Raw genomic sequence first — 72,089 nt, 5'->3', positions numbered from 1 at the left:
TAATATGTTAGATATTTTGATGAGCAAGGGGAATTGGGGAAGCCTATTGATGATGATTAGGAGGTGGATGCTACTTTTGTAGATTTTTTTAGACTTTTCTATGAGATCACAACGAAGCTATTTGGTTTTTTGTACCCTACGTCTCCTCATTTCTGTTAGAAATATGTAAGGTAAAAAAAGAATTGGATGACATGTGCGCGAATGACCATATTAGGATGCAAGAGATAACATTGATGATGAGGGTAAAGTATGACAAGTATTGGGGAGATTTCAGTAGGTCTAATATTTTGTTATATGTGGTTATTTTTCTTGACCCCCAATTTAAAATTGATGACATGGTATACGGATTGGGAATTGCGCATGAGAATGCATGGATGGAGCTTATTGCGGCAAGGGTTAAGGAAGCCCTTGTTAAATTGTTTGATGACTTTACCGTCTTCAGGAGTGGTAATATTCTGACATGCACACCAACCCCCCCTCCCCCCAACCTCCTCCAAAAGCTGGGGTTGTGAAAAAGCGTAAGTTGGATTGGGGTGAGAGGTTGGGGTACAATCCCATAGTCCATCATTCTACAGAGGCTCAGTCGAAAGTAAACAGATACTTGGCAGCGGAGTTTCAACCATTTGCACGAGACTTTGATATATTAGCTTGGTGGAAAAGTCATGCCATGAAATATCACGTCCTTGGAGAGATAGCCCGCAGTATTTTGGTCATCCATATTAGCACCGTAGCCTCAGAGTGGGCCTTTAGCACCGAAGGTTGCATATTGGATCCATTCTAGAATTCATTACCTGCTACCACTGTGGAGGCATTGATTTGCGTGCAGAATTGGATCAAGGGGACTCCAATTCATATTTCAGTTGTTCTTGACTTTCAGGAGGCCGACGATGAGGAGAGTCGTGATCAACCTAGACATAGACCATCTCGTAATTGTAAATTTCATTTATTATTTTAATTTATTTATATTCATTTAATCAGTACTAATTTCAAATTTAATTTTTGTAGCGATACATGAGACAGTATCTACGACTAGCTCTGCTGCTATATGACTTTATGTGTTTTGGACCCACCAATGTTATCCGTCATTGGTTTGCACAATGTCCCTTAATTGTTTTTTGTATTTATATTTTATATAATTTTTTGTATCTAATTATGCTGCTTGTATTTGTTTTAGCTTTTATAATCTCAATGTCATATGCCGAATCCTAATCCTAACTTTCCAAGGACCCAATGATTACTATCATCTTGATCATAATCTCATCTTGATTAGTACTTTTAATATTTGTAATTTTTTGCATTTCTAATATATTTTTTTTATTTTTTATTTTTATTTCATGTTTATGAATCTAATTTGTTTTTCTTTTAAATTATTAACATTTCTAGTTTTATGATCTCGATTCTCACAGTCTCACAACAGTCAGCATAACTCACTTATCTACCACCATGGCCACCCCAGATTCCATTAAAGAATGAAATCTTATTCTTTTGTTAATTTAGTTAATTGTAATATTGTTATAATAGTACAATTTGTAATATTTTTAGATGAATTTGTAATTTAATTTTGTAGTACTTTTCTCTTAATTATCATTGTAATATACTAATAGCTTAGTTAAGATTATTAGCTAATAGTTGCAACTTAGTACTATATAATTAATAATTTCTATTATTGTAAATTATATTTTTTTATTTTACTTAAATTTTGGGCCCAAAATGGCCTAAAATCCTTATTGGGCCCATGACCCATTCATGCAGGCGAGGGGGCACACAACTGGGGTGTCTGCCCCCACACCCTTGTACCGAGCGGGGTACTCCACCCCGCACCCATGTTTCCAATCTTTTGTTGGATAACTTACGTTCTACTAATTATGGAATGCTGAAAGTCACAAGGAAAAAGAGCCCTTTACAAATATTAATAGGAATCACAAGGAAATTATTTTTTAAGGATCTTAACCTCCAGCTAAGATTATTATTTTTTATAACTCCTTCAAAAGGATATTAGAGAACATATACAAAATACACTAAGAATTGAAAGGATATAAAGGAAAAAGGTGAAATGAAGGGGAAGTAGCAAATAACATGAAGAAAAAGAAGAACAAAAATAGGTTTAAGGAGACTAAGAAAAGAAAAAACTATAGTCAGTGCTGACACTTGTCTAACAACTCACGAAAGGAAATCACTTAAAGCCCAAAAATAACACAACTCAAATAACACAAAATCCAGCTAGGTTACAAACTCTCATATTAATTTTTCATTTAGCACCAAATTAAAGCTAAAATATAAAAAAAGATAACACCAGGTAGGTTACTAACCTAAAAGGAATGCTAGTGGATGCCAGAATATGCAGAAAACTCCAAGAATTAGCCACTAATGCTTTAGATATAGAGTCAGAGTGTGTGGTGCAACAATATGATAGTTTACAAATTTAATAGGCAACTAGTTGAATGGGTAAGTATGAAAATCAGAGTGATGGTTGACTGCAATGAATTTATATTCAAATTAAGCACTTTTTATGTGTGAATATACGGGCCAAAAAGACAGCAACAAAGGCAATGGACGTCTGCTAATAGATCAAACGCCATGCACACCCATACCCAAATTGGAAAAGTGCGCTATGACTTCAACCATTCATCCGGAGAGCCATAATTCTTTTTACAAAAAGCTTGCAAAACATATCAGTTTCTTATTCGTTTTCCATCGTTAAAACATGCATGTATGTGATTTCAACCATCAAGAATTTCTGGTCAAATTAAACATTTTTTTAACATAAACCAAAAGGCATTTACACAACAAAATTTCTTTTTGGTAGTTAATATTAAAGGCATCCAACATAATAATTTGGGGTTGAACAATCCCATATTAACTAAAATCAAATAAAAACTACTTTCGTGAACTCTCGGATGTATATTACCTAAAACAACATTCACCAAACCTAGCTAAAATCTTGGCCATTGAATAAATCTTGGGCTAAAATTGATGTTCATTTATTAAATCTATTCTAGTGAATTTTTGTGCAACTTGGCTAAACTTTAGCCAAAATTTGATTGAGATGGGTTGAGATGGTTTGGATTCAGAGATGAGTTAAGATGGTTTGTGAATAGTAGAATAAAAGTTGAATTATTTATTATATTTGGTGTGAGAATTTGAAAAAGTTGTTTTGAGATTTGAAAAAATTGAATTAATTATTATATTTTGTGTGAGAATTTAAAAAATTTATAATTATGAGATGAGTTGAGATGGATTTTGAATCCAAACATCTCCCTACTATTACTCGCTATCCATTAAACAAATCCATTATCTGTCCAGATGTAAGGCAAATAGTGAATCTAATTATCCGCCCTCTACAAGATCGACTGGTGTCTAGCTTGGGTATCCTAATTTTCGATGTAGGCCGGGTTTTTTCCGGCAACATGCACAAGCTTTTGTATACATGCCTCTCTGAATACATACATATCTATGTTTTTACCATTGAGCTTTACGATGTGTCTGTTTTGCTTTGCCTAATGGTATTCTTATGACTACAGACTTAAAATTGCGTAATTATCTCCATCGAATGTGAAAAAACGTGTGGCTTTTACCTAAGATATCTCTGATTTTGCAGCCTTTGAGGCCCTTTTTGGTATTTTGCTTGCCTTGTAGTCAAGGACCTCGATGCCTTCTGTCTACCTTCTGGCGCCTTTACACTGCTTTTTATTTTCAACTATGCTACATACAATCGGCCGTGGGAAATCGCCCGATAATCTGCTGATGTGTCTGCTAATACATTAATAAAAAAATTAAAAAAAAAAAACCAGCGAAGATACGAAAAATTAGAGAAAAAACGTTGAGCCTCCAAACTTCAAGAAAGCTCTTTCCTGGATTAAAGAAAATGAAGGCTTTTTCACCGAAATTTTATTTTTTACCAACACTCTATTATGTTTGTGGTCCAGGAAAGCTTTTTCATCAAAATTTTATTTTTTACCAACGGATCCAATTTAGTAGAGTTTTTCATTATCCAGAAAGAAGAAAAAAAAAATAAGAAGAGGAAGATAAAATGCCAACTCCGAAATACTTTTCTTCTAGTTTCTCGACAGTCAAACAAGACATGCAAAAAATAAATATAAAACAAGTAGGAAAAATAAAGAGGTAGATGGCTGGAATAGAATGAGAACAACGTTTTGAAGTTTTTCAATTCATTGTTATCCACATGTACGACCTCCATGAGCTGAGGTAACTTCGTCACTTTCAATCACCGCGCACAAAAAAGAATAGAAAAGACCCACCGAATTAGTGATCCTACATATAGGTACGATGAGTTTTTCTTTTTATCTTTCAAAATGACTTTTCTTTTCTTTTCTTTTTTTTAAATAATTGAAAAGAAATTCACTTTCACAAAGCTCACAAAAAGTTTTCTGTGAAGTAAGAATTCTATCGTTTTCTCAATATTTTTGTGTGGAACTGAAGGAGCAATTGAAAAGACGGAAACTATAATTTAATTTGACCACGTGAGACGCAGTGTCCCAACGATTTCTTGGGCAAGTTGTAAATAGACTTTTTCTTTTATTTTTCCTTTCCAAGTTTGAAACTTGCCCTCTGGAGATAAAAAGACTTTTTCTTTTATTTTTCCTTTCCAAGTTTGAAACTTGCCCTCTGGAGAGAGAAAATCAACCCGAGGCTAGCATAAGTGTATTTTTCGTTATGTTTTTTTAACTAGAGATCAACGGATGTCTTTAATTATTGGGCTGTGCTGCGCATCAGTCAGAAGCCGCAGCACACCCTTCATAATTTTTTTTTTTCACTCCAGCACGTTAGGTGTGCTGGGGCTTCTTTACATAATAAAGTGTGAAGAAGATTTATTCTTAATTATTAATCGGTTTAGATTATTAATTTTGTAGTATTGATTTACCATCAATAAAAAAAAAAAACCAAAACAATGGAAAAAGAAGGTGTCTGACAAAGGAAACGGTGCGTGTCTCGTTAGTGTCGGGGAAACGAGGACGATGGATCATGGGTTGACGAAGACTCGCATCTTTTCGCTCGACCGGCACTGATCCAGAGACGGGTTTCAGCTGTGCTGTCGCTTTTGGGGGATGTCCTGCCTGTTCTGGCCCTACACGTCTTGGTCTCTGGACTCTGGAGTTTGGAGGTTAAACGATGCGACCCTCTTCTTCAAGGGTTGGTTTGTTTTGTTAATGGTTCGGGGAGGAAAAAAAAAAAAAAAATAGAGTTAATTGGTAGGTGCAATCATTCTAATTTGATTTGATGATAAAAAAAAGAGTGGTGAGAGTCCTAACTTTATAAGTACTCTTGCCTACTTGCATTATTGTCGGAATGATTGTGACACTTCATCTCATACTTTATCATCTTACAATATTTAAGTTCTCTCAAAGTACTAAAAATTTATTAATAACTAGTTTATCCCATGCTAAGTCTTTTAAAAAATTTATGACTAATGTTAGAGAAATGTCTTGGATATACAAATTTTGGAAAAGTTTCTCCAAATATTAATTTTTTATAATTTTTCAAAAAAATCTAGGTTGAAAATTTGCATAAATCAAATAAAAAGAATAAAAAAAAAAACTAGATGTCATCAATTATGGAGGAGAGTATAGAACAGTGTCAACAGCAGCCTTTGATGTTCTTTTCATTCAAAAGAATCAAGATCAGTTTTGGAAGGACCACTTTTAAAAGCAAAGACAACTCAACAAATCCCCACGTATTTAAGACCCTATATATGTATGCGTGGGAGCTTCTTTTAGCGCCTATGGGAGGGGCAATTAAGGGCCTTAAATTGGATTGAAATGAAATATATATGTATAATATTTTAATTATAAAAATTTTCATAAAAATAAATTTATAAAATTTATAAATTAACATTACTATAAAATTATTTTTATATAAAAAAAAATTTATAAAATTAAATCTGACTATAATATGAAATAATGTTATTTTGTAGCCAGTTTACTTTTTGTAGAATCTGTTTATGTCTATACTATTTCTTTTATATCTACTTTATTATAATAAGCTACTATCTAATTATGACTAGTAATTTTTGTTATTTTTCTGTTAATTTTTCTTGTTTTTCCATTAAGTTTATTAAGTTCTATTTTATCAAAAAATCTTTAAAACTCTTGATCATTTAACGTGTAACTCTCTTATAGAATTTAATGAAAGATCTTATTTTATCAAAAGGTCTTTAAGATTCTTGACCATTTCAAATGCTCTCTTGTAGAATTTAATGAATGATCATGTTTTATCAAAAGACTCTTAATAGAATCGCAGTTAGATACTCTACAGAAGTTTATATTTTTTTAATTTTTAATTTTTATCTTTTTTAATTTTATATTTTTTTTAGATAAATAAATTATTAATTTTTTTATTTTTTTTAATTTAAATCGTTATATCAAGTATACGTTCCGTGTGTATATATATATATAAATAAAGGCTCCCATTTTTGTTTGTAAAGAAGATAATTAATTCATTGAACTTTTTAGAGTATTTTACTACTAATATTTGATATAGATGATGATGATCAATGGTTGTACTTCTACACTCACGAGTCACGATGGATATATCATCTAATTTATCCTGTCGTCATCAGTCAAGCCCAGGCCAGGCTAGCTATATAGCTATCGATTGAAGGGCCGAAAGCTTTCTGTTAATTATTAATATATATATATATATATATATATATATATATATAATTAATGTATTGTACGATACCCATAATGTAAAAATTATTTTAAGTCCTCCAAACCACAAAGTATTATTATAATTTGATTTATAAAATTTAAAACTTATATTATAAATTAAATTATGTCACGTGTACGTGTCTAATATATATATAGAGATTAGGAATAAGATGATGAAAAGAATATAATATAGTTGAAAAGCCACCTACAAAAACATTGATGTTGGTCGCATTTATTGTTATGTTATTTTTAAGGTCGATCGTGTCTAAATTGGTTCCATGTTGTTTGTCGGTATGGAAGTTGATTCCCAACCAACCAATCTCAATCTGTTCTCTCATGATCATCCACTTAGCTTGCCGTTTATAAAAGCATGCTAATTAATTAGAGGGGTCCCTTTTATTTATTTATTTATTTTCAATAAAGTTATCTAAACTATCAGCTTGACTACTTCTGTTTGTTTGAATTAGATATATATTGTATTATAAAATATATTGTATTTTGGTCATTTATCTATCAATGTAATATGTATTAAAAACACATTGTTTTAGGATTTTATGAAATGCATCGATCATTGGTATAGGTTTGAATAAATGAATTTTGATTTTGGAGAAGGATTTAGATTCGAGCCAAACTCCAGATCTTCCCTTTGATCTCATATAAACTAAATATTAGGTTTGAATTTGGATAAAATCTAAATAGGATTCTAATTACTCAAAATCTTGAGTTTCAAATCATATTTATTGAGAAGGAATTTCATTTCATTCTAGCAAATAGATTACAATAAATTTTAAATTGATTAGTTTCTAAATAATCCATTAAGACAAATAATTTTAAAATTAACATATTTGGAATCAAAATATTCTATTTTCAAGTCGGTGTGTAGAGCAAACCATCTAGATCACTTAAATTGTAAGATTTGATTTGTAAGATTCAAATTTTAAAGTTGAAAAATATTTTAACCACAAAGAGATTACACAAAAGTAATCTCACAAACTGACGGGGTTTAATGTAGTTTGTCAGATTATAAAGTTATTTTTATTTTAAAGTAGATCTAACGGATCAAATAAAGTCATGTCACTTTGTGGAATTATTTTTGTATAATTCTTTTGTGAATGTAGGGCTCCTCTAATAAGTACTTTATTAAATGTATTCTACACACCGATTTGAGAATAGAATTTTTCAAAATCTAAATCCAAATATAAATTTTTTTATTCGCAACTCGTGTATTTATATCAAATGAATATATACTATATGTTTCATCTAAAACGAAGTAGGTTTTTATTGGAATGAATGATTAATTGGTTATCAAAAAAAATAAAAAAAAGAATAAGGTTTTATTTCCACAAAAAAGTTTCAAGACACAATTTGGTAGCACATACATACATACATACATATAAATATATATAAACATACATATAAATGTTTATTTATATGTGTATGCATGCATATATTGTTGTGGTCATGTGATCCGTAGAATAAAACTAAGACGATCATAGCTAGGTCCAAAGTCTAGTGTATTGAATCGTGGCACATGATCAAGATTGAAGACATATTGCATGCAATATTTATTAAGACATCATGACAAATTCATCATGAATTGATTGATGATCCTGTACTACCTTTGAATGGTAATTGATCAATCTTTACTTAGAAACCTCATGAAGATTTAACGTTGAAAAACTCATAACCTAATTAGAGCTAATTATTAAGTATGTCGTGAATATACATCAATAGTTTGACCTTTAGGGTTTGATTTAATTTCAAATATCAAAAACTTGTTCATTAATGTCACTTAATTGAGTGAAGTAATCGATCTTTGTTCGAACAGTACTAACATTAGGGTATCATATTCCATTTAAATTTAATTAAATTGTTATGTATATAAGTCGTTATGTAAAGATAACATAGTTAAGCTGTGAAACCACATAGTCAAAAAACATGTCATGCTATAGGTTTCTACATAGAAACCGTGTTTCGTATATGAGTGGATGAGTTTCTTTGTTTACAAAATCCCGTCTACAAAATAATAATTACGATTTTAATTATCTATTTTAAAATCATATTTGGTATTGACTGTGTTAAAAAAAATATATCAATTATTAATATACATACAGTCAATTTTGTAACGCTTCAATGAAAGACTTAAATCACATAGTTTATATTTCAAAATGACAGATTTATGATATAATTGGAGTTACATTGGAATCTTATAAAGAGCAAGAACTTCTACTTCTCAAATAATGTGGGATTACATACATCATCTACTCTTATCCTTATCATATAGGGGTATCACAAACTTATTATTGAATTCCACATGATTCGTAAAAGATATTAGTTGATTAATTAGCATGAGCGACAACTTTTGGTATTGTTTTTTTGTTTACAAAATTCCGTCTACAAAATAATAATTACGATTTTAATTATCTATTTTAAAATCATATATGGTATTGACTGTGTTCAAAATATATCAATTATTAATTCACACACAATCAATTTTGTAACGCTCAATGGAAGGTCCAAATCACATAGATTATACTCCAAAATGATTAGTTAATAATATAATTAGAGTCACATTAGAATCTTATAAAAAGCAAGAACTTATACTTTCTAAATAATGTGAGATCCTATACATCACCTACCCTTATCTTTATTATATGGTATAACAAACTTATTGAATTCTATATGATTAGTAAAAGATATTAGTTGATTAATTAGCATGAGCGACAAACTTTTGGTATCGTTTCCAACATGAAATTTAGCATGCACAATAATTAAGTATTTGATAAACATGCAATCCAAGGGATGAGATTCGGTGCCAGCTCAGTGGTTGGTAAGAATATGATTGAAAGTTAGGACTCGTTTGGATTCGTAAGTGATCTCAGCTCATCTCAACTCATTTCAGCTCATCTCAGCTCATCTCAACTCATCTCACTACTATTCAGCAACTTTAACTCATAAATCTCACTACTATTCACAACTCATCTCATTACTATTCACAATCCATCTCAATTCATCTCAGCTCATCTCAAATCATCTTCGAATCCAAACGTCTCCTAGTGAGTGGTATAACATTTACACGCTACATGTTCATGTCACAAATTTCACCCCCTAAACTAATTTTGAATCATCATTTACTGTATGATTAATTGTGCAACTTATTATATAGAGTCGAGTTATTCTACCGTTTAAAATAGCCCGTTCGGTTTGACTGTATTTCACTTTTTGAATTTTTATTTTTTTTATTTTTTTAATATATTTAAATATTTTTAAAAAATTTAAAAATAAAATACAGCAATATACTTAAAATCACTTCCTTCATCATTAAATTTTAAAAAAAAAAAAGAATATTAAGCTGTCAAACTGAGCGGTACATTTGGACAGCAGAGTAGGCCGCTTTTTCTATTATATATACCTATGTATATATATATAGGTGATGATGTCATCAGTGTTCTTTGGCAACATATTCAACCATATATATAGTAAATTATCTCTTATTTTTCTCTATCTGTTTTTCTAAAATAATGCTAGATACACGATTATGACGTACAAATTTCGTATAATCTTTTTAAAATAATGTGAAATCTATTGTAAAACAGTTAAATTTTTTTACTCATCTAATTTGTTTTTTCAAAAGAGAAATATTTTAAACATAAATAAATTTTATAAAAATAAATTTACAAACTGACATAATTTGATATAATATATTAAATTATAAAATTATTTTTATTATAAAATAAATATAATATATAGTATAAAACTATATTAATTTATAAATTTATTATTAACTATAGCACTTCTTTTTTTAGGAAACTGAGTGTAAAACATTAGTAGTGATCTAGCTTGCGAAGATTAATGATATATCTGTAACTTTTTTACAACTATTTTATAATTTATTTTTAATTAAAAAATAAAATTATGTTACTTCATTAAAAATAAATTTTAATATTAGAAGATTATCTTTTATTTTATTATAAAAGAGTTATAAAATAATTGAAAGGTTATATTTTTGGCTATGATTGTGGTTGGGTTGAAAGGTGGGTCCTTATAGTTAGCAAAGTCCCTAGGGGTGAAAAATTGTGTGTTTGTAACGTGTTAAGTCATAAACATTCGATTATATAAATTAATCCGAATCCAACCTGCTAAGCTAAATGTGTCAAACTTTCAAATCCTAATTCAATCAATTAAGATAACGGGTCGTGTCGTGTTAGCCATTTTGATTTGTTTAATAATTAATTAGAAATATATTAACACTACACGATTCATTTAAACTCATTTGTTTCATGTAAATAAATTGAACTAAAACGTATAACTCATTTGACCTGATTAACATAATTTCATATAAAAGTTAAAATCTATATTTCCACAATATCTTAAAAAATATATATCAATATTTTTCAAATTTTAACATATAATAAAATCAATATTACAAACCATATGATAACAAATATAAACATATGTTTAAAATTATAATCTCCACAATAAAAATAAAAAAAATATAGGCATACTGAAAAATACTAGTATTACAATTTAATAATAATAAAATTTTAAACGAGATAAAATGAATTGATTTCGTATTAAGTAAATTGATATATTATTAACCCATTTATAAGTCGTGCCTTAGCGGGCCATCCGTTTTGACTCGAACTCTTTAACATCAAATCCGATCCTATTAATTTTGTATCGTATTTGTATTAGATTTATAGATCATGCCACGTATTACTAGTTGCTACCCCTAAAAGTTCCTAGTGTCAAACAGTCAAACAATCGCTTACGAGTTGTCTTTAGCTTTTGGACACTAACAAAAAAGAAAAGAATAATGTTAGTATGTTTTTCTATTTTGTCTTATTATTTTGACTACTCGTATATTTAATTTATTTTTTTAATTATTTTTTATTTATTAATTAAAGAAATGAATATTAATATATTAGTTTTTTTTTTAATTTCTTAAAAAACAAAGGAACCACGTTAATGCTTCCACGACCTCCTCGCCAACCCGACCAAAAGATCGCCGACACCCACTCACGCTCTCACTCGCGTCTAGTCCACGTTCTTATCATCTACCCCCGTTGAAACCAGGGGCTGCCTAATCCGTATGGAGAACCACGGTTAGTTAACCGCGATATTTCATAAAATCGTGATATGATGTCGAGGTTTAAGGTTTCAAAAAACAATTGTTATCTGGTTGATTTTAAGATTTGTTTCTGTTCTGACGATAGTCTTGCTTTTTTGAGATTGGAATCAAACAGTAGATAAGAACAAAAATCTGGGTAAGAGAGAGATTAATGCTGCTGATATATATATATATATTATATATATACATATGCGCTGATCTTTATTGCTCTGAAGCGTGCCGTGCATTGGGGTCTGTCATGCCGTACTGTATACGATCGATGATATTAATGTCTCCCTTCCTGCCCGTGCATGAACGAAGTCACTGCAATCGAATCAAATCATATTCTGCAGATTTCTTCAATTGAAAAATAGCAAACTAAACCTGCAAAGCTGATTCTTTTTCGCTTTTTTTTCGTATTTGCTTGAACTGTTGTTGCTGTAACAGTTGAAGGTTTACCAGACGGGCAGACGTTGTTACCAAAGTTCATCATTCCTCTGGAAGGTCTTCTGAATTTCAAGTATTTTGTAAAACTGTTGTATTGTCATTTATTTTTCTCGGAGCGTCTGAATCCTGAAATTGATCGGAGAAGAAGAAATATCTGTCATCAAGACAAAATGTGCAGTAAAGCTCCATCTGTGAAAACTTCCAAACTTCGATAGAGGCCTTTCGAGGGAGACTGCGCTTACCATCTATTTTTTAGCTAATTTGGAGGTTCAAAAAGTGCAAAAAAGGTCTCTCTTCCAAAGTCTTTGAGTCTCTGTAAAGAGTCTCCGGCCGCTTATCTTTTGATTTTAATGCTCAGAAAAGAAGGTGAAAAAGTGGACTTTTATTTTCATAGAACCATAGCCCTCACCCAACGGTGTGAATTTAATGAAATGGTTCACTTCTTATGCATGCTTAACTTGTTTTTTTGATATTTTTTCGGTTGCTCGCAGCATTTACTGTTATACTGAGTTATAGACTGGAGCTTCTTCAAGAGCTGTGGAGTAGAAGCCTTTATTTCCTTGAAAAAAATTCCAGTATAATAATCATAAAAGAGCCTGTTTTGTTTTATCGCTGATTTTCAACTCTCAAAATTCGCATTCTAAGAATGGAGGCAGAGAAGTGCTTGGATTCTCAGCTATGGCACGCCTGCGCCGGAGGTATGGTCCAGATGCCTCCGGTTAACTCCAAGGTCTTCTACTTCCCTCAAGGCCACGCCGAGCACGCCCAGGCCCACGTCGATTTCACCGCCCTACCCAGAATCCCTGCTTTCATTCCTTGCCGAGTTGTGGCCGTGAAGTTCTTGGCTGACCCTGACACCGATGAGGTTTTCGCCAAGATCAGATTGGTTTCAATGAGAAACTCTGAGCTTGGCTTTGATGACGATCGTGTTCTAGGGTCAGGTGGGTCTGAGAATCCAGAGAAGCCCGCTTCCTTCGCGAAGACATTGACTCAATCAGACGCCAACAACGGTGGCGGTTTCTCGGTTCCGAGGTACTGCGCCGAGACGATCTTTCCGCGACTGGATTACACGGCGGATCCACCGGTTCAGACAGTGATTGCCAAGGATGTTCACGGCGTGGCCTGGAAATTTAGGCATATTTATAGAGGGACGCCGCGCCGGCATCTGTTGACGACTGGGTGGAGCACATTCGTGAACCACAAGAAGCTGGTTGCAGGGGACTCCGTTGTGTTCTTGAGAGCTGAAAATGGTGATCTTTGTATCGGTATTCGGCGAGCCAAGAGGGGGAATGGACTATCTCCAGAGTTCCCATCTGGGTGGAACTCCGGTCCCTGCCATACTGATTCACCATATGGTGGATTTTCAGTGCTTTTGAGGGAGGACAACACAGTAATGCGAAATGGTGGCGGAAATTCAAGTCCCAGTGGCAATTTGAGAAGAAAAGGAAAGGTGAGGCCTGAATCGGTTACTGAAGCAGTCGCTCTTGCTGCTGCAGGGCAGCCATTTGAGGTTACATATTATCCCAGGGCAAGCACGCCGGAATTTTTTGTTAAGGCCTCGGCTGTGAAGGCAGCGATGAGGATGCAATGGTGCTCTGGGATGAGGTTTAAGATGGCATTTGAAACTGAGGATTCTTCCCGGATAAGCTGGTTCATGGGAACCATAGCTTCTGTTCAGGTTTCTGATCCCCTACGTTGGCCTAATTCCCCCTGGAGGCTTCTTCAGGTGTTGTATTCCTCTACTACTCTTATCGCTTTGTTGAAGAATTTGGAATTATGTTGGTTGTTGAATGTGTATCCTCTTAGAAATATGTTAGATTTATTATGTTTCTTTGGCACTCAGCTTTTGATCACGTTTGTTGGTTGGGTTGAATGACATTTATTAACTTGGATATTTTCTGATCGCATTTCTTAGGCTACTTGCCTTTTGTCAGTTCGTGTTACTCTAGAATCTGAGGTCTCCTGAACTTTAATTCAGGTTTGTGGAATGCTTGCTCTAATATTACCGTTGAGCCGAGCAGAGTGCATCTTGGCTTTGTAGGATACTTCTTTGCGACACTATCTATAAATTTTCACGTTTTTCTGTGTCTATCAGAAACCATATACCTAATTTTCTGGCTGCATAGTAAAACCATTTGTGATACTGCAGATCTAGTATATAAATGTTGCCAAGTATGATGTTTATTGTGTAATGGACACATGCAACTGTACAAGTGTAAGACCCAAAATTTTACATAGGGCAGTTGAAGAACCTGCAGACAATTTATGATGCTTTGTTTAAACATTTAAAATTAAGTACACACGTTGCTTTCTCTATTATTACTCTTGAATTGGTAGAAATATTCAGACGTCAAAAATTCCTAGTGGGATAAATGGCAGACTAATTTTTCATGTCAAACTTGTGCTTGTTGTGCACCTAGAGGGATTCAAATAGTGTATCTTTTGATTCCCATCCCTCTGTAGAATATAAAATCAGTGTTCTTAGGATGAACCTTGTTTCCAAACTCTGATTTCAAGAAAGAAAAAACAGAAATTTTGGGGGAAGGGGGTGGGGTAAGTAAAAGAAAGGCCACAGTTTGTAGCTATACATAATGTAATTCTACACAACAGCATTTAATCAGATTTAAGAAAAGTATCTAACATGTTACGCAAAGCCTGACCTCAATCCATCCTGCTGCTAGTATTTTCTGCTTACATATCTACTTGTTAACAACATTTCAGGTGACATGGGATGAGCCAGATTTGCTACATAACGTGAAGTGTGTCAGCCCATGGTTGGTTGAACTGGTATCACACATTCCCACCACCCATCTCTCACCCTTCTTACCACCAAGAAAAAAATTGCACCTCCTGCAACACCCAGACTTTCCCCCCGATGGCCAATTTCCACTGCCATCAATTTCAGGCAACCCCCTTAGGCCCAGCAGCCCCTTGTGTTTTCCATCCGATAACACTCTTGCAGGCATACAGGGAGCCAGGCATGCTCAATTTGGAATATCTTTATCAGATCTCCACTTTAACAACAAACTGCAGTCAGGGCTGTTTCCAGCCAATGTCCAGCGGTTGAAAATACCTTCAAGAACTTGCAATGGCATCTTGGAAGGCGACAAAAACAGCAATGAAAACTTATCTTGCTTGCTGACCATAGGAAATTCTTGTCAGAATTTGGAGAAATCGGATAATGTGAAAAGACACCAGTTTTTACTTTTCGGTCAACCAATACTCACTGAGCAGCAGATCTCTCGGAGTTCTAATGACAAAGTCTCACAAATTCTTTACAGGAAAAATACATCAGATGAGAATCAAGAAGTGAGGTTTCTTTCTGATGGTTCAGGATCCACGCTTGAGCAGCTTTCACCAGAAAAATCATCAAGTGCTGGATCTTCATGGCACCAGGGTTTCCAAGACACTGAACTTGGGCTGGACACCGGTCATTGCAAGGTATTCATGCAGTCGGAGGATGTGGGACGCACACTTGACCTCTCAGTTTTTTATTCTTATGAAGAGCTGTACAGGAGGCTAGCCAACATGTTTGGAATAGAAAGATCAGACATGCTAAGCCCTGTGCTCTACCAAGATGCAACTGGTGCTGTCAAGCAAACTGGAGATGAACCATTCAGGTGATTTTTTTTTTATCTTAATTTTCTTTTGTTTTTCGCTATCATCTTATAGCCCTCAAGATTTGTTAGTTCTTCCTTTGAAAATCTTAGACATCTTAAATATATTTCCCTCACTTTGTTGGTATATAAATAAGTTTTGGTCTTCTCTTATTCCCTCTGTTGGAATTGCAGTGATTTTTTGAAAACTGCAAAAAGACTTACTATTCTGAAAGATTCAGGCAGCAACAATATTCGAAGGTAAACCGGGAAAAAGGATCTTGCAGTTATGATCTCTGGTTCTTTATTTGCAATCTGTCCCTTCTCATTTTAGAAAAAGTCTTTCAGGGCATTTACGATTAACTTCCCGCCCTAGCATAAATAATTAATTGCAAATACTTTTTGGTTCAATAATCATTCATTCTTCAGATTCGTGTTTTGATGTTGTTTTTCAGGACGTGGATTACAGGGATGAGGAATGCTGAAAATGGACTAGATGCATCAAACAAGACAGGTCCCTTGAGCATATTTGCCTAATAGTGTGAAGTTTGATTCTTGTTGAAAAAACTGAATAAACCATGAAGATTGCGTATTTCTTTTACAAAATGTAGTTAGGAGAAACCAGGAATGAAACTCTTCATCTTTTTTTTTTTCTTTTTTTATGGTGATGCCTTGGTTTGTTTTGAATTTTAAATGTCTACACGTTTGCTGAAATTTGGTGATTAACATTATGGTGAACTTCTCATGTCTATGTTTGCCTTGAATCCGTCTCTTCTACTTTCTCTTTCTTTTTGAGACACAATGCATGTGTCCGATTTAAATAGGTCGAAAAGAATTTGTTTCAAGCACATCCCTAGCATTACTATGAGTCCTAGAAACTAAATGCCATTCATTTTATACGTGAAGTTCCCTTTCAAGTTTCTTACCTTGGTTGAAAAGTTGTGTGCTACACCTTTTGTTAGAGTGGCGGGCACTTTGTTAATGTCATGGAAAAAATTTCATAGAGATTCATGAGATGAGGTCCAAATATCAAAATAATTCCTTGGTTCAAATGTTGTTAGTTTTGTGATGGAAAATGCTGACTTGGCACAGGGCAGTTTAGTGATAGCAAATATATACACGCGTCCTATTATCGGTTATATATGACATCTATCCTGTAAGAATAATTCTATTTGAAGGTTTTTACACCACACTCCATCTATGTGACATAATTTGATTTGGAAGATAAGTTTTAAAACTTGAATCTTATAAATCATGCCGTGTGGATGGTGTTTAGTGTAAAAAGATCTTCAAATAGCACTACTGAATGAATGTTTTGCTATATGAACTTAATACCAGGATCTCTATGAAACTTTTTTCAACCCAAGGACTGGTATAGTAGTTAATTAATGAACTACCTCTGAGCATGCTATTAAAGAATCAGCAATGGCAACCTCAGGTGAATATGCTAAACCCAAAGTGTTCATGCAGCTTTGATATTAATAGTCCTGAAATAGGGTGGGTTTGAAGAGTGCTGCCCTGAAGAGATTTTCCAATATTAAAAAAAATATATATATATATATATATATATGTTCATAGCCCTGAAATCTCCCTCTGCTTTTAACTTCACGGGGGAAGCAGTCAAGAGCCTGTGAACTCTCAAGCCACAGTTAATTTGGTACAACACTGCATTTGGGTTCCTGAATGGCACTACTTCCTCTTTGACTTTCTTGAGTTGGCCATTGCTTGCTTGTTGTCTGACATCCTCTTGAAACTGGATGAAAATAAGACTGCCGTGCCAATACTAGAATTCCAGATGCCTCTGGATTTGACCTTTTTCACAAACTGATCCTTGAGGTTGACAAAATCTCACAGAGATCTATGGTTTATTAGTTCAGCAATAGAAAATGTTGATATTGCACGTACTTATCATGTCATAACCATTCGTGCCACGTGTCTTTTTATCATTTGCTATGATGATACCGGCGATTCGCGGTATCATCATTTTTTTTATTATTAAACTAATTGAGTTTGGATGAATAGATCATTTTGGAGCCTAATCTTAGGTTCTTTATAAAAACATTTTCAACCCAAAGACTATTAAAATAATTAATTAATAAACCAAACCACCTTTGAGCATGCTACTAAAGAAGAAACAGAAGAAAAAACAACAAATACAGTCAACTTATATATGTGAAAGCTTTGATATTAGTAGTCCTGAAATCTCCAGGCAGTATGGTTTTTAACTTATTGGGGAAGCAAAAGCTAATTTGGTACAAACTGCTTTGGGGTTCTGAATGGTCACTTGCTCTTTTGACTTTCTTGAGCTGGCCTTTCATTCTTGTCCTAATCTTCTGCCTTGCCCACGGAATTCTTTAAACAAAGGGCACAAGACTTTTGCGTTTTTTCATCTTTACAGTGTAGCAGTTTTAGGAAAAAATTAAGTCTGGTTTGGATTAAAAAACGATTTTATTTCTTTTCATCTCATATAATTATTATAATTTTTTTAAATTTTTAAACAAAATATAATAAATAATTTAATTTTTTCAAATCTAAAAACAATAGCAATATTAAAAAATAATATTCTAATAATATTTTAAATATAATAAATAATTTAATTTTTTCAAATCTAAAAACAATAGCAATATTAAAAAATAATATTCTAATAATATTTTATTAAATTTTTAACTTTTATCTAAAACCATCTCATCTCATCTTGTTATCCAAACGGGACCTTAATGTCTTTATGTGTTTAACCTATACTCTTGTCAAATTATGGCCATTATGCGAACAAAAATGCAAAAATATATTGCATATAGGGCCAAATGCTTAACTCACAAAAATATATATTTTAATATATAATTTTTGAAAATTAAATAATATATGCAATTGAAGTTAAAGTTATAAAATTGAAATATATATATATATATATATAAGAAATGATATTTACAGTCTTAATATGTGTAAGTTTCACGCATTTTCTTTGAAAAAAGTAGATAATATGGAACTCACGTAAAAAAATTATTTTTTAATAATGGATCCTACTTTTTTTCAAATGGAATGTACAAAACTTGCCTATTCTAAAAATGTATATAACATTACTATATATAAATATATCCATATATATAATTGAATTAGTAATTTTCTTTTGAAATTAGGAGTCTTTTAGTTTTCCAAGTAACGCAAAGTTTGTGAGGTTTGTTTCACTTGGATATGCAGTTATTTTAAATAAAGAAATGCTATAAGAAAACCTTATAACACACCTCTGCCCAACTAAACTAATATGTGATTTGTTATTTTTGTCATTCTATTTAAACATATACATATTTAAACATTAAGATAAAATGACAGAAATGACAAATCACATATTGATTAAATAGATGTATGTAGTATAAAACTTCCATGTAGAAATTTTCTTTTAAATAAATCAAAACATATTATTTAATGCTAAAAAAATAATCAGAAACTAGTTATGCCCTAAAATGCATGTTGATTTGAAAAAGCAGTCTTCTGAAAATGACCATCATCGAAGTTCTTCTTGGCAAAAACCACAACCAGTTAATTAAATATTGTACAAAATACTTTCAACCAATGTTTTAAATTTCGTACCGTATCAATCGATATGGTCGGTATTTATCGTACCAAGTAGTGATCGGTATAGGAAAGGTATTTGTTTCGTTTCGGGTCAAATACCAGTCGTACCGGTGCGTTTCGATCAATAACGGCCGATTTTTCGTGTACTGGCCGAAATTATTTTTTTATAATTAATGTAAAAATTCTAACTTTTTCATAAATTTCACTCCAATTCTCACATCTGAATATTATTTTCTTAAGTTTTTTTAATACCCTTTTTTCGAGGACTGAAAATCAAATCCCTACTTCCTTTTTCGTGATGAAGATGAGTAATTATTTTTTTAAATAGTTGGATTGAGAACTTAGAAGTATTATTGAATTTTATAAATATGTGTTTTAACTTTTTAAAATTTGTATTGATGTTATTTTGAACTATAATTTATATATATATAATTAATTTATTATATATAGACTATCTCAAAATGATATCGATATCAAAATATTTTATTTCAATACCTTGACCAAAACAGCCAATAAAACGATATTCAAAACTTTAGTTTGAACCGCCTTTCACTCGATCCCTAGAAAGCATCGGAATTGTAACTCTCTTTTTTTTTTTTTTGGGGTAATTTTGCTAAAACCGAAATTTTTGTATCCTTAAATTACTATCAAATGGCACTCTGTCCAAAATCTTAAGTTTTTGGTGGTGTTAAGAATGACATTTATTTCCCGTACCCAAATATTTGTGTGTATATGAAAAATTTATCTGTAGGGTTTATTTTTTACATACCCAACACAATGCTAATGTGAAAACATTCCACATAAACTATGTTAAGAAATTATTGGTGTTTTGGCTTTTTTAAAGTTGTAATGAGTTTTACTATAAATTGTGTGTCAACACAAAGGCAGCGTGTATCAATATATATATATATATATATATATATATATATATCAGTTCTGCTACAGGTACCCGTATTTCGGGTACCCGTTGGGGAACCACTGAGGTGGCGTTAGCCACGTCAGTTTAGTTTGAATACGAAATATTAAAACAAAAAAAGAAAAAGCAGAAAGAAGTAGACGGAAAGGGGAGAAACGAGCGCGAAAATTGTTTCTGAAAGCCTAAAAGCAAAAAGCATTTTGCGGTGAACCCATTCTGCGCAATAGCCGTTCTTCATCGTGGTCCAATTGAGCTGAAGACAAAAGCACCAGAAAGAAGTTTGCGGTGAAAAGAAAAGCCCCATAAACCATTTCGCACTGAAGAAGAAAAGCAACAGAAATTATTTTGCAGAGAAACCATTTTTGTGGGTTCCGAGTTCTGAAACGATTTTGCTGCGAAAAGAAAAGCGGGTTCTTCGTTTCAAGTGAGTGCCGTCGTACCCATTCCGTATTTGTTTTATTTTTTTTCTATTTTTCTTCATCGTGTTCCATCTTCCATGGCCAGATGAGCATTTATTGATTTTTTATTTTTTTATGTTTTATGCATCTAAGTTTTAGTTGTGGGTATGAGCATTCTTTTGTATATTTTCTATTTTTTTATGTTTTATGCATCGTGTTCCATCTTCCATGGCCAGATGAGCATTCTCTGTTTTAGTATTCTATTTCTATTTTTGTATATTTTTCGCCACTGAGTGTGATAGTATATTCCTCAAGAAACGATACCCTCAGGAATTTATTGAACACAGAACACATGAACACAGAGAGTTTTCATGTTCTATATAAACTCTAGCATGATTCACATGAACACAGAGATTTTTTATTGAACACACGAACACTGAGTTTTCATGTTCTATATAAACTCTAGCATGATTCACATGAACACAGAGAGTTGTCAGTTTGGGATCCACATGTAGACCATATCACATTGCCATAGAAATGGTTTCTCTGCAAAAGGTGATCAATGACACCTTGGAGAAGAGCTGGAATTGGCTCTATCGTGCCTGTAAACATAGAACACAAATAGCAAGCTTTTTTTACAATTTGCAGTGGTGTATGTCATGGTGATTTCATGGATCATAGCATAAGTTGGACGGCAAAAAAAAAAAAAAAAAATCTATTAGATTATAGAAGTCTCACTAGTTTGATTGTTACTTCCAGCTTCCTCTGTTATTTGTCCAAAAATTGGAATTCCAAACTGAATCAGTTCTCTCTTGTTTCCCTTCATCTGTTTATTGAATAGAATAAAGGTCTCACCTGTAGATTACGTAAGATAGTAAGATTTCGTAAACAAAAAATCCCATAAACTACCAGCTGTTTGTAGGACAAGCTTTTCCACACAACCATCATGTTAAAGAAGGCAAGGGAAAAAAAACCAAGAGTAATCTCCGAAAAAATTGCGAAGAAGTAAGAAAGATACTGAATCCAGAAGGTCCCTCAGTCTCAAACAAAATTTTGTTTTAATGAAAAGGCCTCAAACATTAAACACATTAAGATCAGGATTGGCATTAGCATGAATAGTTACACCATAAAAATGATAGATTGTTAAACATGGGTTTATATTCAACTTCAAACTCTTTCTTTGCGTCTGGTCAGGACCCTAATATGGCCTTAGTTCAACTCAATCCAACTCAACTAGGTATCAAATCCAACTTTTCAGGTTGGCTCTTCAAGAGACAATTTTACTAGCTTTATCTTAAAGACAATGTTTCGATCACAAATGAAATTGAAAGTCAATTTCAATTTTTTATTTTTTATTTTTTTTCTTTAATCAGAAGGATAAGGCCTTAACTCACCCGAGAGTTCTCCATGGTGTCCAGCTTCCCGTAGTTCATTAACAAAGTCATTCAACTTAAAGAGCTCTGTATCAGTGAATACGTCTTCATATAACTTCAACCCTTTCACAACATTCACCTGCCAGTTGCAATCATCTGCAATCAGTAATAGCAATCCAGCTGCTATTCCTTTATAGCATAAGTACTACAGGATATCAACTTATTTGTTTTCAGGTTGTTAATGGGAAAGCATTTGATTTAACTGTATCAGTGATTTAAAGCCTTTAAAATTCACAATTTAAATCAAATGCTTGCCATGCCTTCTGGCCAAAGTTGTGAGGATTTAATGCCAGGAGGGACCAGCTTGGTCTGTGACATCATGTTGAAAGAGATCCATGAAATGATGAAATAGTGAATCAACTCTAGAAATTATCCGTCATGCATGATCTATTGTAAATATGCTTTTTTTTTTTTTTAAGGAAACAAGACCAACATAATTCTTGACAAATCCCTATTGATGGTCCCTCCCAGAAAGTCATCTAGTGTTGCTGGCTTTGCTGCCATTATCCAAGTTGTTTAAAAAAGAACACCTAAAGATAGATATAGCACGTGCGTTTTTTTATTTATATATTAAAGCTTTTTAGTTATATACATGTATATATGTTTGTTTTATTTCAATATTTTTCAAGATAGATGACATCTCGTTTTTAATTCCTCATCCTCACGTAGTCCATGCAATTGGTCCCACTAAAAACCAACAACTAGTAAACATTTATTATTCATACCTTTCACTACATTCTAGTTAGTGGTCATTAGAATTCAGCTCTTCATCATTTTGGTTTCTTTCTTTAGTTTATTCATATTTCCAACCACAGCATAGCCTTTTGTGTAAATTATATATATATAAGCCGTTTGGATACATGCATGATAAGAAGTAAAATTGTGCAATGCTTTGTTGGTATGTGCAGTAATTAGCTTGCCATGCCTTCTGGCCAAAGCTGTGAGGATTTAATGCCAGGAGGGACCAGCTTGATCTGTGACATCATGTTGAAAGAGATCCATGAAATGATCAAATAGTGAATCAACTCTAGAAATACTGAAACGTAGTTATCTACTTGACATCATGTTTATTTTCATTCAAATAAACATGAATTTTGAGTTAAATCTAGAATTTTTTATTCCTTCTTTCTATGGCAACAACGGTTCAGGAAATTTCCAAGATGGTGGAGAGTTCAAACTCTAAAATCACATGACTTTTTTTCTTTATTGCTTTATTGATCTTTTTTTTTCTTTTTTATTTTTGAGAAGAAAAAATAATTCGTGGAATTATGCAGTTTATCTCCTCTCGGCATGGAAAAAGGGGAAGAAGACTCATCTTTGCAAACACCATCTCGTTCAAATTCCCCAACCGCGGTATGTTATATTTTATAAAAATTTGCTTTATTTCTGTGTTGAGTTGATATTATTTGCAAAATACATAAATAACTTGTGTAATAACATGTTAGGATATACCATCAAGTACACGGTACTTTGTAGATTACACTAGTGCTGGTTACTACGGACCACTTCCTGGCTGGCCAATGCCTTTTCCGCCATATCCAGATGGCGGCCAATATCCAACAAGCGCCGCTATGAGTGGAGGAGATGATACAGAGGAAGCACCTCTATGTAGAGAAACTGATATTCCATGTACCTCTGGAATAGGTGAAGAAAGCAAAGAAGATAGACCAAATTTACAAGAAACTGAGGAAGGCATTGTTGGGACACCGCAGTTAGAGGATGACGTTGGTGGTGATATGATTGAAGAGCCAAAGTCGGGAATGGAGTTTAATTCTTTTGAAGAATTAATGGATTATTATAAGCAATATGCTAAGAAATCAGGGTTTGGGGTAATGATAAGAAGGACTGATAAAGGGGATGATGGGACTGTCCGATATGCCACCCTTGGTTGTGCCCGTGGTGGGAAGGCCCGGAATAGGACATTGAATGTCGCTAGACCACGTCCAACAGGAAAGACAGAGTGTAAGGCAAAGGTTAATGCCTTAAAAGTTGATGGAAAGTTCCGGTTGACAACAGTGAATAATCTCCATAACCATGGCCTTAGCCCAAATAAATCTCGCTTCTTCCGATGTAATAGAGAAGTGAGTGACTCTGTAAAAAGAGTCCTAGATATAAATGATATGGCTGGGATCCGAATGAATAAGAGTTTCGGATCTCTCGTCGTTGGCGCTGGTGGATTCGAGAACCTTCCATTTTTAGAAAAGGATTGTCGTAATTATATCGACAAGGCAAGACATCTAAGGCTTGGGAAAGGTGGTGCTGAAGCTCTTCGAGAGTATTTTTGTAGGATGCAGTACAAAAATCCTGGTTTCTTTGCACTGATTGATTTGGATGATGACGGGAGGTTAAGGAATGTCTTCTGGGCAGACCCCCGTAGTAGGGCAGCCTACCAATATTTCGGGGATGTGGTGACATTCGACACTACATACCTGACAAATAGGTATGGGATGCCCTTTGCACCATTTGTTGGTGTAAACCACCATGGGCAGTCTATTCTGTTGGGAGCAGGATTGATTTCCAGTGAGGATACAGAGACCTTTGTGTGGTTATTCCAGACGTGGTTGCAGTGTATGGATGGTATCGCTCCGAAAGCTATTATCACCGATCAGGACAGAGCGATGAAAAATGCAATTGCTATTGTCTTTCCTGAAAGCCGACATCGACTTTGTTTGTGGCATATTCTGAAAAAAGTTCCCGAGAAGCTGTCCTCTTATGCTTCCTACAAAAGTGGGATGAAGAATGCATTGATGAAATGTGTGTATGATACACAAACTGTTGATGAGTTTGAGAAATGTTGGGATCATTTTATCACCTCTTACAAGTTGCATGAGAACGCCTGGCTTTCAAGTTTATACACTGAGCGTGAGTATTGGGTGCCAGCATTCTTGAAGGACTGTTTTTGGGCTGGGATGAGTACAACGCAACGCAGCGAGAGCATGAATGCTTTTTTCGATGGCTATGTTCATGCAAAAACAAACTTGAAAGAATTTGTCGATCAGTTTGATAGTGCGTTGAAAAAAAAAGTTGAGAGTGAAAATAACGCGGACTTCCATTCATTTAGCGTTACCATTCCTTGCATATCTAGATCTCCTATCGAGAAGAGATTTCAAGAACTGTACACAAATGCTAAATTTAGGGAAGTTCAGATGCAACTTACTGGCATTATCGATTTGGATCCAGAGTTACTTAAGAGGGATGGTGCAGTAAAGACCTATCTAATAGAGGACGAAGTTCGGGTTGAAGAGTTCAGTAAGTCTGTTACGTTTTCTGTGGACTTTAGTGAGGAAAATGCAGATGCTAAGTGTTCGTGTGGTTTATTCCAGATGAGGGGTATATTGTGCAGGCACATTCTCGCTGTATTTAAATGTAACGGGATAAAATCCCTGCCAGAGAAGTACATTTTAGACCGATGGAGGAAGGATATCAAAAGGAGATACACGTTAATCGATACCAGCTATGACGCAGGGGATCAACGGCCAGATGCTTCCAGATATGCAAGTCTATTAAAAATCTGTTACCAAATGATTACTCATGCAGCGGGTTCAAAAAAACATACTGAGGATGTCACACATAAGTTACACGCAATGATTGAATTATATACTGAGAATCAAGAACCCCCATCGATTTCCCTCACTGGTTCGAATGTTGGTTGTACTCAAAATGACACAGGCACAGTGGGTAGCTCAAAACAAGTACTCAGTCCATTAGTTGTCAGAGGGAAAGGCAGACCCCCATCCCTGAGGAGAGCATCCAGAATGGAAAAAGATATGCGGAGAGTTAAAGGAAAGACAAAGAAAGCAGAATTGAAACGGAAACAGGTACTCATTATTGAAGCTTTAAATATACATGTTTATATCAATAAATTTATTAATGCAAAAACTTACTTATTGCAAATGGTACTTGTTTATTAGAGAGAAGGCGGAGATATACCAGGGCAAGACACGTGCAGAAATTTATTTGGCCCATCAGAGGTAGATATTTCTAATGTTGGATACGTGCATACATATTAGGAATATATATTTGAATTGTTATATATATGTATTGATTTTTTATTTATTTATTGAAGCTTGTCCAAGAGAAATCCGTTAATGTGGTTGGTGGAACCCAGCTCGGAGAAAGGATGATTGGGAGTCAAGAAAGTGTAATATTTCTACACTTTTTAATTGTTAAGAGTAATATTGACAATGCTGAATATTTTTGTACATGAGCAATGTCATAGTGTCGATGCATAAGTCTATTATATACATATATATTATATATGATTTGCACCTCTTATGTTGGTTGTATACATCTGAGTTACAACTAGTGTCGATGCCTTAGTCCAAATAAATTTTTGTGCATGAGCAATGTCATAGTGTTTTTCGGGCTGGGAAGGGGTTGGGTGATCAGTTGGGGTTATATGCATTCTGCAGCTGCCGAAAGTGGGTTATATCACCTCTTACTGTAATACTCAGCAGAGATATATGCATCATGTGGGAGTTTTAATCAGGCAAAGAACTAAGTTTTAATATTGACTCTCTCCTTGTTCTAACAAGTTTGATCTGCTTTGCCATGTAACAGGGGTTGCGCTGACCTCTTGGTTAGCTTGCATTCTGTAGCTGCCGAAAGTAAGCATGAGAACTGTGTATAGGAAGTTCTCATGTTCAGAAAGGGGTGCTGTTGCGAAAGACCTTTCAAGCAACTCGTGAAACTTGTAATGCATTTTTGGAACAATTGTCGTGGTTTTCCAATAGGGGAGAGCTGCAGCTGCTGTTATGATCTTTATTATATATTTTTTTTTCTTCTTCCTTTGGTAGTTGTAGAAACAACTTGTGTGAAGTTCAGGTCTTTTACAGTTATTACTCAAAATTGTGACTTTGTTATTTTGTGATCCCAAAATTGTGACTTTGTTATTTTGTGATCCCAAACTATATAGCTTCTGATATAAACGATATAGCATGCAACGGAGGAATTTTGGCATGATTTATTAGAGGCATCAGAGCCCCAGTAGGGAGGATTGAACCCTCCAGTTTATAGTCCCATGGTCCAATAAATGCTTATCCATGTAACTTATTGGAACACAAAAAGTGTTGGTTTCTTCTTCTCCTTTTTAAAATAAAAAACCAGTTTAAAACACTGCAGCTTTCGGTCGTTAAAACACTGGAGCTTTCGGTCTCCCTGTTGCATTTTCGGTTCTTGAAAGGACTGAGCCAAACAAATTATCACTGGATGGAACTTACAGTTATGCCTCTATGTTCTCATTTATACTTTCTTTTCTGTTTTTTTTAGGTCTGAAATGATAATGTTCATAGGAGATCTAAGCATGCCAAATTTCAAATAAGAAACAATTTCTGGAAGCATCTAGTTACCTGAAACATTGTTTAAGAGATAAGCCACAACATTGTCCCGACCATGTATAACTTAAGACTAAAAAAGTATTATAAAAATAGCGAAATTGCTTACAAAATGATTGTCAAGAAAAAAAAAAAAAAAAAGGCCAACAACATGGTGCAATATTACGCAAACAGGGATCAGATTGTTAATTCAACTTGCTCCAATAATAATGACAAAAACTACACGAATTGCATAAGTCAAAATTAAATTCCCTTCCAAAATGCAAGTACTTCCTGAATGAAATTCCCTTACACAGATACAAGTAGCTACTTCCACAAGTCATTAACATAAAATAGAATTAGACTATTGCATCAGACTAAGTTCTAACATCACCAACCAACATATAAACAAAGAATATATACATAGCAACTAACTTCCATCACTAATCTTAAGTAACTTATTTGCAAGCCAAGTAACATGCTACAACAAATGCGGCAGCCCAATACACCCGAAGTAATTTGCATGAACGTCTTATTTTAGCTTCGCGAACAACAAGTGCCAACTCTTTGTTCACAACCTCATCATTTCTATTCGATAGCACCATCTCTCTCATCTCAATCTCATCCGCTCTCTTACGGAGGTCAAGCTTGCTCTTTTCGATCTCATCGAGTATCTTCTCCAGCTCTTTCTTGGTTCTTAACAGTTGATAATGAGTTTCTCCAAGATCGTAGTTTCTTACTTCATCCGCCTCTACCCATTTGAAATACTTACAATATGGTAATCCCTAATCATTTTAAACATCTTTTCAAAACTTCTTAGATGCACATAATATTAACAAATTTTATTGAACATGAATGTAGTTACCTTCGTGTTGTACTTAGGACACCCTAAGAAGGGTCGTCCTGGATTTTTTGCAGTAGATGAGTATCTCAATTGGGCTTCAACTTCACAGAAGCATAATGGTCGACACAGAGTTTGTTCACCAAAATATGAAGAAGAGTCCGTGGTGAATGATGAGATATTCTTAAATTTAATCTAATTGAGACAAACATGATAGTTAAATTGAAATGGTGTAAAATATACGTATGTTTATACCTACTGCATTATAGTTAAATTCAAGGCCAAGCATTATTAATATGATAGTACTCAATTAGGTTAGTATTAATGTTATTAATCTACGTCTGTTTTACCTACTGCATTATACTAGTTTCACTTGACAAAAGGGCAAACACAGACAAAAAAGTTCAAGTCATTAATAAAAGGAGTCCCTCTTTTATACAGAGACAACTTGAAGATACTGGTTTCACTTGAAGAATGAACAGCCCTCGAGTCAGGGACATCAGCAGCATATGCCATAATCATTTTCTTGGATTTTTTCTTTTATTTGAACGCACACTGTCCTATTTCCATGCTTCTAAGACATAGCTATGAACCTTCTTCTAGTAAAGCAATTTGAGCAGTTGGTATCAGTTGAACACTCAAATGCATAACAATTATCGGGATTCTCGCATTAAATTAGCATAATCATATCTCCAATTTTACTAATGGCTTCAAAACCAGGGAAGGAAATAGAAATTATAGTCATAGCAATGTTAATATCATTCTTCAAATTATAATACCAAAAAAAACCAATTCTTTTTTATGACAATGATGAAATTATCAACATGAAACAGAGCTATATTTGTACGTGCATATATGCAAATTTCTCTTTAAGACTATATTAATGCCGGAAATTGGAGCAATATTAATGCCTACAGATGGTGCAATATTAATGACTATATTAAAACAGAGAGAGATGTTATGGGCTGAAGAAACACTACCAAATCAAATAAACCGGGTGCAATTTCCTTATAAATGTATTTGATATTGTCTAAATCAAATAAATTAGTTGCAATTTTGAATCTAAAACAAATGTTATTTCGAATAAGTGAGAGTTTCCAAATATATAATTTACGGTTAGGGTTAGGGTTAGGGTTTCCAGATTCTCAAAATAGAAATAATCATGTGCACATTCAATATTTCTAGAAAAATGAAATGCTATTTCAAATAAATGAGACTAATCGAAATCTCCCAATTACGGTTAGGGTTTCCACAAATTCAAAACTAAACCCATACCGATTGGGTGATTTTGAGAACACCCATGAGATCGAGGATTCAAGAGAATGAGAACACCCATCTAGTTCAAGAGAAACTCGATACCTGTGACTCCCTTCGTGTTTCGTCTGGCAGCACATTGGTGGGCAAAATTGTTTGAGGAGAAGTTTATGCCCACCCATCGTAACTTTGTAGGGAAATGGAGCACGCCGCAAGCTTGGAGCTGTTTATAGTGCGAGCTGAAGATTGGGGTTCTTCGTGCGATTTCATGGGTGTAGTGCGAGCTGAAGACCGTATTTCTTCGTGCGATTCCATGGGTGTTTTAGGGTTCGTCTTCAGACCTAAGGTGCTAGTTGCGGGTTGTATACTCGATTTAGAAAGCATTAAGCCTGAAACAGACATAAGGTGCAAACGCACCGTTTGACTTAAGGTGCAAACGCACCGTTTCAATAATGCTGAGTTGGACCCGGGTACGCGGCGTGTCCCCCGTCCCGGGTGCAACCAGCATTTTTGTTACTCTTTTTCCTTCCGTCCATGTGTGCGGCGCTCCAAGACTTCTTTTTTTTTTTTTTTTTTTTTTTCTAATTTATTATGCATTAGTTATTATTTATTTTTATAATCTATACTTATAAATTTTTTATAAAATATGATGATATTTTTTTATAGAATATAAAGATATTTTTCATAGAATGTAAGTATGAAATGATGAATAGTAACCGATAAAAAAGAAAAAAAAAAAATCTTTTTCACATCTTGTTCCGTGTATGTACGCAGCTGCCTCTGTTTTTCTCACATTGCTTTTTTTGCTAGTAGGAACCAAAGAGGTCAATTCCTTTGAAGAGTAGATATCTTGTGGTTTTTGTACGGTTTCTCGGTTTCTTCCTTCCAATTGTTATTTGACTCTTCAAACCATGATGGCCCACACTTGTAAAATTTACTTGTTTTTTGACCGGATTGTGTTTGGATGTTAAACTAAATTGAGATGATAAAATATTATTAAAATATTATTTTTTATTATATTATTATTTTAGAATTTGAAAAAATTAAATTATTTATTATATTTTATGTTAAAGTTTAAAAAAATTATAATAATAAATTGAGATGAGTTAAATTTTCAAACGAAGTAAACTGTACGTGTATTACTCAACAAATAGGATCATGCTACGATATGATGGAATAGATCCATCACTGTATTTATAATATTTTTTTTCTTTTAATTAATTTTTAAATATTTTTTAAAAAATATAAAATTTATTAATAATTACTTCTTTAATCATTAATTTTTTTTTTTAAAAAAAAAAGCATCGATCAGTTTAATCAGTAGGATGTATCGGTTTGCTAAAAGCATTTTCAAAAAAAAAAAAAAAGGTTGAGAGCCTACTTTTGAAAAGAAATTCAAAATTGAAACTTTTGCCAAAAGGCACGTTCAGAGAGTACTGATTCTGCTGAAAACCACATCAACAACTTTAAGGAAAGATTTGGATAATAAGATGAGATAATTTTAAATAAAAATTAAATAAAATATTATTAAAAAATTATATTTTAATATTATTATTATTTTAAAATTTAAAAAAATTGAATTGTTTATTATATTTTATGTAAAAATTTAAAAAAGTTATAATAATGAGATGAGATAAATTTAAGTGATTGTTGAATACAAACAGGCTAAAAATGCTTTATGGGTGTTTACCAAACAGTAAATAGTTCTTCAATAATAAAACTTTTTAAGAAAGCATACAATTGAAAGCTTTAATACTTCATCACATTTTCAACATAGTTCCTTCAACACAAATACATACTCCAACATGGTAATGAAAAGCACATTCCTAACACCATCATTTTGCTTAAGCATAAATCAATTGCTGCTACCTAAGTAACACAAGTGGTCAATTAAAAACTTGGAATCATCACACAATGTAAAATGATGAAACAAACATCATTCTTTAAAATTACTCGAACATTAGAAAACATTGTTTAGCAGAAAAATGGTTGCTCAAGTGTTTTTGTGAATGCTAGCACAATACCTTAAACATACCTCTTTAAGGTTTTGTTGATGTGATTCTGAGTTCTTGGATGTAGTAAATTATTGAAAGATTTCCTGCTTATTTAGTGTAGAATAATGTTGTGATGGAATGTGACTCACATCTTGAAATATTTTGTGAAAAACAAATTATCATTAATCACATAAACAATTACAATAGAAACTGGGAGGTTAAATCATGTAGTTACATAAACTAAACTTTGAAAAGCTCAGACAAATCTCAATATGCAATAACTTAAAGCTTCATTATAAGAAGAAATATCTGTACAGTATTCCTCCCCCCTGCCAAAAAAAAAACAGGAAATGCTGTAGATAAAGGGAAAAAAAATTAAAACCTGGTGTAAATCTTATTCAGAATTTCAGTCCTGTAAAGAAAAAAAAATCATAAACAAGAAGCAAATATTTCCTGTACTTCTCATTTTCTCCAAACAGTGGTCAAATGGAGACCCAAAAGAAATTGGATGTCTGCAGCTTAAACAATCGACGGAATTTGAATGCTCCATCGGAGATTTTTTTCATCAGTAAATAAGAATTTTATCAAAATAGGTGAAGCCAACTCCATCAGAGATTGGGAACAGCAATGTAGTAGTTCTCAACAAGAAACTTGGAATTTGCACAAACCGCATGAAATTTGCAATTAAGCATTCAGGAGGCAAGGTTACTGATGCTGAAGTAGACAGTTTTCTGTTGAAATCCATTGATTGCATAGTCAACCTGAAAGTGACCAAACTGAGATTTAAACCGAAGACCATATCCCAGCCCAATACCGGATCCTGGTTTGCCATGCCGCAGAGCTGGATTTCCTGGAACCCCAATAAAAATATGCATCAGTAAGATATAACAATTTAATAATACAACACAAAAGTAGTTACAAAAGTATCTTGATTTGTGTTCACATAATTCTTGTAATGGGTCTTTCAAAAGTAGTATGCATGTTTCACCAAGTGGTTGCATTTGCTGCTCTGAAGGCCCTGATGGGGGGGAAACCAACAATTTCATTGAGGAAATTGGCAAAACCCATCAGAAATTCTTGATGCTTTTTGGAGTACAAAACCTGCCGAACTCTAGAATCTTTCTGAGGATTTGAATCCCCTAGAGTTTTTGACCGAATTCTAGGATCTAAACTGGAAGAGAGATAAACACATTAAGTGGGTCCCATAGCATTTATCGAGCATTTAACGCTGCTCAATAAATTCACTCAGGCAGCTATAAATGTTGTGTAGTCCACTTTCAGCCCTAGAGTCCGTGCTAGGGATCTCAATTCTCTGGGGATTGAACAATTTGGGGGACTGCTGTATTCTCTTGCATCTTTGAAAGCTTGCAACTAATTTGAGTTCTTGACCCAGAAAAATAAAATATAAAATCTAATTCCTTCAGGATGTGCCGAAAAATATGCAAAAAGTGGTACTATCTATATAGAGAAATTATTTGTAAAAGCTCCAAATAGACAAGCCCCATGCAAGCCCTTGTAAAAAAGTGGACCTCACCTTAAAAAAGTGTAAAAAAAAAAACTATTCTTTATTAGTGAGACCCATTTTTTTACAAAGGGCTTGTATGAGGCTTGTCTATTTGGAGATTGTACCTAGCCATTACCCATCTATATAAGTTGATGATCGTGGGTCTAGTGGTAACCAAGGTTTAGAAGATTGTTTGACAATTTATTTATTTTTTATTTATTGGCATGAGTGTTTGGAAACAGCGTCCTGACTAATCTCCGGGGTGCACAGGTCCTCAGTAAGAAGTTTCCCGCTTGTTTACCTCGGGTAATTCAAGGGAAAAATCCTTCAGTCCGATGACCCCTAGAGATTGTTTGCACCTAAGGGGATTTGAACCTTAGACCTGGGGGGAGATACCCCCCCCAAGGCCTTTACCACTTGAGCCAACCCCAAGCCCAATGTTTGACAAGTTTATGTCTGGCCATAATAACCTTTCTTTTCTTAGTAACAAGACATAATAAGGTTGTGCTCACACCAGATAACTGGTCTTGTAAACCCGACTTTTATTTCGAGCTGTCTTTGAGCAACTGGGGCTTCCTTCTGTGTATGGTCTCTTATGCCAACCACCTAGCTGTATATGTTTATCTATTAGATCCATACATGGGTATTGGTCAATGCCAAACAACAATCTAGGCACAATACTCCTAGAATCACATTCTATAAAAATTTATATATTACCAAAAGAAATTGTTCTTCAAGAGAGAACAACAATTAAAAGAACAATTTATATGCAAATTAGATAAAAGCAAATCAAGTAACTGATATGTTCTTCACAATGAACCATGTTACTCTTCCTGATCATTGTGAAAACATTCTTTACTCACTTGTATTATATACTCATTTTTAATTGGTATACATTTCAAGGGAGATTAGATGATATCGCAAGATTGATTTAGGAGCTTTAAAATATCTTATATCTCACTCGTAAACCTGCTCTTTGAAACATCCCAATTTGCTTGTAGCTCCACAATAAACCAATCACAAGTGGCAGTTATGATCTCATAATTGGCAAAATCTCCTTTCTGGAGAGAATGCATGAGTCACAACTGCTGTATCATGAAATTCGTACAAACGGGATTGACATGAGTTTTGCCTTTAACATATAAGAAATAGATTTATCCCTTCAGAAGAGATAGTAAACAATTTTCTACTATGTTTACAAAGTTTACCAAAGTCGCAGAGAAATAAGATCCTCTAAGGTTCAACATGGAAAAGTAGTTATTGAGAATACTTTCTCAAACGTCCAGAGACTGACTCAGAAGCAGGATCTGATGTCAATATGCTTCTTCCTTTGGTGCCCAAGGCTCCAGGATAACTATAATGAATGGAACAGATGCATACCATTATCCATAAATAGTAAGGGTGCAAATCGGTTGGTCTGGTCCGGTGATTGACCGAGCATTTTCGGTCCATCATTTTCCTGGACCAGACAGGTAGCTATCGGTCCGTTCGGTCTGGCTTAATTATTTTTTTATTTTTTTTATTTTTTAAATCAATTAATAAAAAAATTTATTTAAAATACTAAATTAAAATTAAGTGACTTATTGATGTGGATTATGTAACTAACTCAATAAAAAATTATTTTATATGGTCAGTGATAATAAATCAGAAGAAAATTACATTATTAATTTATATAATTACTATATAATTAGCTAATTGATATTATATATTAGTTAATTGATAGAATATTAACAAGTGTTAATAAAAAATTTAAAATTTTATATTGTTAATGGTGATAGGTTAGATAAAAATTACATAATAAATTGTACAATTATTATATAAATAATATATATAAAATTTATTTTTTATTTTTATTTTTCATTCGGTCCGGTCCGGGGTGGAAAAACCCTGGACTGGGACTGGACCAAAACTTTTCGGTCCTCTAAAACATGGACCGAGACAGACCTGTCTCAGTATTGGTCCGGTCCGGTCCAGCCTGAAACGATCGGTCCGGACCGACCGTTTATCACCCCTAATAAATAGCAAGACGTTACTCTACCCTCCCATGTATAGAAATGTTAAGTACATCAGTGTATATGGGACTGAATTATAGTAATAATTACTAGGTCAACTACATTGATTATAGCTGCCTTATATACCAGAATGTTCAAAAGGTGTCATCTTTTCCTCTCCTTTCTGAGTAAATTGAATCCTTAACATGGTATCAAAGTAAGATTATAGGTGACTTGGAAAGGATCAATATAGAAGACCAGTAATCTTATGGCCCAACTCTTCACTCTAGCAAGGATTAAGTACATTAGAGCTCTGCAGTCGAATCCTTTATTTTTTTTTTTCATTTCCATTTTCTTATGTTTAGCCTTCTTTTATTTAGTTTCCCTATTGAGGTTTGGTCTCACTTGTTGTTCGACAATGCAAGTGTGATGGCGTGCAATGATACTTGGGACACTGTTGTCACTGCATCATTTACATGGTGGACAGCAGAACCGGAACATGGTCTTTGTAGTGAAATCCCTTGGCTGAGAGGATAACTGACTCATGGAAATCAGGTACTTGCAGTGGGCTCCTGCGGCCAGTTGTCTTCAGCTGTCTGCAGTGGTGGTAGTAGTCTTTTTTTATGAGCATTGTCGCTCGCTACAGTATTCAAGGTGTGCTTGAATGTTGTGGTTGTCCATGGCTTTTGGTGTGCTTGAATGTTGTGTGGTTGTCCATGGCTTTTGTACTTTTGTCCTCTTGGTTATCTGTGCCTGTATTCTCCGCGCTTGTTGGAGTGAAGCTCTTGCGGCGGTTGGCTAGCTATTTTGGTAGCTGTCGAAGAATGCTTGAATTCCCATTTAAAATTGGAGAGAGGTGTTTGGTTATGAATGAAAACACAATTCTATCTCTGACTTAAGGATAACCGAGGATTCTTGGTTCGGATTATAGTGGAGGTTAACTTGGGCAATCAAACCCAGCCCACAACAGAGGTAACCCAGACCTGCAACCAATTCAACAAGGATCTGGAAACTTCAAGCTGGTTCAATTTTCAGTCTCATCGAGTTTTGGAAGGTTCAGACTGTTTGAGCCCGGTTTAGATAGTTTTTCAGCCAGTTTGGTTTTTTTCCCATCTGAGTAAGTTGAATTTTTTACCTATTTTGTTCGCTTTTGACCACTCTTGCCCTTTTTAGACCATTCAGCCTCAGTTTTTTTGTGCCATTTGCATTACCTCCTAGCTTTCTAGATCTCAGGATGTGCTGTCAACTCTGACCGAAGGAAAACCATAAATTGTAATTATCATTGTATATCAAAATGAGAGATGGGATCTTGTTGATTACTTCCTAGTTAACAAACTATTGGATGCAAAAATGGGTGTAAACAGTAAAAGATTTAGTCTGGATGGCTCTATCAAGTGCTTGAAAGCCTGGTTGGTAGTCAAAGCTTACACTCAAACATGTGGTGTTGATTATGGGGAGACTTTTCCTCATGTTACAAGATCTCAATTTGGATATTAATTTTCCTTGCCGCTAATCTTTATTGATTGTTGTTTCAATTGGATGGTAAAGATGTCTTCCTACACCTTGATTTGCTTAAGGGTAAAAAGGAGCAACCACATGGATTTGTGGCTTAGGGAAAGTACCGAGGTAATGTGAGCATCAAGTAAACTAAAGAAGGCATTATATGCCCTAAAACAATAACCGAGAGCATGATTTTGGATCATTTTTAAGGCAATAGTAGAGTTTGGTTTTTTACATAACCCAAATAGACCATTCAATATTTCATTTGCTTATGCCACCTAGCTGCATGTCGATACATGCTACATTTGTAGATTGTAGATGATATTGTGATTAATGTGAGCTACTCTAGACGTATTGCTAAGTTGAAATATTTTCTTATCATACTGAGATCTAATATGAAGTTGCTCCGTCTCGAAAAGGTATTACCACATCTCAGAGTAAATATGTTCTCGAATTTTCAGAAGAGATAGCTCTAAACCCCTAAGGGTTGGCTCAAGTGGTAAAGGCCTTGGTCTTGGTGGTATGCTCCCTCCAGGTTTAAGGTTCAAATCCTCTTGGGTGCAAACAATTTCTAGAGGTCATCGGACTAGGGGAACTTCCCCTTGAATTACCCGAGGTGCACTTTCAAGAAACTTCTTGCCGAGGGCCTGTACACCCTCGGGATTAGTCAGGACTTTGTTCTTGGACACCAAGTGCCAATTAAAAAAAATATATACATATATCTATTAGGAGCTTGACATATTGATGCTCCTTTGGATCCAAGTAGTGAGCTCCTTAAGGAATAAGGAGAATTACATGGAAGACTGAACAGATATTGTCGGCTTGTTGGAAAGCTAAATAATCTTCTTATTTTTTTTACAAGTAAAATAACATTTTATTGAAACTAGTAAACAGGCATAGCCCAAGTACACAAGATGTATACAAACAACATACACCTAGTTACAAATTAGAAGCTAGAAAATTATATAAGAAAATCATTTAAGCAGGCTCCATTAACAACACAGCTGAGGCCCAAACAAATAAGCTAAATAATCTTATTATTACTAAATATTATATCTTGTATGCAGTCAGTGTGGTGATCAATTGTCAGAAAGTTGAATATTGGAATGTCGTTAGCATATTTACCACCTAAAGTGAGCTCCTGATCTTGGTTAGTGTATAAACCGAATGAACATATTAAAGTGGAAGGATTCACTGATGCTGACTCAGCAGGCTCTCTCATTCAGATAGAAAAAACAAGTAAAAGGTAGTGTACATTTCAAGGAGGTAATTTGGTTTCATGGAAGAGTAAGAAACAAAAAGTGGTGATTGGGTCTACTGCAGGGTCATGTATAGGGCAATGGCTCGCACTTTTTGTGACCTAACATGTTTATAACTATTACGTCAACATTACAGATTAGTGCTACTCTATGTAACATAATGTTGTGAGAAATGAGGTATTATCTTTTCTTTTCCTTGTTGTACAAACCCATAACTGAAAAGAAAAGTAACTCTATATAACAGTTACCAGAGACAATGTTTCCTTATTTGAGTGCATTCCGAAAAATTAATTAAACTCCAAAAAACTTCAAAAAAAATATGTGATACCAAATAATCCAGCACCAATGATTCGATCCTATCAGCCAATACATTATATACTTGGGAAGACCAGATCATATCATAAGAAATATTATGCAAAGAGTACTGCTACATCCGCAAAGAGTACTACTACATCAAGCCACATCAGTTTGTGGGATTACTTTTGTGTAATTCCTTTGTGACTAGAGTATTTCCCTTATGCAAACAATCTATACAAAATTTGAAGCAACGATTTACTAAAAAGGCATTTTAAGTCACTCACATGACAATCTGAGTATCAGGCAGCAAAGAGGGGTTGGTTCTTAGAGAATAGTAGAGCTAGGGCCTATGCCAAGGGAATTGGGAATGGGGCAAAGTTGGGCCAAATTTATTAGGCCCAAAGAAAATTCAGCCTCTTCCAGTTGGATGGTTGTTATCCCACTTATTCTAATAATAATTATTTACTTCTATCTTATAATATGCTTTAAAGTTTTTAAATAGATGGAGCCGATCGTAGAGATTTGAGCCCAAGAACTCATGGCTCTATTGCTTAGCATATATGAGTCGCAACTATTTTAAGGATGAGACACAAGAAGAATACTTATAAATGGAAAAAGTTATCAAAGGGCGCGGTTGATATTGGCCAGCAGCCCAGAACCTAGAAATTTTCACCTAGAGCCCGTTTGAGCTTAAAATATAGGGCCAAACAGTGGGCCCAGCCAATGGATCCCAACCTAACCCAGTTTGTGTACACTCCAAGCAGCAAGCAATTCAAAGCATCTCTTCTCCATTACCTTTTCAACAAATACCTGTAAACATTTTTTTCTCTCTTAAACAGCAAGTTACTCCAAGAACTACAAGCTTTTAATACCAAAATTCAAGACTTATAATATGTCGTTGTTGTAAACATGCAAGGCATATTCAAAACTATTCCAAATCACCAAACCATAATTCTCTTGCTTTCATCATACACAACCATCAGTTCTCACTTCTAGCGTTATCATGACATAACATCCATATTGCACTAGTAAAACGAAAAAACAATCTTTTCTAATAAGCAGTTGTGTAAAGAGCAGTAAAAACGATAAGTTTTATAACTGCAAGGGGGAAAACTGCAAGTAGTTCGATTTTCAAATGGAGCGAAAGAACTGTAACTCACCAGGTACATGATGACCAGAACCTAAGTCAGTTCCACAGTCCATGAAAATAGCACCTTCCAACATCTTGTTCTAAAAACAATAAGCAAGGGTGTCAGGTCAAGTAATAATGTGGTAGCTTATTCAATAATATGTAAAAAAATTAAAGAATCAAGTGCAAAATTATGAAGAGTTTGACAGTTAATTATAAGTGATTCTACTCAAAAGATTTAGAGATTTAGCTTTCCCATCAAATGATTTTTTGAAAGTAGCTTTCATATCAAAAGAAGTGAAAAAGTAGGCAAATTTCCATGATGAAAGCAATAACATGCGCAGATGACAGTACCAGCAATAACATGATCAGATAACATGTGCAGGAAGAAATGAAGAGAAGTCTTACAAGCTATCAAACAGACAGAATGGTTAGCCCCTAACCATAATTATGCAGGAAATGTCAACACGGGTTTGGGTTTGATATAAATGGGTTTGGGTCAGAACAGGTTGACCCGATAAGACACGATTAATAAATGAGTCAATTGCAGGTCAACCCGCAAAATCTGCAATCAATCCGTATAACATGACTAAATTCTATTTTTATATTTTACAACTGTTTAGTCTTACTCGTTTCTTTTTTGTTGTTGGGAAAATGTGATATTAATATTAGAATTTGACCATGTTACATCTCAAACTATTAAACTTTGTTGTTAATATGTAATTTTATTTTTTAAATATATAAATTTACTTATATATTATTGGTTTGGATATTGATAATAAAATATTTTATCATGAAGTGAATTGTAATTGTGAATAATTTATATGGTTATACTTGTATTATATATGAAATTATATTAATTGGGTTAAAAAATAAGTATACAGACCAGCTCACCCATTTATATGAAATGAGTTAATTGAGTCACGTCCAAGTTAACCCAATAAAAGTTAATTATTAAACGAGTTAAACAGATCGTGTTATGTTACCAGTTATTTATACGGGCCGTGTTAGGGTTTTAGGATCTGACCCTTTTAATTAAACGGGTCGTGTTTGGGTTGACATATAGTCTAATACTCATAACTGACACGACACGAACACGAATTGCCACCACTATTCATAATGACAATTTTTTCTTCCCCATATGCAAGAAAGGCATTGGACCTATTCGCCCTATGAACATAGTCATTAAAAATTAATAATGCTACAAGAATATATGTGACTGTCCTCAACAACAGCATCTTTGGGAAAAGAGTCTCGGGTATTTTGCATGGAGAACTCAACAAATATTTCCATGAAAGTGGTGATGAGATTGAAGCTCCAAAGTCTCCTGGGATAAAGGTTTCTTCATTTTTTCCTTAAACACTCGATGAACCAGGAATTATGCTGTTTATTGATGACTACAGTGAGATTTTTTTTCCTAACATATCCCTCTTCTACAAACTCCAAAAACCTTGAAACGAAGCAAGGGAAAAGATCATATTTCAGGGCTTATTCCATCTTCTTGTATTTTTAAATCATGTGCTGAATTTATCAATATTCAGATGGTCAAAAGGTCTTTGAAGACATACTTCTATTTCCCAGTTGAGCGATAAGAACACAGGTGTGAACCCATGCATTGGCAAGTTTCCCAAAAAATCTCTAAAACTTTATTTTTAAGGTTTTCTATTCATTATTTTCATACTTAAACACCCCCCCCCCCAAAAAAAAAAAATACCATGAAAAAGGGAAAAAAAAAATTGTTTCTACCCTTGTAGAACAAGTCGGACATATAGGCCATACATACATCCAGTAACCTTGCCCTTCAACTCAAACAAAAGTATCATTCATTGGCATGTAAAAAGACAACTGCGATTTTGCACTGGATATTAGTATTGTTCAACAAGGCAATTGCTTCTGAGATACCCACATTCTTTTCTTTATATATAATAACTATTCCTTTTATCTTAAAGCTTGAAGTAGTCATATTTTAATTCTACACTCAAAAGCAATGGTTCCTGAACAATTTGGCAGTCATTTACGCGTGCTTTTTTCCACCTTAGCATCACTTAAAAGTGCTTAAAGGCACATCACTTTATTTATTTCAACAAAAAGGCTCTAGCCAACCTTGTGACTATTAAGAAACATTTGATACCATCGTGCAATCTTTTGTATTGCAGTAATATGTCAAGACAAAACTATATACCGAGGCCACTTCTTTGTTTAGTAGTAAGATTGGATCCACGTATTGAAGAAACTAACCCTGAAAGTTATTTTCATTCTATACCCTATTTTTAACAAAGACTCTAACACCCCAGCCCACATTCATAAAAACGAATAACCCACTTAGAGGCAGGTGCAGGGAAAATTAGGTTGGTATAGGATGGGTAACACCCTTAACTAGACAACGCATGACAAGATTGTATAAACCTTGACCCAGCTGGCAAAGGATGTCAAGATTTTTCTTTTATGAATAATGCATGTCAAGATATAACAATGATTGTACGCTATCAGGTTACCAGCAAACAAATAGCAATGTTTCCAATACCATAACTAGTTAAATCATTCTGTGTTCACAGCATGCTTATCAGAAAACAAAATTACAGAGTCAGAAGCTAGCATCTCTATACACGTGCATTTTTTTTCGAAAATGCAATATTTGTAGATAACTAGATATAGGTTCCAGACAATACATATGCCTCAGCAATTAGAGAGTAAATTGATAAGTTGCATCCACAAGAAATTTGTATATTTATCCGCATGTTTAAATTTACAAATTTCCAATAAAAGCCTTTCTTTCTATAGCAATTTCTGGATTACTGGATGATTTTTTAAATAGAAATAGAAAAAGAATGAAATAGAGTCACTCTAAGGTTCACAATAAGGCATGGAATGGAACCACTACAAAGGAGTCCCTGAGTTATGAGGGAAACTTTGAGCGCATATTGATCATGGGTTGAGAACGGGAATTGAACTCTTAAGTGATCTAATCTGCCATTGTTCCTCAGTGGCTCAGTGGAAGAGCGGTCAGCTATTAGCTGCCTGGCTGTAGGTACATACGGTAATAATCCAAAAAATCAAGGTTTGGCTATTGCAAAAATTTGCAGCCACAGGAAATTGGTAAAATTAAGCCCAAATAATTTAGGCATAACTCTGGTACAGGCTGTGTGGCAGTGCTAAATAATTATTGTTAACTGATTCTCTTAAGCGAAGGACTAAGCAGATTTTACAATGACTACTCCAATTAAAATGGAGATCATACACCAAATAAAAAAGAAAATTAAATCAAAGTTCAAAGACCATCTAAATATTGATAAAGGCATACTTACCAACGGTAATGTCAATTCACTGTTAGCAACCAGACACGATCTTCCAGATCCAACAGCACCCTCACCATAACCTCGAACACTGCCAAGACCCCCAATTGCGAATGCTTGGTAAGGAGCCATGTCGCCTACAATGGAACCACCTGTCAAGCTGTCATAGGAAACATAAGAGTAGCAAAGTAGAACAAGTATATAAAACCATATTTAGTTATCCATAAACCATAGAAAGCACATAGGGGCACTAAGGAAAGCCCAGCATGTTTTCAAATTGGGGTAAATGAAGCTTCCGCTGTAGGGTAGGCCTCATGCTTTTGAGCACAATCAGTTGATTCTGTTTATACAGATTAACACTCACCAAGTTCTTCACACACTTTACTAAGGTCCCTCTTCACCATTATGGCAAAAGCCATTCTCCTTTTTACACTTCTCCTTCCTTTTCAAGAAATTATCAGTTTCAATATCTAACATTTTTTTTGTAAGTAAAGTTTCAATATCTAACCTAATAACATTTCCAAATAACCTAATGCTTTTAGTAAATTTTTGTGATTCATTTAGTTCACACCCTCACACACATCCTGCATTCTACTTTTTTTCTCAGTAAAGAAGAAATTGCAACAGCTAATTGTGACTGTCTAAAGATACAAGGAAATCATGAATGCTTGTGCCATTAAAGTTCTAAAAGCTTCTCTAATATTCATATTCATTTCCTCAATGCTTCTTGCTTCCCTTCATTCCATAATTTCATGTTTCTGCTTCTCACTTCGGCATACCACTCTCCCCACCGACTCCAGAAACTATGCAGTATCTCTCCAATACAGAAAATAAATGTAACGCACCTTGCTAAAAGAAATGCTGGCCCAAGTTTGACTCCCTTTGAAGCAACAAATTTAAACCGATTGAAGATTAGCCACTTAGATAGAACCGGAATCCCTTGCTCTATCTGCAGACTAAACTGAATTCAAGACAAACTTGCAGTTAGCAGAATACATCGGACTGGAACCTAAGACATACAAATCCAATTTAGTCTAAGAATCTCATATCATAGATTAACAGGGGAAGAGAACTCACACGAGAAAAACTACATTCATCTGCCTTTGCAAAACGAGATTCTTGCCTTAACACTACCATACTGTCATGGACATTGCCACTGCATAGCAAGTGAATCACAGAAAAGTTTAGAAATCATATCAACAAATTTTTTAAATACTAGACTTACTTGACAACTACCTGCAAGTCACAGGAAACCCATCAAGATCTCTGCTTATTGAGCGGCCATCATCATTCACCGGACGAACATGCTGCACAGGATTGCAGTAAATAGTTTCGAACTGTTAAGGACAGACAGAAAAAACTGCAGATGAATGTAATACATGAAAATAGACGCCTAAAAAATACTGATAACATCACAGCGGACCTCAAATTTTATGCTGGTTGCACTGCTCCATTTGGAACTTGCTGGCTCATTCAGATCCAAACCAACTGATAATCGAGACAAATTCACACTCCCACTGCCTGAACGAGAGAAATTGTCCATGGGAACACCATGGACCCCAATCTCAGGTGAAATTGAGTGCTGGGAGGAGAAAAAAAAAATTCAAAGAAAGAAAGCAGAAAGTTACAAACTATGAGATCATGGCACAATTTCAACTCAAAATAATTGGCATTTCAAATTATCAATTTTGTTTTCTTAATTTAGATCAAACAGCTTTGGAAATTCCCCTTAAAGCTCAGTTCAAATTTACCTATCTTGTCAAGTTTTCTTGCACAATAACAACAATAAAAAGCAACAATATGATAACAAAAATAAAGCAGAAATAGACCTGAATAATAAAAGACTGTTGAGCAAGCCATTCAGGTCTCGGCCTCCTATAAGCTACCAAGACATTTGAATCATACAGGCCCTTGTCCCATGATACATCAAGCTTCTCGCTTCCACCAAATAAGTTCGGGTGTTTAATGTAAAGACTGAAACAAACAAACTGAACGAATTATTACACCAGTTAAATGGTTCTACACTTGTTGAGATAGTTAAACTAAAATAATATAAAATGTTACTTATCAAAAAAATATAAAATGTTTCTGATTTCAGGTTCCACACTTTTTTGGTTCCAGAAACTAGAAAACCAGCACAAACAATTGATCTGGGCATTGATTTAAACCATTAATGAGAAAACCCAAAAATTGTGGCAAAGTGTTTTCGGTTTCCTAACATTTTCTCATCAATAAAACATGATATATGTTTGTAAAACCAATGAAACCATAGAGATTGAGAAAAAAAAAAAAAATAGAGACAACAAACTTTACATAAATAAGAGGAAAGAAATTCAAAACGAAAATTGGAGCAGTCCATTCTCGTCATGATCGATCCAAAAAAAGTTACCTCCCAATTATCAGAGATAAAGGACTACCAGTGCTCCTGTTAAAAAAAAAAAAAAGGAAGCGAGAAAGAAACCAATTACTGAATGAAAAGTTCTGGGCAAGGAAGAAAACGGAATCAAAGAATGAAAAAAGCAAAAACCTGAAAGGAGTAAGCATCAACGAAGCGCATAGCTTGTGAGTGAGATCAACATTAACATCAATCTTGGCTGTCACATACGAAAAGAGGAAACATTACTCATCACCATGAATGACAAACAAACAGCACAACTGCAACCATATATCCGACCCGAATAATTGAAACGCTACTGGGTTATTTGCAATGGGTTCAAGAGAAACAAAAAAGATAAGATTGAGTACACTGACCTTTGCCAGCATGGATGCTCTTCTGAGCTCCCATCTAATCACCTGTGCATTAACCATTAAATTTACACCGGAAATTATTAAGTGAAAGACAGATTGCGTGGATGAAAGACTGTTCGGTGTTTAAGGGAGAAGAAACAAAGTTCCTAGCTTGTGAAGTTTGTTATCCCTTTGGCCTTTGCTTCTTCATTGTTCTTACCTGCATGTGAGATTGCAATGGATAATTGCATATATACTTTTTATCTTTTCCCCCTCTTCTTCTATTCCATTTTACATTTCCATTCAGATAATATAAAATAAGAGTACGGGGAAGAAAGTAGAAACCCTAACAAAACTTTTATATTTAATTGGCATTTTTAAATATTATTTTAAATATTGTTTTCCCTCTTCTTCTTCTTTTTCTTTTTCTTTTTTATAGAAAATGTTTAGAAATTCTTCTCTTTTTATTTTTAGTAGAAAATGTTTAGAAATCGAGTCTCTATGCTTTAAAGGCCTCAAGTGTGAGTAAAAGGAATATATGAAGTAGGCTTACAATATTTGATGCTAATTTAATGTAATCCGAAATATTTATACAGATAACAATAAATAACATAAAACGTGTCACATTTTCACATCTAAAACTCTCAAATTCGAACAAAAATAGATGCAACCTTTTCCAATTAAATACAACTACCGAAGCTTTCTAAAAGATAATATCATAAGAAATTTCAATGTTTTATAAAAATAGTCGATACACCATATTTCACTAATCAAAGTCACAAGAATGCCATGTAGGGTGTATATATACATATTTTTTAACCAATAATAAGTGCATAATTAGAACTGTAATCAAACTAAGCAAAGCCGGTCCTTGAATTGCCGATGAACGGAGCCCAAGCTCGAGATTTGTATATAATGTTTGTTCGAGCTCAGTTTGGTGAGCTAAGATTCCAACTTAAGTTCGAGCTCAACCCAAAAACTAGCTCAAGTGCCGAGCTGGCTCAGTTCGAGTTGTTTATTTTAAATAAAACATATAAATTTAGTATAATTTTTACAACTTACAAGTAGAACATCTATTGAATTAAAAAATTATAAATAATTAATATGTAACTAACTGATATGTATCCATAATAACAATATATTATATATCAATATTTCATATATATTTTCAACATATTAGTATATGAAATTATTAAATCTTATTGAGTAACTATTGTACAAATTATAAAATATAACTATGAAATATATTCAATATATAGGCACACTTGACTAGGCATAAGTAATTACGTTACATACTATATATTTAATTATAAAAGATGTTATGCTTGTATTATTAACTAATATATATGTATACATATACAGAGGTGTATGTAAATATTTATCAATGTATGAATGAGCTTTAATCAAGTCGACTCAAACATAAACAAGTGAGCCTTAACGAGTTTTAGCTGAGTCGAGTCTAGTTTAATCGGGTATGTGTTATTTACTAATCGAACGGGTATCTGCTTTCATAAGCTTTTTAGGTCACAAATTGAATTTGATTCGAGTTTAACCGGGCGAGTATTGAGCGAGTTATTGAACAAACGGGTTCATTTACAGCCTTATATATAATGGTTTCTCAAATTGAATGCGAACTTTCTTAGACCAAAAGTCTTTTTTCCCACATTCCTTGATGCATCTTTTTCCATTTGGGATGTGTTTGTTTCACTGTAAAAAGATTTTTTTATATATAGTTATTTAGGTTTTTTGGGGTTCAAATGTGTTTGGAAAAGCCAATCAAACAAATAACAAGATTTTAACTTTTGATTTAAAAAATTTCCATGCATCTAGGTCCTGACATTCGGTCTCCTAGCTTGCGCTGAGGAACTTTATCTCTTACGGTAGGCAAGATTTGTCTTCTAGTCTTTTGACTAAGAAGGGTTGGAAGGAGGTTTACTGGGCAGGAGAAAAGACAAATGGCTAAAGAAATAATCAAAAGGTGGAGTACATTCAGTTTGATAGAAGAGAAACAACATGAGATCAACCTTGATATCACTGCTGATGTAGTGGTTAGAAGATGAGGAAAGTAGTGCTTGATAGGTCTGGTGGTATCAGGCAAACCGATTAATAGGGAAGATTTCAAGTCTAAGATGTTAAAGGTTTGGAGACCGAATGGAACAACGATGTCTATGGAAGTTGGCATGAACATGTTTATGATTGAGTTCCAATATGAGGACTTGCTGAAGGTGCAAAAGGGTAGACTGTGGTCTTTTGAGCATAACCTATTATGTCTAAAGACGTTGATCGTCGATAGGGTCCGAAAGACATGATCTTAGAGAAGGAGTCTATGGATGCCATTTCACAATATTCTATTCGAAGGCATGACCAGAGAAATTGGCACACAGATTGGTAGTAAGGTTGGCGAGGTTGAGGATGTGGATGTGGATGAAGAACGTATCGGTTGGGGACCTTTTATGAGGGTGAAAGTGGCCATTAATATTACTAAACCTCTTATGAGAGGGATACTTCTTAACTTGGATGGGAACAAAGTCTGGGTTTCATTCCTCTATGAAAGGTTACCATCATTTTGCTTCAAATGTGGAATAATTAAACATGAGGAGAATGGATATTTAGTAGACTTTACTACGAGTTCCATGCATGGCAACACTCAGACTCAATATGGGGCTTGGCTTAGAGCCTCGATGGTGAGAGATGGGCCTAAAACCAATCGTAGTGGCAGCGGAAGGAGGGAGAAGATAGCTACACAAAACTCAGAGCTGCATGGAGAATATGATGACGTGGCAAGTTGGAAGTTGCAAGGCTAATTCTGGAAAGGATGTGGGAGGTGCTGAAGAGGTGGCAGAATCAGTGGAATTACCTAGCAAATCAGGAAGATATCAGGAAAGTTTCCATAGAGAAGATATGGTGGATATCAGGGGTCAAACTCCAAATATGAAAGGTAGAAATTTGATTGAAATTTTTTCACAGGAGGAAGGAGCTGATGTATCTAAGGTGATTGAGAGATCTGAGGCAATCATGGTGGTGAATGCTAAGAGGGTAATTGATAGAGCTGATATGGACAAAAGTTATAATGTGACAATTCAATTAGAAACTTCTGAACTTATTAGTAGGGGAGGCTTAGATGGTAGTCCATTAACTCAGCACAGGGATGGTAAAAAAGTTTCTCAAGTAAACAGCAGCATACCAACTAGTGAAGGAATTATGAGCACTAAAAATAACTTGAATAAGTCCATGGTGGGCAGGTGGAAGAGGAGGGCTCGAGATAATAATGTTATGTCTTTAGACCACACAAACATGAGCTTAGGCCACATATCCCATGAGAGCCCAAAGGCAAGTAGGAAAAGGAAGAGAAGAGGAAGGGGAAAATGAGTTAACTCAGAGTCTAAGAGGAGTAAATGTTTACAGAATGAGAATGTGGAATACACCAATTCATTAGCAGTGGGTGGTTCCCAACCCTGTCAAATGCAATGAGTCTATTAGTATGGAACTGCAGAGGGCTTGGGAACCCTTGGATAGTTAGAATACTTAGTCTTTTGACTAACGATAAGTGCCCCAATTTGGTGTTCCTGGTGGAAACCAAAAGCTCAAAGAACTGTACGGTAGAAATAAGATGAACCCTGAGATTTGATTGCTATTTTGCTATAGATAGCTTGGGATGCAATGGTGAACTTGCATTACTATGGAAGTTTGAATGGCAAGTGAGTATTTGCAACTATACAAGGGTGCCATTGTTTAGGAACATGAGAATGGCCCCGCCTGGATGTTCACAGGTTTCTATGGTCATCCTGACACTTCTAAGAGGGATGATAGTTGGAAACCTATGAAATATCTTAAACCACCATCACTTATGCCTTGGATTTGCACTAGGATTTCAATGAGATATTAAGCCAAAGTGAGAAGTTTGGGGTAGCATTCAGACCTAATAGACAGAAGGAGTCCTTCAGACAAGTAGTCGAGGATTGCTTACTAAATGACATTCACTCCTCTGGGTAGAAGTTTACTTGGTCAAATAATAGGCATGGAATGACATTCACTCCTCTAGGCAGAAGTTTGCAAAAGAAAGGATTGATCGAGCCATGGCCAACAAAGAATGGAATGACTTGTTTCCAAATGTAGTTTGCAATGTGTTACCTACAATGAAGTCAGACCATTCACCCATCCATATCAACATGCAAATGAGTGATCCAAGGAGAAGAAGGTCTAATTTGGTATTTAGAAATGAAGCTGCTTGGGAGTTAAGGGAAGAGTGTTCTAAGACTATAGAAGTAGCTTGGGACAAAAGGCCTGTGGGTGATAATGGGGCCTCCATGATTAGATACAAACTTGAGCAATGTCCAAGAGCTCTTCTGAAGTTGAACTCAACTAAGCAGAATCAAGGTGCCAAGGTAGTTAAAAGAGGAATGGCCAGGATTGGAGAGCTTCAAGAGCATGGATATGGTAATCATATTTCAAAAATTCAGGAAATTTAAAAAGAAGTGGATCATTCTTTGGTAGAAAAAGATCTGAGGTGGAAGCAACGAGCCAAGCAGCACTGGTTGAAGCATGGGGACAAGAAGGAAAGCTAATGCAATCAGAAGCATAATTGACCATAATGGAGTCACACTAAACTAAGTAGAATAACATTGGTTCTCTTTTTATAGGTTTTTTCTCTGATCTCTTTACCACTTCTTTGCCTACTAATCTTGAGAGGTGTTTTCATGGTTTGGCCCCTAAGATTACTGATGACATGAATGAAAGGCTAATGTTGAAATTTATTGAAGCGAAGATGAGAGAATCAATCTTTCAAAGGAATCCAATGGGCTCACCAGGTCCTGATGGTTTTCCAGCTCAGTTTTACCAAAACGACTGGGATGTGGTAGGAAAGGAAGTCTGTAAATTCACTCTACATATGCTCAATCAGGGTGGATCTCTCCAAGATGTCAATGATATCTTCATCACCCTCATTCCCAAAGTCAAGAATTCTAAGAGATTGGCTGATTTTAAGCCTATTAACCTATGCAATGTAATTTACAATATTGTCTCTAAAACTCTAGCTAATAGGATAAAATCTATCCTACCTGACATTATATCTTTGAATCAGAGTGCATTTTTACCTAAAAGGCTAATTTTTGACAATATTTTGGTGGCTTATGAGACTCTACATTCCATGAACTCTCGGATGAAGGGGAAGACAGGGTTTATGGCTCTAAAGTTGGACATGAGTAAGGCCTATGATCGAGTAGAGTGGTATTTTGTGGAAGCTGTGATGACCAAGATGGGGTTTAACCAACGCTGGATTACCCTTATTAGATCCTACATATCATTAGTCTCTTATTCCATTTTGGTTAATGGAGAACCTTAACAGAAATTCATACCTTCTAAGGGACTTAGACAAGGAAATCTCCTATCTCCCTATATGTTCATTCTATGTGCAAAAGTGATATCTTCTCTTTTATCTAAGGTTGAAGCTTGTGGAGACATAACCAGTGTTCCAGTTGGTAAAGGCCCCACCAGAGCCAGTCATCTAGTTTTTACAAATGATAGTCTCTTATTTCGCAAGGCTAATCTTGAAAAGTGGGGGCGTGTGTTTCAGATTCTTGAATTGTATGAACTAGCTTCTGGACAAGTCCTAAATAAAGAAAAGACTTCAATTTATTTTAGCAGAAACATGGCTACTGAGGCACAAAGAACAATCCTAAGGATGGCTGGGGTAAAGTCTACTGGAGTTTTTGAGAAATATCTTGGGTTACCTACAGTGGTGGAAAGATTAAAGATGGCAGCTTTTCACTCTCTTATTGATAGGAACTTGGGCAAGAATTGCTACTTGTAAGACAAAGTTCCTGTCAGCAGCAGGGAAAGAAGTGTTGTTAAAGGATGTTCTTTAAGCAATCTCTAACTATACCATGGGGATTTTCTTACTCCCTTTCTCAATCACTCAAAAACTAAACAAGCTGCTTAAAAAGGTTTTGGTGGGGATACAATAAGGATCACTCGAATATTTAGTGGATGAAATGGAACCAAATGAGTCATTCAAAAGACAAAGGGGGGCTGTGATTTAGAGATTTCAAGAGTTTCAATTTGGGCATGCTTTCCAAACAAAGTTGGAGAATAATTCAGAATCCAAATTCTTTGCTGGCTTAGGTTTTCAAGCAAAAATATTTCAGGAAGGTAAATATGTTGGAAGCTAAACTGGGGCTAGTGCCTTCTTATGCTTAGAGGAGCATTTATGCAAGTTTGCAGCTACTAAAAAAGGGGCTATATTGGAGGACTGACAATGGCAAAAGTGTAAACATTTGAATAGATAGGTGGAAGCCAAGACAACAATCTTACAAAGTGGTATCATTTAGAGCTGGTTTAGAATGCTGTGAGAAAGTGGCTGATTTAATTGATCCTGATCTGAAGCAGTGGAAGGAAGAGTCACTGCAACAGCTATTCTCTACTTAGGACGCTCAGTTGATCAAGTCCATACCAATTAGCCTTGGTGACAGGGCATATAAATTGGTATGGTTACATACTATGGATGGCAAGTATTCTGTTAGAAGTGCTTATCACATCCACAGAGAGCTTGAGACTAGTAATGAAGGAGAATCATCGAATGGGCGGGTGGGTCAGGAAGGTTGGAAAGCAGTGTGGAGAATGAAGGTTCCAAATGCAGTGAAGATGTTCATTTGGAGGGCTTGCAATGAAGCTCTCCCCACTCTATCCAATTTAAGGAAAAGAAAAGTGGTTGAGGACAGCTTATGCCCCATTTGTAGATTGGAGCCTGAGACCTCAGGACATTTTTATGGGAGTGTGGTGCTGCTAGAGATGTGTGGAGCCAAAGTTACAGAAAAGACCAAAAGATAGTATGCCACAGTGTAACGACCTGACCCAATAATTCTAATGTCAGAATATTGATAATTTTTATTGGGCCTAAATTATATTTAATGGGCTATATTGGATAAGTCAATGAGCGATATATTATTGAAGTTGATTAAGAATTTTAATTAAACTTAATAATTAAGTTAAATCTCATTTATTATTTATTGAATGAGTTAAACTTATTTTAAAATTTAAAAAGTGGCTATTATAATTTTTTTTAATTTAAAATCATTACTGATTGTAGTTATCTAGACAATCTCAATCATTCTCAATCAACTATTTAATTGTAAAATATATTTTTAATTCAAACTCTAATCTCATCTGTTGATATTATCAGAGTCCAACCTGAACTTTTCGTCGTCCTTTTCCAAATTTCTCTATATATCTTTCCCCTTCACGATATCTCTCTAAGGTTATCCTCTCTCTATCCTTCTCTCAATAGTTTATTAGTTTATTCTTTATCAATCTCACGTTAGCAGATAGGTAGGCTTAAGCAAGAGATGATGACTGACTATTAATAACCTTCTCGTGTAACCCTTTATATCAAGTGAAAAGAATGTCATTCTAATGAAATATTATTATAGCTTTTCAAAAAGTATGTTCAAACTTTTTTTAAATAAAATATCATTTATGCCCAATTGGCTTGAAGTCTTCCCGTCATCTTTGTTTTCTCTCACTCTCTCTCCTTAATTCTCTCTCTATCTTTATTGGTTACGTACGTACGGGCAAGGATGAATATTGTCATGAATTTCACTTAAATTTGCCATTGGACTTAAGATATGGACTTGATGAAATTATATGAGAAATTGGCCCAAGAAAGGGTAGGTCATACTTTTAGGATTTTCAGATCTTTAGGAATTTATAAAATTTAGGTTAATTAAATATTTCGGATTTATAATTAGTTGGTATGCTCCTTATTAGTAATTTACAGGGCAATATGTTTATTTTATAGGTAATCAGTCATACCTCAAAAATATTGGATCAGCTATACGAGATAAATAACATGATCATACCCTTACACGTATGTACAATAAACGACATGTCTTTTATAAAAATATTATGCATGTACGCCTCCATTAGAAACCCCTTTTTAAGTATCCAAGTTATGATAAAATTATGAAAATTCATGATTTCTCGTGAAAAATTATGCATTAAGTTATTTATAAAAATTCATGATTTTATGAAAGGAGTTATGCATCAAAAGATTTATGAAAAGACATGATTCTATGTAATAATTATGCATTAAAATATTTATGAAAATCCATGCATTATTTTATGTGAAGATTTATGTATCAAAATCTTTATAAAAAATCATAATTTTATGTGAAGAAACATGTATCATGAAAATTTATGAAAGAATGCGATTTCATTTGAAATCTATAATATGATATGACAAGTATGCAAGCGATTTTTTTTTTTAAATCTATGATGTGATAAGTATGCAAGTATGATTATAATGAAGTATGAATGATAAGATATGTAACGGCCTATATTATGATATAAAGATGGTACATATGTTATGGGCATATTACATTGCCAGGTTGTACATGCTGGTAGTGCACCCAATATGTCTTATTTATGCATGGATTCTACAACCCGCGGCTATGGGCGGAACCGGAATCTACATAAATTCGCTAACCCTAACTCACGGGTGTTAATCGTGGGTATCGACCTATGATAAGTGAAAGATCAGTTCATTTTCATGTTCATGTTATTTACGTATGTATTTATGAATATGCACGTTTTCAAGAAATCTTATGTTTACTGTATGATGTGTTACTAATTGAGTATTCAACTCATTTTTATATATTTTTATGTTTTTAAACCACCTTAGGTAATGACATTTATGGGGATGAGACTATAGGACAAGACTTGACCCACGGAGGTGAGGCAGAGGCCTCGATAGTTTATGTCATATTCAGTTTATGATTTAAGATTTAAATAAATTATTTTTATAAGCACATAAGACTTTAGTTTTTTTTTAAGTAAGTGCTTCCGCAGACTCTATTTTGAATTTTAAATACTTAATAAAGTTTGTTTTATTTATGGAATCTTTCGCATCTGGCGCGTCATTAGAAGAAAAGTTTTTAGTCAAATTTAGTAGCACACTAACTCCCTGAAAATTATTTTAAAAATGACTTTATTGGGAAGCGGGGTGTTATACACAATGAGTTATTTCTTGATATCTGGAACAATATAGTTAATCTTCTCAAACAAGAGGAACTTAAGGAGGCTGCTATAATATCGAGATTGATTTGGACTAGAAGAAATGAGTTTTCACATGGGAAAGGCTTCAAACATTCTACTCTTCTGCTAAACAAGGCTAGTGATGAATTGGAGTTATTTAAAAGCTCAAGACAATCATCTCAAAAGAGATCCATTCAAATGGCACCTGTGTAACTTAAGTGGCAGAAACCAAGGGAATGAGTATACAAACTAAACTGGGATGCTGTAAATAGTGCAGAACGCAGAATTAGCATAGGTGTGATTGCTAGGGACTTTAAGGGATAGGTCATGGCACTCTTAAAGCCTCAAGAAGTCAGAGTGGTAACTCATTTGATGCAGAAGCTCATTCCCTGGTGTTAGCTGTTGTTTTTTGCAAAGAAATGGGCTTAACACAGATCATTGTAGAGGGTAATGCATTGCAAGCGGTGAACTTGTTGAAGAAGAATAAATCAAACTGGAGTTTAAGGGGTTTACTAATAGAGGATGCAAGGAGAATTCTGAATTCTTTCGCCTATTGGTTAGTGACACATACCAACAGAAGTGCTAATATGGCTCCTCATCACCTTGCTAAATATGCTCTCAATTTTGATGAAGACTTGTTTGATTTGGAGGATTATTCTCAATGTATTCATTCCATTGTTTTAAGTGAGATGTTGTAAATCTTTAGCATTAATAAAGATCAGTTTCATTTAAAAAAAAAAAAAAAAGGAATAACAATTCCGGTCTTAGAGAACTCAAGCCTTCTTTTTCTTGAAATTGGTTTCTAACTAAATAAAATTGGAAACTGATTTCCAATCCTACACAATAATTCTCAAAGTTTTAAATAACAGTGTTCTTTCTCTCCTCAAGTCCCTCTCTATAGGTGTAATTGGTCTGGTTCAGTCCAATTTTATACATTTTTTAGAACCGAACCGGTATATATTGATTTTGAAAATTTAAGAACCGATACCAGACCAACTCACTACTGAAATCGAAACTTCCGATTGTTCGATTTCGGTCTGATCCGGTTTGATTTTTCCAGTTTTACGAATTATCTATGTTACTAATAATATTATGTTTACATATACTACACTATTAGTCTATTTATATTATTGTGTAAGTATATTATTTTATAATAATTAACACATACTAGTATAGTATTGAATTTAATATAGTTTATAAAAGTTCTAGATTTTTTATATGAATATATATGATCAAATGTGTAAAAATGTATTTACAAAAAGAATATATATATATTATAATTTATTATGCCAAAAATATATTTATCATTGATATATATATTAAAAGTAAGTTTAAATTTACAACTTAAATTAATTATTATGTTTAAGTTTAAAATTTTATGTTATATTAATTTTATATTATAAGATTAAAATTTAGATGTTATATCAAATGTTACATTAAAAATTATAAGGTTAATTTTTATGTTATATCACATGTTATATTAACTTGGAACCTGGTAGGTCCACAGATGAATTCCACCGAAGGTGACCACTGAAAAGAGTAAATTTGTTTTTTTTTTTTTAGCTTTTTTTTCATACATTTTTTTTATATCTTTAAATATTGGTTTTTTTTAAAAAAATTCACAATATCATTTAAAAATATTTCCTTAATCACTAAGTAAAAAAAAAAAAAGAATCGGTGGAGGGTTTCGGTAAAAAATTTTTATGGGCATAGCATTTTCCTATTAACTTTATTATAAAATTAATAGATTTGAATAATAAGATTAAAATTTCATGTTATATGAATGAGCAATTTAACATATAATATAATATAGAAAGTATAAATATCTACACTCATCTGATTCTAGTTTTTAAAATATGAAAATCGGTATCGTACCAATTTTGGATCAATATTGATTCTTAAGAACCAGTACCGTACCAAACCGCTTATAGGTTAGACCAAATCCATCTATTCAGTCCGGTCCGATTCGATTTAATCAATTTTTTTTTTTTTGTTTTTTAACACCCCTATCGCTCTCTCATATTTCTCTCATCTCCTGAATCTTCCTCCCCTCCCTCGCAAACCTTTTTTTTTTCATTTCTTTCATTTACGACTAAATGCTTTTTATTTATCTTTTATAGTGTGGTATCTTTTTACATTTTTACATTTTTTAATTTCTTTTATTTTTAATTTTATATTTCTAACATTTCTTGGAGTTTTAAAATATTGTTCTATATTTTCATTTTTTTTACATCATGTGGCATAACATGTTAGCACAATAAATAGTACTTTACCAATATATTTATAACGAAATGACCGATTTGATGACTTTCGTTTATTTTTATATATATTTGGATATATTTTCTAGATTTGTCATCTGATTGGACTTCACAGGTTAGGGTCATTACACATATGATCGGTATGGAAGGTGAAAAAAATGTTTATATAGTGTGATACACATGATCCGCACAACCAAGTCAATCAAGAATCAGATCTAACGGCTACAATTTCACGTAAGGAAACCACCCGCCTAGCCAGTCAAGGACATACAAGTACATATTTCATAATAATACAATCAAGCACGGAATCCTCTCAGTATATTTTTCAATTTGTAACGTTACATTACACATCCTTTGTATATTTATATAATAGAAGGCTCTTCAGAAGCTCTCACCGTGTGTGTGGGACATTTTCATAAAGAATAATTATAAGCTGACAACTTGTATATAAATTTTATACAACTAAATAATAAAAAAATTGATTTTTAAGAGTTTCCTTTGACTTTTGATTTAATTTTGATATGTTTGAATTTTGAACAAATATTATTTTATTGCAAAGTTGTAGAATAATGGTGAACCAGTTGTTAGTATATCAGTACGCCTGTAAACGAGCCGAGCTCGAGCGAGTCTGGGGTGTGCGAGCTCGGCTCGTTCACTACTCGAATCGAGCTCAGGCTCGGCTCGTTTATCAACCGGACAAATTATAGCGTCCGAGCTCGACTCGTGTAGAAGGGAAGTGAGCTCGAGCTTGGCTTGAGCTCGGTTCTGTTAACGAGCCGAGCCTGAGCTCGACTCGAGCTCGGCTTGCTTATTACAGAATTTAAAGACTACAATATTTAATATAAAATTGAAATAAATGCATCAGTAAAATAACAAATTAAATACAAATTTACATTATAAAACAAGAGTATTATGGCTATGGACCTATGTACATTAAATTACATTTTTAATTTTTACATCATAATGGAACTAGTGAATAAAAAAATAATTTACAAATTACAACAATAAATTATGAAATAAGATACATTATGATAAAAAAAATGGGCTATGAAATGAATGAAGTCCTCATTTGTTGGTGAATGGAGCTAGAAATCTTGACATTGTTGCCCGCATACACTAATACACTAAAAAATTTAAGGTTATTTTTAATCCCTTGCTCAAGTACTGTTAACTTAATAATACTGTCAATGGATGTTTGACAGAAAATGCAAAACTTAATTTGCCTAAAAAATCAATGGCATCTCTAACAAATTACACAATACAATTATACAAGCAATCTCATAAACAAATATGTGCATTAGGGATTCAGACTCATTGAAATCTGAAATCACCATGACAAAGTCACAGAAGTCAACAAGATTAATAAAAACAGAATCAGATAGATGTAGGGGTGTAACCGGTCCGGTCCGGTCCGGTTTTGGATAAAATCTAGGACCGAACCAGTATGTACCGGTTTTATATTTTTCAAAACCGATTACGCACCGGTTACCCTCCTAAACCGGTACTTCCAGTTTTACCGGTTTCCGGTCCGGTCCGGTCCGGTTTTCCGATTTTTTAAAAATATAAATTTCACAATTTGTCATTAAAAATTTGTTTATAAAAAAAAAATTGATTTAAAAAAAACTGTTTTATACTTTTATTAATATATTAGACTATATAATAGTATTAATATTAGACTATTGGTATAGTTATAAGTTATATATTAGTATTAGTTATAAACTTTTAGTGATTTAGTATTAACATTTTATGTAATAATTTATAAATTATAATAAGAAATTATTTCATATATGAATATATATGTTATATATAAAATTTCACATAAAAATTTATAATTATACATTATATATAAAACTTATATATATTAATATTTAATATATAAAAAATATTTTGTATAAAACTTATATATAAAAATATTATTTTTTATTTTTTTTTAATCAACCGGTCCGGTCTGGTCCAAAAAATTCCGGAACCGGAACCGGCCGGTTTTTACGTTTTAAAAACCGGTTCCGGACCGGACCGGTTCAAAACCGGTAAAATCGGTCCGGTTCGGTCTGGTCCGGTCCGGTTTTCCGGTTTGAGTTTACACCCCTAGATAGATGTGCAACAGGGATTCAGCTAAGTTACCAACTGTAGTTACCAAATGCAGACTATGCAGTTACCACTGAACATATCCAAAACAGCGACCCAGCAATAGGCATGACTCATATAAGCCAGACAACTAACTGTTAGGTAGACAAGTTGACAACTTCAATAGGTATAGACTAAGTAGTTACCAACCATTCAGCTACAGGCCCACAAGAACAATCGAATCTGCCAACCAGCAGGCAACAATATGCAATACTCAATAGGCATACACTAATACCACAAACACAAACCAAATAAGTTATCAAAGAAGTTACAAGTTCAGTAACAAGTTCACAACAAGTTACCAAAGATCAGCAAAATCAGCCAGACAACCAAGACAGACAACTGCAGACTGTAGTTACCAAAAAAAGTTCACAACAAGTTACCACAGTCCAACAAAAGTAGCTAGAAAAAATCAGCAGAAAACTAACTAAAACAAGTTCACAAATCACAAGTTACCAAAGTTCAACAAAATCAGCTAGACAATTGCAGACTGCACTAACAAAAATTAATCAAAATCACAATGACAGGAAAATACCAAACTTATACAAAATCTGAGTTCACCATGACAGAATTCAGCACGTTCCCAAATTTTAAGAAAATCACCATGACAACCTGCACACACTAATACGATAAAAAATATTAATATAATTTTTATTCCCTTGCATCATTACTCAAGTACTTTTAACTTGAAAATATTGTCTATGGATGTTTGCAATGCAAAATTTAATTTTCCATTTAAAGAAATTTAGGAAATCTGGATGGTGAGGAGTTAGAACTTAGAAATTACCTGAATTGTTATGACTCATATCATCCCAAACAAAATCAAATAGAACGAAACTGTCCAAATATTAGATAGCAAATCATATAGATTAAATAATACAGACGAGATAAAACTAGAAAGCTACCCAAATGTTCCATAGATTAAACATGATAAAAAAACAGAATCTAAGTTTGTATGGGCCTATGGCTATGGCAAGAGAATCTGAGTTTCTGATGGAACATCCTTCTATTGACAAGAAAAAAAAAAGGCATTAGTATTTTTGTAAATAAATTAATAATAGTAAGAATAAAATAGTAAAAAAGCAACATGCAGTTAAAATAAATAGATTACACTTACAGAATTTGTTGATGATCTTTTAAGCCCATATAATGCTCTAACCCAATCAGACCCACATAACAACATCTGGACAGTTTTAGTTGACAATGAAGCTCGATGAGGATCAATGACTCTGCCTCCTGCGCTGAATGTTGATTCTGAGCTAACTGTGGTAATTAGAGTAGCTAATATATCTCGGGCCAATTTGGACAAAGTTCAAAACTTAAGACTATTTGCTTTCCACCATTCCAAGGCATCGAAACTTGCATTTGAACCCTCTTCACAGATATATATACTCTCCTCTAAATAATTGTCTAGTTCTGATTTATTAGGTTGCACGGTATCAACACTTCTAACAAAAGATTTAAATAATGACAGGCCACTCTGCATGTTTCTCCCAACACTTGAGGAACAACTGGATACGTTTATTCGAGCATTTTCTTGCTCTCTTTGTGCCTCAAGAGTTGAATTGTATTCATGAACATACTCATTATATAACTCATGCAACACTTGAGAGACGTAATCAATACTCTTAGAAGCGTCCGAGTCTTGATAAATTAAAGGAAAACATAATTGGATCAGGACCATTTTGAATCTAGGGTCTAACACCGCAGTGATTGCCATCAATAGATTACACTCCCCCCAATATTTGTCAAACTTAGCAGTCATTTTCCTTACCATTGATTTCATGTATTCATTCTCATCTCTACTCTTCTTACCTAAGATGTCCTTCATTCTCCATACTTCAGAAAAGAATAAGTTTGCTGTTAGGTAATCACTTCCGGATACAATATTGGTTACTTCATTGAAAATAGCAAGTAGTTGACAAACATTTTCAACTTGCCCCCACTCTTCAACAGTTGGAACCCATTCAAAACTGCTATCTCTATCACCATATCTAGGAAAAACTTCTTTGAACTGAATTGCAGCATCCAACATTAAATATGTGCTGTTCCATCTTGTAGGCACATCTAAAATCAGTTTCTTTGAGGGCAATTGCAACTGTTTTGCAATTTCACTAAACTGTTTTAGCCTACTCTCTGATGCTACCAGATATTTTATATCATCTCTCACACAATCAACAATCTCCCTAATCTCCCCAAGTCCATGCTGCACAAGTAAATTAGTTATATGTGCACAACAACGTACATGAAACAATTTCCCTCCTACAGACAATGTTTTCTTCAATCTAAAATTATCTTTCAAGATCTTAATGACAATATCATTAGAACTTTATTGTCAACTGTAATTGAACTAATTTTATTCTCAATTCCTCAACCTTGGAAACACTTTTCTAAAGCATCAGCAATAAGAAGGCCAGTATGTGGAGGTGACACATTACAAAAGTTCAAAACACGCATCTGAAGATGCCAATCAGTATCTATAAAATGACATGTCACTACCATATATGAAAGTTTTTGACAAGAAGTCCACATGTCAGTTGTGATATGAACTTTGTTAACAGGTTTAAACAAAGCCTTTAACTTTGTCTTTTCACTCTCATAAGTTATCATGCATTCATTCTTTGCAGTAGTCCGAGACATTTTTTCCCAATATGAAGTATTTGCACTCATGAACTTATTAAATACCACATGCTCCATTAAAGAAAATGGATACTCATGGTAAAATATCATATGAGAGGCAATCTCTCGGACCCTACTACGATCATAGGTAAAGTTTGAGACAGTGAAGTCACCATCTTTCTCCTTAGACTCAACTGCTAAGACTTTCTGTTTTTTCTTAGACCCCATATATGGCAAACAAGTTAGCAAGTGTCTATGTAGTGTAGTCGTAGAACTTGATCGAGATGCTTTAAACAAAAATTTACACCACTTACATTGAGGTTGTTTAGTCCCATCTCATTCAAGTTCGACAAAATCATTTCATACATTGGAAATCCTCTTCCTCTTTTTCCTTTCATTAGCTACTGTTTGAACTTCTGTTTGGCCCTCAGTAGAGACAGTATTAGGGGCATCAGTATTTGCAGTGTCTCCACCATCATCAGATATAGGCTCTACATGGCTAATCCCAATAGAGTTTTCATTTTCATACTCCTCCACTGGATCAACCAAATTCACATGATCATCCATTTGCTAGGGTCTAATATTTTTAAAACACAAAATCATAAACATAAAATAAGCATACAAACATTGACCATACAAATTATATTAATCAACTAAAATGAAAACAACTTTGTCTTGATGGCTTAAGGTGCCTCCAGAAGTAAGGACACTAAAATATGCTAAAGTCAAAAACATTTGACTCCAACAGTTTTACCTTGGCAGCCTTACCTTGATGGCTCAATGTGCCTCCAAAAGGCAAGGCTGATATAGGCTGATATAACCAACCAAAACATGTTAAGAGTCAAACAATTTTGACTCGAACAGTTTTAGTGGACTCTTGCCTTGGTGGCTCGATGTGCCTCTAAAACAGATTGAAGAAAGCATATTTAAAGACTTGAACTAAGAACATAAACACAAAACAGATTGAAGAAAAATTAATCAACAAAGACATGTTGAAGATGTCATAATTAAATAGTTGAAGCAAGAACAATATATGATAATTTATAATCAACCAAAACAGGTTCAAGAAAACATATTTAAAGACTTGAACTAAGAACATAAACACAAAACAGATTGAAGAAAAATTAATCAACCAAGACATGTTGAAGATGACATAATTAAATAGTTGAAGCAAGAACAATATATGATAATTTATAATCAACCAAAACAGGTTCAAGAAAACATATTTAAAGACTTGAACTAAGAACATAAATACAAAACAGATTGAAGAAAAATTAATCAACCAAGACATGTTGAAGATGGCATAATTAAATAGTTGAAGTAAGAACAATATATGATAATTTATAATCAATCAAAACAGGTTGAAGAAAGCATATTTAAAGACATGAACTAAGAACATAAACACAAAACAGATTGAAGAAAAATTAATCAACCAAGACATGTTGAAGATGGTATAATTATATAGTTGAAGCAAGAACAATATATGATAATTTATAATCAATCAAAACAGGTTGAAGAAAGCATATTTAAAGACTTGAACTAAGAACATAAACACAAAACAGATTGAAGAAAAATTAATCAACCAAGACATGTTGAAGGTGACATAATTAAATAGTTGAAGCAAGAACAATATATGATAATTTATAATCAATCAAAAAATGTTGAAGAAAGCATATTTAAAGACTTGAACTAAGAACATAAACACAAAACAGATTGAAGAAAAATTAATCAACCAAGACATGTTGAAGATGGCATAATTAAATAGTTGAAGCAAGAACCAGATAGGGTCAGATTTATAAACAACCAAAACAGGTTCAAGAAAGCATATTTAAATACTTGAACTAAGAACATAAACACAAAACAGATTGAAGAAAAATTAATCAACCAAGATATGTTGAAGATGGCATAATTAAATAGTTGAAGCAAGAACCAGATAGGGTCAGATTTATAATTATAATCAACCAACCAACCATATTTATTATCAACCAACACATCTTTCTATACTTAAGACAATAACCAAACATGAACAATAAAACATCACTAAATACTTCAAGCAAGAACAAAAAACAATAAGCAAGAACCAGATAGGGTCAGATTAATCAACCAAAACATTTAAAAGGAAGCATATTTAAATATTGGGAGCAAGAACATACTCCAATCAACAATATACACAAATAACCCTAGACTACTTAGAGAAGCAAATGAAAACTTAATACTCACAGTGGGCTGTAAATGTTGCTTCAAGCACAGATCTGTAGACAAACTCTTCAAAATGTTTTTTTTCTTCAGTTCTCATATATGAAATATAAAGCTTAAAACATATATTTGTAATTGTAAACAATAGCAAAACAGCCTAAAGTCTTGACAGGGCATATTTTGCCATTAGAAAATAAAATAAAAAGATAAAGCATAAACTTATCAATCAAAGTGATGGACATTGAACAGTAACAAAGCTACAAAAGCATGCATATACGACTGGGGATGTTACTGATGTATGGCAGTCTGGCAGAACAATGTCAAACCAATGACCACACAGCATGTTTGGCATACAGTGTACTTAGATGATTAGATCTAGATCTAGATCTACAACACTATAATGTAACAACTAACAACACTACAATGTATAAAGAGTTAAGATAGAACTAGAATGAATCCTAAAAAATGCTCAGATAAAACTATAACTAGATAAGAATCATAAGATCAATCAAATCTGCCAAGTTACCAAATCTCAGACAAATGCTTAGAAACAAGAAATAAACAAGGGTAATCGACTCATAGATGGACGAATCGGCGAACCAGAGAACCACAAACCATAGAATCAGTGATTCAGTTGGTTGAGAGTCATAAATGCATGCATTTAATGACCCATGTGTCGAGGACTGACTACAATCTCAGAGGCTGAGATTACAGCCACGGCTCCCCAAAAATACGGTCACCGGCTGCATCTGCTAGGGTAACCCATATCGAGACGACGAGAAACCCATATCACAAGATTCACAACAGAAGCCCATCGGGTTCTTGAATCTTGATGGCTGCAAGCCTTCAAGAATTAAGAATGTAAGTGACGAAGCCGTTGAAGCGTAGAAGGCTAGGGTTTCATGCTGGCTTTGAGAGGATAAGTGAGGAAGTGTGAAACGGCTGAAGGAGAAATGAGAATCGAGATGCAAGTGGGCAGTGGCCAAGTAGGTGGGGCGGCTAGGGTTTTGCGATGATTGATAAATCAACGGTTTAGATTTGGATATAAAGATCCAAGGGCCTCAAAAACTCCAAATGTCATACGGGTAGGGGTAGCCTCTCTAACATGTAATGTAACACAACTAGTCTACTAAGTACTAACACGTTACATGATCATGTAACCCATAAGTTTTTTTTTTTTTTTTAACTATTTTAATATTTAAGTTGTAACACATGTTATATACTATAAAATTATATATTAGTATATTATTATAAGTTAATATTTAAGTTATATACTATATTTAAGTTATAGTACAAAACAGTACAATGTTATAAGTTATAACTTATATACTATAAAACTATATTTTAATATTTAAGTTGTAACACATGTTATATACTATTATAATATATAACTATACTAATAGTATGATAGTATAACTATAAGTATATAACATTGTCTGACTTTATATTTTATCAAACATTATAATTTATTACTCATGATATAATAGTATAGTTCTATTATATACTAATACGATAATACTATTATACTAACATGATAAGGAGATGGTGTAATTTGTAATGTTAAAATGTTATATATTATGTAAGATTATACTACTAATAGATTAATAATACTATATAGTTATTAATACACCACTGATATTGATACACCACCATCTGTATATACTAATACTAATATGATATGTTAATATTATCCATCATCATACATAGTAACATTACTAATATCTTATACTAATACACCACCATCTTTCTTTCATATTAATATTAGTATATTAGTATATCATATACCACTATACATTAGTAATGGTATATGAATGTATCATCTTTCTAACACCATTGGTCACCATCTTTCTAACACCAATAATATATTAACATACATATACTAATATACTATTACTAATATCAATAGACAATATACCATATTTGAGTTCATACATTTACTAATATGAATATATATATATATATATAATATGGACCATATGGTGTAATTTGTAAATTTATAATGTCATATATTTATGGTATGTATTCATCATAACTTCTAGTTTTATAAGACTATAAGTTAATATTATAAATTTATATATAGTATATGTAGTGGACTATAAGTCTATAGACTATAATAATAACACTAAGTCTACATACTTAATTATGAATATTATAAATTATATACATATCTAAATTTTGGTTATTATATATAATATATTGTATTATTAATTATGTATGTATAAATATATACGAGTCGAGCTCACGAGTCGAGCCGAGCTTCATACGAGTTTGTTCACGAACATTAATCGAGTCGGTCGAGCTTTGTACGAGTTTGTATTGTTTAATAATCGAGCCTAATTCTATGTTTACGAACGGCCCATTTAATATTCGAGTCGAGTCGATTTCGAGTTTAGTCGAGTCGAATTCAAGCTGCCTATCGAGTAGCCTGTTTATTTTACAGCCCTATACATTAGTGCTCTTTCACAAAATACCTGCTTTACAATTGTCTTAAAATAAATTATTTCTGTAAAATAAATTACACAAAAAATTTCCGTAAATAGTTTGTTTTAAAGTTAAACAAATTGGTATAATATATATATATAAATGCTAGGGACAACTAGGGGTGGGTAGTGGAGCCCTGCCCCTTGCTACCCTGACCCCGTCCGCTCCGCATGGAACACCCCATGCAGGGGCGGGGGCCAGGAGGCGGATTGACCTCAGCGGGGCCCTACCCCCGCTCTCCACTCCGCACTCCTCCAATTTTTAATATAAAAGATTATCATCTTTAATATTTATATAAATATATTGTATTTAGATATATACAATTTGTTAAAAACTTGAATTCAACTTCAAGTTAATAGATTGTCTTGGCCTCCTAGACCACCATTATATAAGAGGCCTATGCAATACAATAGTGATAATTAAGTAATTTGAGACTTACTGTTCCAAAATATAACTCTAATAAGTTTATATTTTTTTTAATGTATAAATTTCAATTTATACTTTAAATTATATTATAATTTGGGTTTAAAATTTTTTTTTTAGACAATAGGTTGAGCGGGGGTTGGGTGGGGTGCAGTTTCAATCCCACTCCTAGTAGCAGGGCGGGGGGCCCTGCCCACGCCTCTCGGGGGTGGTGGGGGTGCCCTCGCCTCGCACCATGCGGGAGCACCCTTAGGGACAACCACCCGCGGAACCAACTGCCACGTCAGCAGTTAATATTAAAAAGAAAATGGGGAACATCCTGTACACAAAAATAGGGGAAATCAAAACAAAAAATAAAGAGTTGGGCAAATTGAGAGCTGGAATAAAATTGCTAAAAAATCTCTAAAACCAAACTACTAAAAACTCCGAATAAAATTCTTCAACTCACACTGAACTCTGAACTCTGCTGGCCCTTTCTATAGAACCAAAAAGCATGAGGCTTCGTCCGCGTGCAAGTAAAAATGTCTCTAAGGCAAGCCAACTTTTCTTTTCCTTGTTTTCTAGTTTTATTCATTCTTTTCCTTTAGTGCCACAAGTCTAGCACTACAATTCCATTCTTCTTCTTCTTCTTCTCTTTTTTTTTTTCTTTTTTTTCTTTTTTTATTTTTTTTAATTTCTTCTCCAAACCTTGTCTTCGTTTTGTATCTTCCGCTGCTGGCGTGCATGAGTTTTTATTCCTTTTCCGTGTTGCATGTCAACCTTCCAAGTCTTGCATCCAGCTGAAATTCCCTACATTTAATTTTCTGCATCAAGAATGGATGGTCCCGCGCTGCTACTTCTTTTCATTTTTTATTTTTATGTTCAAAACTGAAATCAAGCCCCGCATCGTTCTCCCGGTGAATGTTTTTTTTTTCCTCCAACTTGCATTTGGCTTCCGTCTCTTTTATTTTCCTTTCCTTCTACATGAGTGCATTTCTTGCTGGGTTCTTTATTTTTCTTTTGCGTGAGTTGACCAGCTCTTTAGTCCTCCCGTGTCCTCCAACCGAAAATGCTTTGTCTTCCTGTATTTTGGCTCTCAATTCGCCCACCTCTTTGTTTTTCTTCTACGCGAGTTGCCCAGCTCTTTCTTTTCTTTTCTTTTTTTTTTAATTTCCACTCTTTCAACATACAGGATGGTTCCACAACGGAGGGACGCATGGGTGGTTGTCCCTAGCATTTCTGATATATATATATATATATATATATATATATATATATATATACACAACACACACTAGTTAAGATTTCACATGCAATGCACATAGGTCTAGTTGAAGATTAATCAAGCAGTATGTCAGTCGAAATGACCTTATTCGATGATCTCGATCAACTGTTATGTCTGTCGAAATTCTCGAGTAATATGTCAATTGGACTTGTCTTGTTTAGTGATCCTGAACAAGGATTAAATTTTTGCATTGCTCGCTATTATTGATCAGTGCGTTTTTCAGACTGCACTTGCTCAGTCATCCCGAGCAAGGGTTATTTTCTTGAGATGCTCGAGCCTATTTAACAATGTGTCGGTCAGAATGGCGCAAGGGTTATTTTCTTGAGATGCTCGAACCTATTTAACAATGTGTCGGTCGGAATGGCATTGATTGGTTATCCTAAGTAAGGTTTATCTTCTTCCAATACTCAGAATTATCAAGTATTATGTTGGTCAGACTGGACTTGCTTGCTAATCCCAAGCAAGGTTTATTTTCTTGTAATGTTCATAATTTATGAGCAATGTGTCATTCGGACTAGCTTTGGTTGGTGGTCCAAGAAAAGACTAAATTCTTGCGCAATGTGTCGGTCAGATTGTCACGGCACCTATGTCTAAGTAAAAATGTTGCTACATTTTCTATATGAAAAAATATAATCTTTAAAATACATATTAATTAGAACTAATCATTGAGACGGAGAATCATTGAGGAAAAATAAAAGAATGTTAATATGATAATGAATAATGTGAAAGTGTTTTGGGGGTGGTTTGGATAGCAAAATCATCTCAACTCATCTAATTATTACAACTTTATCAATTTTTTAAATAAAATACAATAAACAATTCAAATTTTTTAAATCTCAAAACAAAAATAATATTATAATAATATTTTATTCAACTTTCATCTCAACTCACTATCTAAACCACTCCGAGTTTTGTTGATTATAAAAATAATTATTAAATCGTTAGTAGCAAAGGTAGCAAACTAATGATAGATATGTGAATCAAAACATGGCTTCTAAACAAATTAAGTCCAAAGATATATATACAACTATTGTAAAGTTTAGGCTATGCATTTGTTTTACACATGATCATGCTGTTAAGAGGATGGATAATTTGTTTTATGGAAATAGAAGTTGTTTTGTTCATAAAATTGATCTTCCCAACTCATGTATAATCTTTCTTTTACTGCAAGGCTCATGCCTAGGTCTACATGTTTGTATATATGAAGATCATCTTGAAAGTGGAATATTTTGAACTAAACTAATGAAAATCTAAAATAGAAAGGAACAAAAATAGAACATTAGTTTGATATTATTTAGTACGCTAGCTCTTATGATTGGACAACGTTTTTGTTTATGTTAATGGACAGAAAAAATTATTAGATGGTCTTACTTCTAAATAACTTTATTCCTAAAAACAATTACACATGAAGCTAATTTTAAGCGTGTCGTAGCATAAGAAGATGACCAAATTTACCTAAAATTTGTCCAAAAGAAATAGCAGGGTTAAAAATGTAATTCTATTTAAGAGACAATAAAATCTAATTAAGGCAAAATAGGAAGTAAAAAAAAGATGGAAAACACAGGAGACACTAATCATGTAAACGAAAACCTTGGTAAATTTGCCTGCTAAATAAAAAATATTTTAGAACCTCATGGGAAAAGAGGTAGTTTTGCTCACCAAACACAAACCTAAGGACAAAAGGTGACTTTTGCATCAAACACAAACTACTAACAAACTTCAAGGACAAAAATGGAATTTTCCATCAAACAAACTATTCACAAATCTAAGCACAAAGAGGGAATTTTCTCACTCAAACAAAATCCACCATTCACGTGCGAATAAATGCTTTTATATATGTGTAGTGCTACACTTACCGAGGATCAGCATTGGTATTGGCTTAATCAAAAGTCTAACTAAATGTAAAATATGATGAATTTCATCAAAAGAGAGTTGCATTGGATTAGCCAAAAAGATAAATGTGAAACTTTGAGTTACAGTAAATGTATAAGTTTCTTCAAATTTGAAGGGCTACTATTCATTCTTTAATTTTTTTTTATTCACTTTTAATCTCCAATGGTATTTTTTATTCACGTTTAACCTCCAACTGTCTTGTAATAATAATGTAAGAATCAAATTAAATTATTAATTAACATACGATTAGTATAATTATAAAAAATTAAAAAAAATAAAATATTATTATTAAAAAAATAATATTATATTATTATTTTGATGAATTCAATAGCTAATTCAATGTGGAGTTATGAATAAGAAAATTTTAGATATATAGAAAACATGTACTTTTTATCAAAATTTGAAGATGAATTTGATGAGTCCAATGCTAGTGCTACCCAAGAATGGATTCTAGTAAGGACATTTGGTTTTTTTTTTAATTATATTTTTATATCCTTGTATTTTTTAAAAATATTTTTAAAAAAGAAAATTTACAATATTTTTAAAAAATACTTACTTAATCATTAAATAAAAAAAAATTATCGAGACCCATGTCAGGACCCATTTATTGGGACAAGTAACATTATTCTTTATATATATTTATATATATAAAGAGGCTATTAAACGAGATTTTCTTATTTTAACGGAATTTTCTAGTTTTCCCGTTAAACATAGCGCCGTTCGTCAAAATCCGTTCTCTCATACTCCATCGTCTTCTGCTGCTCCTACGCTCTCGGCAAGTGACTCTCCTTCCTCTCATCTCAGTGTTGTTTGTACCACTGTAGCACCTCCATAGAAAAGCAGCAAAATAGAAACTTTTCATGTTACAAAAAAAAAAAAAAAAGGAAAGAAAAAAGAAATGCAAACCTAGAACAAGATCAGAGTGGTCCCGAGAAACACAAAGACTGATCGATAACCAGCCACACAGAAAAAAGTATAAAAGACGCTTTCTAGGCTTACTTTTGATGGTTTTGGGTAAATGGTGCAGAATTGGGCACGAAGAGACGAGATTAGTTTGGGTAGAGGTTGAATGGAGTGAATGAGGAGAGAGAGAGGAAAATAAAAGGTTGAAAGAAGGAAAATCACGAGAAATATCATACCGAATCGGTATGATATTACCATAAACATAATTGTATATACTGTTAGCCCCACAAACACCATGAATCATATTAGCATTTGCCCATAGCTAGCTGTCGAAAATGTAAATTTTTGGGAAGAACTAAAATTTCTAAAGGAATCAAGCATTGCGATTCTACTATTGTTGTACGCGAACCTTCTGGCTTGCCAACCCAAAACCCATGGGTTCAGGCCAGTATTGCAGAGGACGTTATTATTATTATTGAGAAGAAGCTTGTATAAGTTAGAGGAATAGTTGGTCTGGCTTTTATCATTTCATTTTTATCTGCCCAAAACTCGGACAGCTGAAGTGGCAAAACGAGCCGTTTCAGTTGGGCTGGTGGATTTGTGCGCGGATTCATTCCCAAAACGGAAAATCCTTTCAACATGGCTTGTGTGCTGCTTAAACATGAAAATAAACTTGAAAATAAATTTTTACAAAAATAATTCCGCTCAACCACTCCACCAAGATGCTTGAATTTTACAAAATCTTAAAAATAGAATGTCAATCATTTGAAGATTTATCTAGTAGCTTCCTAATCATATATGTACATTTGTTTTTTTATTATCTCAATTCAAAATTATTTTGATCATTCTCAAATTTAGTTATAATTAGTTAGATATTTTGTTATGTCAATGTTAAATTTTATTAATCCGTTTGTAACATTTCTTATTTCTTTACCATTTAATATTAGTAGATCATCCGGGTTCTTTGCAACATATTTCAACTCGATACTTCCGTTCAATAACTTCATTTAAGAGGCAGATTAGTTACTATTAGAAGAAAAAAATAAAAATGATATTTTGATCAAGCTTACAAAAATTTGAGACTCTAACCTCATTTTTCAGTCGCTCATTCTCTAAACCCTTCATAAAGCATCATGTCATTCTCATCTATAGAGATGACAAAGAATACTTATATAGATATATATGTATTTTATTTTTATTTTAATAAAATATAATAGTACTTTGAACTGGCACGTAACCGTCGTAACGTGTTATTAGTATATATATATATATATATATATATATATATATTTATATTTAAAGAAACAATTAAAGAGAGGTAGGTTGTCATATCTTTGTGATGATAATAAGAGAGTATTTCGCCAAGAACATGTCTCTTTTGTTCCATATATAAAACGAAAACTATATACCTGACACCTAACATCTTTTTCTTTTTCTTTCGATGCCCAATTAATATATATAAATAATTATTGAAATGAGCTCTTTATATAGCTTTGTAATGCTTTTGTTGTTGTTGCATTTTGTGTCAAGTGCTAATGCAAAAGTGCATATCCATGTCATTAATAGGCTTGGAGATGGGCGAAGCATGAACATCCACTGTCGATCCAAAGACAATGATGTTGGCAATGTCGTTCTGGAAGATGGGTTCGAGACCGA

General features: G+C 33.7%; 4 protein-coding genes and 1 long non-coding RNA gene across 7 annotated transcripts; 3 read left to right on the top strand and 2 right to left on the bottom strand.

The window, feature by feature from the left end:
* Positions 1 to 11,961: 11,961 nt before the first annotated feature.
* On the top strand, positions 11,962 to 16,515 carry LOC118344528 (auxin response factor 18-like). 2 transcript variants are annotated; one of them, XM_035685475.1, is made up of 5 exons: positions 11,962 to 12,512; positions 12,717 to 13,951; positions 14,947 to 15,845; positions 16,017 to 16,082; positions 16,277 to 16,515. In XM_035685475.1, the coding sequence occupies exons 2-5, from the start codon at positions 12,872 to 12,874 to the stop codon at positions 16,356 to 16,358; spliced, it is 2,127 nt and encodes a 708-aa protein (XP_035541368.1). In that variant the 5' UTR covers positions 11,962 to 12,512; positions 12,717 to 12,871; the 3' UTR covers positions 16,359 to 16,515. The 2 variants fall into 2 exon arrangements, with proteins under 2 accessions (XP_035541368.1, XP_035541367.1); XM_035685474.1 differs by having other exon boundaries at positions 11,962 to 12,591.
* A 4,700-nt stretch (positions 16,516 to 21,215) lies between these two features.
* LOC109014042 lies at positions 21,216 to 22,313 on the bottom strand. The gene is made up of 3 exons (XR_004798342.1): positions 22,103 to 22,313; positions 21,447 to 21,563; positions 21,216 to 21,310 (listed from the first exon to the last, which is right to left on the bottom strand). It is a non-coding gene; the product is annotated as an uncharacterized LOC109014042 (long non-coding RNA).
* A 1,168-nt stretch (positions 22,314 to 23,481) lies between these two features.
* On the top strand, positions 23,482 to 25,648 carry LOC118344573 (protein FAR1-RELATED SEQUENCE 5-like). The gene is made up of 3 exons (XM_035685594.1): positions 23,482 to 23,494; positions 23,587 to 25,497; positions 25,607 to 25,648. The coding sequence occupies exons 2-3, from the start codon at positions 23,662 to 23,664 to the stop codon at positions 25,646 to 25,648; spliced, it is 1,878 nt and encodes a 625-aa protein (XP_035541487.1). The 5' UTR covers positions 23,482 to 23,494; positions 23,587 to 23,661.
* On the top strand, positions 25,565 to 26,922 carry LOC118344531. The gene is made up of 4 exons (XM_035685485.1): positions 25,565 to 25,959; positions 26,053 to 26,112; positions 26,208 to 26,282; positions 26,702 to 26,922. The coding sequence occupies exons 1-4, from the start codon at positions 25,663 to 25,665 to the stop codon at positions 26,711 to 26,713; spliced, it is 444 nt and encodes a 147-aa protein (XP_035541378.1). The 5' UTR covers positions 25,565 to 25,662; the 3' UTR covers positions 26,714 to 26,922.
* A 4,880-nt stretch (positions 26,923 to 31,802) lies between these two features.
* Positions 31,803 to 45,545, bottom strand: LOC109014018 (outer envelope protein 39, chloroplastic). Of its 2 annotated transcripts, XM_018996320.2 has the most exons (12): positions 45,463 to 45,545; positions 45,267 to 45,308; positions 45,043 to 45,109; positions 44,905 to 44,940; positions 44,345 to 44,489; positions 43,939 to 44,097; positions 43,752 to 43,822; positions 43,593 to 43,671; positions 43,361 to 43,476; positions 42,528 to 42,675; positions 39,254 to 39,323; positions 31,803 to 32,392 (listed from the first exon to the last, which is right to left on the bottom strand). In XM_018996320.2, the coding sequence occupies exons 2-12, from the start codon at positions 45,298 to 45,300 to the stop codon at positions 32,235 to 32,237; spliced, it is 1,083 nt and encodes a 360-aa protein (XP_018851865.1). In that variant the 5' UTR covers positions 45,301 to 45,308; positions 45,463 to 45,545; the 3' UTR covers positions 31,803 to 32,234. The 2 variants fall into 2 exon arrangements, with proteins under 2 accessions (XP_018851865.1, XP_018851864.1); XM_018996319.2 differs by having other exon boundaries at positions 31,804 to 32,392; positions 45,267 to 45,468.
* Between the last annotated feature and the right edge of the window lie 26,544 nt (positions 45,546 to 72,089).

This window comes from Juglans regia, chromosome 14, assembly GCF_001411555.2.
Source record: "Juglans regia cultivar Chandler chromosome 14, Walnut 2.0, whole genome shotgun sequence".
NCBI lineage: Eukaryota > Viridiplantae > Streptophyta > Magnoliopsida > Fagales > Juglandaceae > Juglans > Juglans regia.
The sequence above is the reverse complement of the archived record's forward strand: the minus strand, read 5'-3'. Positions and strand labels throughout refer to the sequence as shown.

Excerpts from the sequence above, each read along its gene's own strand:
- LOC118344528 (XM_035685475.1), top strand. The coding sequence starts at position 12,872 with ATGGAGGCAGAGAAGTGCTTGGATTCTCAGCTATGGCACGCCTGCGCC. Across the intron at positions 13,952-14,946 it reads CCCCCTGGAGGCTTCTTCAG|GTGACATGGGATGAGCCAGA; the intron begins GTGTTGTATTCC and ends ACAACATTTCAG. Across the intron at positions 15,846-16,016 it reads ACTGGAGATGAACCATTCAG|TGATTTTTTGAAAACTGCAA; the intron begins GTGATTTTTTTT and ends TTGGAATTGCAG.
- LOC118344573 (XM_035685594.1), top strand. The coding sequence starts at position 23,662 with ATGCCTTTTCCGCCATATCCAGATGGCGGCCAATATCCAACAAGCGCC. Across the intron at positions 25,498-25,606 it reads TGTGCAGGCACATTCTCGCT|GGGATCAACGGCCAGATGCT; the intron begins GTATTTAAATGT and ends GCTATGACGCAG.
- LOC118344531 (XM_035685485.1), top strand. The coding sequence starts at position 25,663 with ATGATTACTCATGCAGCGGGTTCAAAAAAACATACTGAGGATGTCACA. Across the intron at positions 25,960-26,052 it reads CAGAATTGAAACGGAAACAG|AGAGAAGGCGGAGATATACC; the intron begins GTACTCATTATT and ends CTTGTTTATTAG. Across the intron at positions 26,113-26,207 it reads ATTTATTTGGCCCATCAGAG|CTTGTCCAAGAGAAATCCGT; the intron begins GTAGATATTTCT and ends TATTTATTGAAG.
- LOC109014018 (XM_018996320.2), bottom strand. The coding sequence starts at position 45,300 with ATGGGAGCTCAGAAGAGCATCCATGCTGGCAAAG. Across the intron at positions 43,823-43,938 it reads CAACCAGCATAAAATTTGAG|CATGTTCGTCCGGTGAATGA; the intron begins GTCCGCTGTGAT and ends AATCCTGTGCAG. Across the intron at positions 43,672-43,751 it reads GGGTTTCCTGTGACTTGCAG|TGGCAATGTCCATGACAGTA; the intron begins GTAGTTGTCAAG and ends CTTGCTATGCAG.